Consider the following 72,089-nt stretch of genomic DNA (forward strand, 5'->3'; position numbering starts at 1 on the left):
TTTAATTTATAAACTAACTCATTGGTTAATTTAAAATTTTAGACTCCTCTAGAATATTTATGGGAATTTGTGCATTTTAGTAGTCACCACTACTAGCACAATCATTTAATTAGTAAATTCCAAATTCATTAAAAAAATTATTTCGAACTCATTATAACCCCGATCGACGATCCGAAAGCGTCGATGTACCAAGGATACAAATCTTGTTCATATAATGAAAGTTGAAAATTTCGAAGATCAAAATTTTCACTTACCAAATTTAGAACTTACCATATATGGCAGTTACAATATTTGGCAGCTGCCAGTTTTAGTGAACTCCTTCACAAAACAGGCAGTTCCACTCTCCTTCCTCATTTAGCAATCATGTTAACTTCCACTTCTTCCATCCTATGGAATCAGATCAGAAACTCCTTTATAAGCTTCCTGTTTGATCTCCATCAAACTATAGTCGCCAAATTCCAACTCCTTGAAAAATGACTATCTCAACGGGAACACAGAATCCGATACTTGTGTGACCCTCAATGGTTCAGGGATATAGCTAGCCGTGGGTTCAAATCTCCATGTGATTCAGAATAACATTTATTCTTATTCGGGCTTATCCTAGTTAGCCCCATTCTTTTCATCAACACCTTGATCAAGAATGTCAGAACTCATTTCTGATTGCAGCCATAGGATCATGGTAAGAGCGTCTAGTAGCATCACCCCATGATCCCCTAGGTATCACTGATAGTGCCTGCAAGAACCTTTAGTCATGATTAGCGTACAGTACGGTCCCTTCAACACATATATCTCGATCGAATCTGCAACCATTGGTATATCGAGAGTTGCATATGTATTAGATAACAAAACGATTTATCTTTGAGTACTAACAGTGACATGGTATGTGCAACTAAGAAAACACATTTTCCTAAAGCACATTTCTTGCTTTGGCCAGAGACTCCTCGTACTATTAACTCATCAGATCACATAGGATATCTTCACCCGTAGGTGAACAATGAATCCCTGACTACAATGCATTTGCTCCTACGTATTTCGAAACTACACCCAACCTCGCCACCTGATGACCCTCGATGGATTCGGTAAACGGATCAAAGTGCATGCTAGTATGTATAGTCCCTACATTGTCCCGGGTCAAAGGACTAATGGTGTACAACCATAACTGCGGACTATTCCACTTGATAAGTGAGAACCACTTGGACAGTCTGAGGGAGGGTTGTTCAGTGCATCATCACATGATCACCCTTCTGTGTGAATGGACATCTCCATGCCCTTGCCAATGAAACATAGCGTTTACATCACATATGCTAGTCTCGAGCTCGAGCGACCTTTATCCTTGTTTTAGGCGACTGAATCGACTAGGAACCTGTTTAGAATATATGGTACACTTCCTAATGAATTTCATGATCTTACGTTGCGACGCAGACCTCATGGTACCTATTGTATATTCAAGTACTTTATCTATGCAGCTTGAATGGATATACAGATAAAGTATAATGCCATAATCGAATAAAACCGTAAAATATTATTAAAATAAAAATGGCTTTACATTAGTTTCAATAAAGCCCGAGCCACAAGTTGGCTTGTCGGGCACCTACTCTAACAATCTCCCTCTTGCCCTATAGCCAACTACCCATAGATCTTAGACCCATTGCTTCGCGATGCTTCTCAAACAATGGTCCTGGCAGGGGCTTCGTCAGTTGATCAGCAACGTTATCTGTGAAGGCGAATCTCTCTACCGAAATGTCTGCTCTTCTCACAATCTCCCGGATTATATGGAACTTTCTCAGTATATGTTTGGATCGCTGATGAGACCTCGGTTCCTTCGCTTGCGCTACGGCACCACCATTGAGCTTGAATACAAATCCAGAGGTCGATTTCGAATCATCCATATCTGATTAGAAGCTAGAATCAGTGTAGCTTTCCAATTTTAGTTCTGCACTCCCATATACCAAGAACAAATTCTTAGTTCTTCTCAAGTACTTAAGAATGTCCTTTACTGCTTTCCAATGCAGTAGATCGGGATTCGACTTATATCGGCTTGCAACACTCACTGCATATGCAATATCATGTCGAGTAGATATCATACTGTTAGGATCGGTTGATTGGTTGAAAGGTGTTTAGAAGGTGGGGTTGAATAAACACTCACAATTTTTATAACCTTTTCGAATGAAGTGTCAGTTTTGTGATAAACTGAAAATTAGGAATCTTGTCAGTCGATGACAATCAGTTTAACTGAAAATAGTTTTGAAAATAAACTGACTGAAAGATAGAATAAATGACTGAAGTAATAACACGAAGATTTATGGATCTTCGGAGATTGAATAACTCATACGTCACCCCTTCTATCACAAGGATAGGATATGCACTAAAAGACTTTGATCAATACAAAACTTGTCAGACCCACTTCAGTTTGGACTTAACACTGCCAAAACTGAAACTATTAGTTTACTAAATTTCCCACAGTTCTCGACTGGACTTAGCACAACTGATCTAGTTTAGATCAAGTAAATAATACAAATGTTTGTGCTAGTAAGCTCGAAAGGTAGCCTCAAATGCTATGAATAATTCTGGTAAGTGTGAGCTTTCTGAATCTCAAATGAGAGCAATAAATTTAGCAGGGTAACAGCAAGCTTGAGAAAATAGATGAATCGTATTGATAAGAGTTGTTTTCTCAACTGCTCTTTCTTGCCTATTTATAAGCTTCTCTTCAACGGTAACATTAAATAATATTTGAATCTTTATATCCGTTGATTGCCACGTCAATATACTTCTGACATTCGTACACTACAAATTCTGAAATGCGGCGTTCCACTACTAGTTGCAGTTTGCTTTGTACTGTTGTCGGTTGAATGACCTTTTCAACTGATGACATGTTCAGCTGAATGATCAGCTGATATGTAGACGCTGGTAAGCTCACAACTGAATATCTCAACTGATCAGTTAGTTGACTATGTAGATTCAGTTCGGCTGGTATCAGTTGTCTTTAATAATCTGCGCATTAATCTTCAGTTTAGGCAACTGTCAGTTGATTTAAGTTTGATCAGTTTAGTCCAATTAACCTCTCAGTTTTTCAAACCACCGAAATTAAGTTTCCAACACATACCATACATAATACTGCCTCTGGCAGACGCATACAGAAAGTCAAAACGTCTGCCGACTAAAGCTTGAGTCTGGAAGTGAGATTCAGTCGACAGCCTATCTTTCTTTATTTCTTCCATCTGGAGGTATGGAGAAGTCACACTTTTGTTGAGTAGATTGAGTATGTCCGATGTAAACTCATAATTCGAATTGAGCTTCAAAGTGTGTGCGAGCTGATTATACTGTATTGCAGAAATAGCATTCATCATACTGACGAGATTTGACTGAACGGTTTGAAGTTCTTCAAATAGGGCATCAGTGGCTGAAATTCCAGAAGACATGGCTCCGGAAGTTTCTGGAATCTGTTCCCTTTCCTGTTGATTAAATACAACCATTGCACCGTCAGTTGGTTCTGTTTCATGCGCAGCTATTTCTGAAATATCTTCAGTTGTAGGGACCTGGGAGGAGACGAAACAGTAGGAAGAGCAGAAGCAGAAGCAGGTTCTTCGGTCGGTTCAACAATTGGTTCTGCAGTTAGTTCAACAACTGGTTCTTCAGTCGGTTGGTGAACTGGCTCTTCAGCTAGCATTTCTTCAGTTGGGACTGAATGCAGCTGAGCCTCTTCAGTTGGTTGAGAACCTGACTATTCAGTTTGTTCAAAATAGGCTCCTCGGCCGGTTCTTCAAAATTGACAGCTTGAACAGCTGGTTCTTCAGTCATAACCACATCTTCAACTGATCTTGAATTGTTCAGTTGAATATCTGAGGTTACAGATTTGATGACCTCATCGAGATTTTCCAGAGATAATTCAGATTCAGAATATGGCGTAGGATCAGCAGTTGATGAATGAGGTGCTGAAGATGAAGATGGTGGAGCGACTGATGTGGAAGGCTCAGTTGCCTGTTGAATAGCTCCAGCAGCTTAGTCTTTGGGTGGCTCTTGAACTTACTTTTCAGCTGGCTCTTCTACACTTGATAAATCTTGTGAAGCCGCTGGAATGATCAGTTCTTGATCCATTTCTCAGTTTTTGATTTGCATCTGCAAACAGAGAAGATCCGAGTCCAGTTGATTATGCACTGCTGTGTCATTGAATGCAGTTGGACTTGTAGGATCAAAATTCTGTCGCAACTCAGTAACTATCTTTTGAAGCTTCTTGGCTCTCAATTGATCGAAGAAATAACTCTTACGTTCCAGAGCCTGAACAATTGTAGAAGCTTTGACCACTCTCAGAACAACAATCTCCAGTTCAATAAATTTCTTCAGTTTAGACTTCGACTAAAGCTGTTTAGCAAAGACTTCAGTTCTGAATTTTACCCACTCATTGTAGGTCTTGAGCTTGTCTGCTGCAAATTCATTGATCTCTTGCCAGATGAGATCAATGTGCGTTTGAATCGCATTAGTTGTCCTGGGTTCTTCTTGCATCTTCTCTTTTCCCTTGGAATCAGTTAGGACATGGGGAATGCTCAACCCTGTTTTTGTTGCATCAATCTTCTCTCTGATCACTATTCCCTTAGGTCTGGTAGGAGGTAGGAAAGTGTAGCCAGTAATAGTAATCAATGGAGCCTTAACTCCCACGAGCTTCTTCTTATCACCAGATTCGGTGACCTTCTTCTTTGGTAGAATTGAAGATAGAGGCAACTGATCCTCAGTTGAGGGTTCAGTTGGAACTGCTTTCAAAGGAATAGCCTTGATAGGCTGTTGGGCTCCTGACTGCAACAGTCTTTCAGTTGGAATGGTCTCAACTGCAGCAGCAGGCTTGGTCTTCAAAGTCCGTGGCTTCTTCAGGACTTTGGGAGATGGAGTCCTCTCAGAATCAGTTTCACTGACAATCAGTTTGCGTTTGATTGTCTTTTTCAGAGTCTCCTTCCTTGCTTTCTTGACTGATTTGGGAGCTCCTTCCATCCCAATCTCCTTCTTCACTTGAATAAACTTCTCAGGATTTATGTCCAGTTTTTGCTTGGGAGGGTGGACATTTTTTGCATTGAAGATCTTCAGTTTGGATGATTTCTCAGAATCATCAATTACCACCCCTTTAACTTTCAGCACATGGCTGAGCTGTACTGTAAAACCTTTTGACTGCTTGGAGGATTGGAACATGTTTCTCAGGATGTTGAATATGATGTTTCTCCAGTTCATCTTCCGGCCAGCCATGATAGCAGTCATGGCCTGAAACTTCTCCAAATTCAGTGCAGCAAATGATCCTGCCTTTGCCAAAAGTCCCTTCGCTAAAATATCAGCCAGCAGTTGTACTTCTGGCTTCAGTTCCTTCTTTGGATCAGAAACCTTGATTTTCTGACCATCAGCAGATATGGTAGTTTGCATTTCTTCAATATCGGATGCCTTCACTTCAGATAAATTGACTACCCCATTAGGAGGCAGTTGGAATAGGTTGCAGAAGAACTCTTCCTTGATGATCAGCAACTGACCATTTACAGTAGATGCTATGATGCCTTCTTGAGTGACATAGCCGGTGGCATAGAGTTCTTGAACTTCTTTAACAAAGATTTCTTGGGAAGATAATCCCAGAAAAGGTTCCAACCCAGCTGCTTCCAGTTTCAGAAAGACAGTTTTGACTTCTTCGTCTTTCACAGTGAAGAAAGAATCAAAATCAATCGCCATAGCGTTCATCATATGAGCAAGAATTTTGTTGGCCATTTGAGTAGCTTGAAATCTGCGAAAAAGTATGCTCGAGTAGAGAATTTGCTTTGAGTGCCTGAATGTGCGCGTAAAAGAAAAACTGAAATGAAGCGGGGTATAGTACATATGTATGTGACTGTTCAAATTATTGGACACGTGTCAGTCAGGAAAATTTGAATTAAAAACGTGTGTACGTGTGGTAAAAACGTGTGGAAAGTATTAATGGATTACGTGGGTCCACGTTCCAAAATACTATGCATTGAAAGACAGCATTTAATGCTTCGACAAATAGTCACATCATTTAATATAGAATATTAATCAAATTATCAGTTAAAATATTTGAAAAGATCAGTTAGATCACAGTTGAATGACCAGTTGAGAACTCAGTCAGTTCAGTTGAGGATCAACTGACTATTGTCTTCTCAGTTAACTTTTCAAATTGATATTCCCCCTTAATAAATTCATATAATTGAAAGTAAGGGTAAGAGAAACTCAGTTTGTATGAGTCAAAGGACGGTTCAGTTGACTTGAGTCTCTTCATCTTCTTCAATGTTAAGTGAGACCTGTCTATAAGTAAGATGAAAACACAGTTAAATAATAACAGTTCAATATGTCGAGTGAGTCTGGGTTGTCGAGTGAGTCTGTGTTGTCTAGTGAATCTGGTTCGATCATTTCAGATGTCTGCAGCAGCAATCGTCACTTTTTTATCACAAACGGCATGAGAACTGGAAGATGTGAAGAAAGACATCGAAGAGTTCGTCTACTTGAAGGTGATGTCTTCTTGGATTAAAGTCCAAGAACTTCAGTCTATTCGGAGACATGGCCCAGTTCCCACTCCTCAACAAAGAGCTGTAGCAAGAAAATATTTCAGGCGTTTTAACATCCGACACATTTCATAGCTTGTCACTTATATAGTTCTGTGGCATGTGATGCTGTGGAAAGAATGACATCAGCTTGAGAAGGTCTCTAATTTTGAATTTGTCAGAAAGCTGCATAGCCAAGAACTTGTAAATTGGTTAACTGATTGGCAAGAAACTGTAGGAAGACAACGTAGTAATGTTGTATGAATTTGATTTCATGCTTAGTAAAATCCTGTTTTGCATCATTGTTGTCTCTTTACTTTCTGCAAAAGCTTCATTTTCATCAGTTCATAAATAATTAATTAACTGAATTTAATAACTGACATCAGTTGACAAAGAATGAACGAACTGAATACCACAACTGATAGATGACTAACTGACGTCGGTTGACAAACAGTTAAAGAACTGAACAAAAGAACTGATGAGTGACTTAACTGAAATCAGTTGATAAACATTTAAATAATTAAATGAAAAACTGAATGAACAACAACTGACAAAACAGAAATAAACTTATTAAGATAAATTAATTAAACCAAGTATATTGCGAAAGTGAGAAAAATTAGTCTCAGCCAATGGTTTGGTGAAGTTGTCACCAGCTTGTTGTTCAGTTGACACATATTCCAGTCTGATAGCTTTCTTCAGAGCATGATCTCTGATGAAGTGATGTCTGACATCAATGTGCTTGGTCCTTGAGTGAAGAACTGGATTATAAGTTATTGCAATCGTGCTAGTATTGTCACAAAATATGGGAGATTCTTTAGCATCAACTTCATAATCTTTCAGTTGTTGCTGAATCCAGAGCAGTTGGGCACAGCAGCTTCCAGCAGCAAGGTATTCTGCTTCAGTTTTGGAAGTGGCTATGGATGTTTGCTTCTTGCTGAACCAAGAGATCAGTCTGTCTCCTAGAAACTGACATGATCCACTGGTGCTTTTACGATCTAGCTTACATCCTGCATAATCTTCATCTGAATATCCAACTAAATTGAAAGAAGAGTCTTTAGCGTACCATAATCCCACATTTTGAGTGCCTTTTAAATATTTTAAAATTCTTTTGGCAACAAAAAAATGCGATTGCTTAGGATTTGCTTGAAATCTAGCACACATGAAAACAGCAAACACAATATCAGGACGACTAGCAGTTAGGTATAATAATGAACCTATTAAACCTCTGTAGAGTGACGTCTCAACTGATATTCCCCCTTGATCATTGTCCAGTTTAACTGATGAACTCATGGGAGTGCTTGCAGCTAAACATGTTTCCATGCCAAATTTCTTGAGCAATTCCTTCGTGTATTTGGTCTGACTGATAAAGATACCAGTTTCTAGTTGTTTCACTTGCAGACCGAGGAAAAATGTCAGTTCACCCATCATGCTCATCTCAAATTTTTCCTGCATTAACTTAGCGAATTTCTCACATAATTTGGGGTTAGTTGACCCAAATATGATATCATCAACATTAATTTGCACAAATAAAATATGATCATTTTTAGAAAATTTGAACAATGTCTTGTCAACTGATCCAACAGTAAAATCATGATCAGTTAAGAATTTTGAAAGTGTCTCATACCAAGCTCTTGGAGCTTGTTTAAGACCATATAAAGTTTTGTTCAAATGATAGACATGATCAGGAAAAGAGTGATTGATAAAACCTGGAGGTTGTTCAACATACACTTCTTCTTGCAACTGACCATTCAGAAATGCACTTTTTACATCCATTTCATAGACCTTGAAGTTCTTGAATGATGCATAGGCAAGGAACATTCTGATTGCTTCCAATCTTGCAACTAGTGCATACGTTTCATCATAGTCAATTCCTTCTTCCTGTCTATATCCTTGTGCTACCAATCTTTCTTTGTTGCGTGCAACTGAACCATCTTCGTTCAGTTTATTTCTGAACGCCCATTTTGTACCTATAATTGTTTTACAAACTGGTCTTGGAACTAACTCCCAGACATTTTTATGGGTAAACTGATTTAGCTCCTCTTGCATAACATTTATCCAGTTAGGATCAGCAAGAGCTTCATCAGTTTTCTTTGGTTCCATTTGTAAGACAAAAGCAGAATGAATAAACAAATTAAGCATTTAATTTCTTGTTCTTACCGGGTCAGATGGATTACCTATCACCAATTCTGGTGGATGTGATTTCTTCCATCTGAGCTCATTATGTGTTGCTTCCATATCAACAACTGCTTCTGTTGGCAACTGAATATTTTCATTTTCAGTTGGTAACTGAATATCATCTGTTTGCTCTACCAACTGAGTATCAGGAGCAGGTTCCTGTTCAACTGATTGATCTAAAATTTCTAGTTCAAGTGTTTGAAGGATATTCCTATTGATATGATTTTCTTCTTCATTTTCATCCTCCAAACTGATCTCTGTAAATCGATCAACTAGCTCAACTGGACAGTAGGCTTATCAGTTAGTACAGTTTCATCAAAAACAACATGGATAGATTCTTCAACATTTAAAGAATTTTTATTAAAAACTCTACATGCTTTGCTAACTGAAGAATATCCAAGAAATATTCCCTCTGCAGATTTTGCATCAAAGGATTTTAACTTATTTTTTCCATTATCAAGAATAAAACATCTGCATCCAAATATCTTGAAATAAGAAACCACACTTTTTCTTCCATGCAGATCTCATATGGTGTTTTCACATGATTCTTATTAATCATTGATCTGTTCTGAGTATAACATGCAGTGTTTACTGCTTCAGCCCAAAATCTTTGAGAAATACCAGAATCAGGAAGCATTGTTCAAGCAGCTTCTTTAAGGGTCCGATTTGTTCTCTCAGCTACACCATTTTGTTGAGGTGTTCTAGCTGATGAGAGCTCATGCTTGATTCCAGTATTTTCTAGAAAAGTTGAAAGATTTTGATTGATGAATTCAGTCCCTCTGTCAGACCTTATTCGATCAATCCCAACTTATTTTTCATTTAAAAGTCTTTTGAAGAGCTTAATCAGTTGTGCAGCAGTTTGGTCTTTTAATTTGACAAAAATTACCCAAGTAAATCTTGAAAAGTCATCCACAACTACTAGGGTGTATTTCATTATCCCTAAACTCGTGACTGGTATTGGACCAAAAAGATACATGTGCAACAGTTCTAAGCATCGGGAAAATGATTTACAACCTCGGTTTTTGAATGAAGATCTTACTTGTTTTCCAAGCTGACATGCTGAACAAATTTTGTCTTTTGAAAAATCTATTTTGGGCAAACCAGTTACAAGATCGTGGTTACTCAGATAGGCAATAGATTTAAAGTTTAAGTGGATCAATCTCTTATGCCACAACCAGTTTTTAGAAGATTTGGAAGCAATAAAACAAATTGGTGCATAAGGTTGTTATGTCCAACTGACTTTGTAAGTATTACCACAACGATTTCCAGTTAGGATGACCTCATCAGTTGAGTTTGTAACTGAACACGTGTGTCTGTCAGACTGAACTGAGAAATTATTGTCGCATAACTGCCTGATGCTTATCAAGTTATACTTCGAATTCTCTACTAGCAAAACATCTTTAATTGTAAAGTTGCCATGGATAAGCTTACCCTTACCCACAGTTTTACCTTTGGAGTTGTCTCCAAAACTGATATTTGGTCTAGTGTATTTGATCAGTTGAGATAGCAAATTTGTATCTCCTGTCATATGTCGCGAAAAACCACTGTCTAGATACCAAATAGATTCTTTGCTTGTACATGTTACCTGCAATCACACAATATATATATATAATTTTGGTACCCATATTCATTTCGGTCCTAAACTGATTAGTCTTTTAGGAACCCAGACTTGAATCAGTCTAACTGATTTCCCAGTTACTGTGTTCCAAATGGTTTTTCTCGAATTTTTGGCAATATGTGTTTGATGTGAGGATGAAACAGTATCATTTGTATCTTTTTTCAACTGATATTCTTTTGATATCGTTTCTGAACTGGTTTACAGTTGTAGTAATTATAATAGTCATTCCTTGAGTACTGATTTTTGTGACTGAATCGTTTTGGTGACCAGTTTCTTGTATCAGTTGAACTCTCTGAGCTATATCTAGTACCATACCGTTTGGCTTTGTTCTTACTTTCAGTCAATTGAACAGCTGGTTTACTAGGTTTTAAGAATTCATTTATCATAGTTGATTTTACAAAGGCAATGTACTTTCCTTTGTCTTTATTCAACTTTGGTTGAGCATCACTTGCAGAATTTTCATCAAGACTGTTAAAACCTAAACCAATTTTATCATCAACTGATTTTTGAGAATTCTGAATTTCAGTCAATGCAACTGAAGACTTGTTCCAAGCTTCAATCAGTTCAGCATGTTTTGAAATTTCTGTTTTTAACTAACATATCAAAGCTTGATTTTCAATCATTTAAGCCTTTTGCTATGCAATCTCCCTTTTTAGACTCAACAGTTCAACTGACTCATCAGTTTCTGTTTTTCTGTCATTGGGATCAGTTTGCTCAGTTTTAACCTTCTGAAATGATCGAGCAAGTTTGTGATACTCATTTACCATGTCATGCAATGTGGTAATGAGTTCCTTACGAGTGAAATTAGTAGAGCTGAAGTCAAATACATGTTCACTTACTGACTCCAGATCAGCATCATCTGCCATTAAGCACTTGACTTCCTCTTCATCATCACTTGAACTGATTGGGCTTTCTGGTTCTAACTCATCACTGTCAGTTTCAACCCACTTTGATTTGCTCTCTTCAGCCAAGAGCACTTAATGCTTCTTTTTGAATGATTTCTTGTAATCCTTGGTCCTTCTTTTGTGCTCATAGGGCTTCTTTCCCTTATCAGTTGATACACGACTGTCCTTCTTTGGCTTAGGACAGTCTGCTATGAAATAACCAGATTCGCCACAATTGTAACAAACATAGGATTCTTCTTTGGATTGGTTCTTCTGATATTGCTTCTGGAAGTTTCCTTGATTCATCCTCATGAACCTTCCAAATTTTTTGACAAACAATGACATAGCATCATTGCTCAGTTGATCAGCAGATTTGTCAACTGAACCAGTTGGTTCTAGTTTGACAGTAGTTAAAGCAGTTGTGGCAGCAGGTGTAGAATGTTCTCCTTCTCTGGTTTGTAGTTCAAACTCGTAAGCCTTTAGATCAGGAAACAAGTCATGAAGTTCGACCTTGTTAAGGTCCTTTGATCCTCTCGTTGTCATGGTCTTGACATCCCATTCTTTGGGAAAACCTCTGACCACCTTTAGTGCCACTTCTTTGTTGGTATACACTTTGCAAAGTGCATTTAGCTCATTGATAATTCCACTGATCCTTTCATCATAATCATGCATGGATTCACCAGCTTTCTTCTTGATGTTATCGAATCTTTGAACAGCAATTGATAGCTTGTTCTCTTTTGTTTGCTCGTTTCCTTCACACAACTGGATCAATTTTTTCCAAATTTCTTTGCCAGTTTTGCACATCTTGATTTTGCTAAAAGTGATTTTATCCAGCGTTTTGTATAAGATATCCTTAGCCACATTATCTAGATTGGCTTTACTTTTGTCCTCAGTTGTCCATTCATCTCTGGGCTTTTCTATTCGATGAAGTGCCCTGTCTGTAATGGCTGCAATGTTTTCTTTTAGAATCTTCATAGGACCATCAGTGATGACATACCACATGTCGTCATCTTGGGCAGCTAAATGAGCCTGCATTCTGATTTTCCAGTCCTCAAAATCTTCTCTGGAAAACATTGGTATTTTTTTGAATGAATACATGTTGATCAGTTGTAAGTAAGAATATTCTGAGACAAGATTCAACTGCTCTGATACCACTTATTAGGATCGGTTGATTGGTTGAAAGATATTTAGAAGGAAGAGTTGAATAAACACTCACAATTTTTATAACATTTTCGAATGAAGTGTCAGTTTTGTGATAAACTGAAACTTAGGAATCTTGTCAGTCGATGACAATCAGTTTAACTGAAAATAGTTGCGGAAATAAACTAACTGAAAGATAGAATAAATGACTGAAATAATAACACGAAGATTTATGGATGTTCGGAGATTGAATAACTCCTACGTCACCCCTTCTATCACAAGGATAGGATATGCACTAAAAGACTTTGATCAATACAAAACTTGTACAGACCCACTTCAGTTAGCTGATAGGCAGTTCAGCAGAAGACCTTCAAAAGCCTGACCAGCTGATGAAGAAACTGATTTTACCAACCCAACTGAATATCAATTCAGATGACCAGTTAGGTGCACCAGTTAGGATTCAATCAGTTGCAGATCAAGAAAAGCTTACCTAAGTGGATTCCAGCTACGCACAACATTACAAAAGTTATTGTACGATCGAGGTACAATAATGGACGTTGAAGCAAAGGCTAAAGACAAGAAGTTACAGCATAGATGTCGGAAAAGTAAAGACACGAATCTCAAGGAGCGCATTCAAGCTGCAACGGATACAATTATTGAGTCTTACTGTACGATCAGTTTTTCGCCTATAAATTGAAGATCAGTGAAGACCAATATAGGATAAGTGTATGAAAAATAGAAAAAAAGGCACACATATTGCATATCAGCTTCCAAGAAAGCAATCAGCCTAGAGAGAACACTTCATCGTGTTATCAGCTTAGATTAGAAGCACAATTCCTCAATGTGAGAACACTTTCGTGTTGTACTCAGAGATCAGTTCTCACACACACACACCCCACCACTCAAATATAGTCTTGTACAAAGACGTAAAACTTGTGTATATAGTCTTTGACACATAGAAATTAAACAAGTGGTAGCTGGAAGGTGTTGCCTTCAGTCTAGTCTATGAGTTCAGTTAGACAGTTAGGTAAGCCTAAGCTGAGTGGGTTATTACAAATCAATTCTATAAATCAAAGTCTTCTAGTGGATCCTACCCGAGATGGTAGAAGTGGTGATGTAAGAGTAGTTGAAGTCTCTGAACATCCATAAACATATCTTGTGTATTTAATTGTTTAACTACTGTTTTCAAACTGATTTGATCAGTTAGAGCATCGGTCAGTTCAGTTTTCACCATAACTGAATTGATATATGTCACAACTGATTCCCTTTATTTTCAGTTATTCAGTTACACAGTACATAAAATATATCAGTGTTTCTTAACGAATGATTTTTTCAAGTGTTTTCCGCTTGATTTAATATCAAAATCGATTTAATTCATCGGTGTTTACATTCTTAGAACACGAGCTATTGTAGATCTTGGAGAATATTGTGTTTGAAGCACCTCAAGGTACCCAACACACAATCCTTCAAACTTGCATGTATGTGGTTTACGTGGACCTTCAAATTTTCGGGACGTTACAATAATATTCTGAGCACAAGAAATAAAAATTAACATCACATAAATAACCTGCTGCAATTGCATGAGAACATGGAATCTTGTCAATATCAAATTCTCTACAGGTACATCTCTTCGATTCCAAATCCACAATGTCACAGTTTGTAGCACTTTGAACATCGAACTCAAGACGGTCCAGCTCATAAACTTGACATCCCCGACCATTATTAAACTTTTCATGAAGAATCGACTCAACCGTTGTAGTGAAATTTGTTGTTGATACGACAGATGCATTTCGGTATCTTGAAAACCAAGATGCAGTCAGCGTCTGCAAATAATTTAGTATTGCAATGACTGGAAGTTATCTTTCTTCACACAATCTTGCATTTATAGATTCAACACCATTCGTTGTCATAATGTTATACCGAGATCTTGGGCTATATGCTCGAGTTCATCGATCCAATGAATAACTTTCATCCAAAAACTTTGCAGCATCGGGATATATTTTCTTAAAATTTTCGTACTCCATGTCAAAGTCGGCTTGCTTATAAATTTTTGCTAAACGCATAAACATTTCGGTACAACCCTTTTTTTGCAACGAATTTTCACATTTTGTGATAAGTTCTATATACAATGACCATGGTCTGCATTTTTGTAAACCTCAGCAACTGCAGCAATGATGCCCAGATGTCTATCTGAGATAATCACCAACTCTTCCTCATCAACCACTACTTCCAAGAGTTTCGTCAAAAACCAACTTCATGAAGCAATAGATTCTACATCAACAACAGCCCAAGCCAAAAGATATTGATGAAAATTTCCATCTTGTGTCAAAGCCGCAAGTAAAGTACCATCATACTTTTCTTTCAGTTATGTACCATCAATAGATACGAATTTTCTCATGCATCTATATCCTCTTGCATATGCACCATATGCTAAAAACAAATACTTGAATCTATTATGCTCATCTACTGCTAAATCTATTATACTACCTAGATTCATTATGTTGACCATTTTCAAATATAAAGGCAGGAAAGAAAAACTTCTTTCTGGACCACCTCTGAAGATATCATAAGCAAGTTGTTTTCCTTTCAAGACTTTGTAATAGATAATATCAACCCATTTATTCTGCATCATTGTCATAATAGATTTTGGTTGAGTTATTTTTTGTTGCCCCCGAAAGTTCTCGACCAACATATCACAAACTATAGATTAGCTTGCTCTTGTTTATGTATTTTACGCATTCCTGTCAAGTCACAATTGTGTGTGTTGTAGTATGTACGAATCACAAAATCTGTTGAGTCCTTATGTTTTGAAGTCCAAATTCTCCAGCTGCAACCTTTAGTCACACAACGTACCGAATATATATTTAGAGAAGATTTGACATTCTCAAACTCAAAAGATGAGTTCAAAGCAATTTTTGATAACTCTTTCTTCATTTCATTCGTGCTTGAAAATCTTTGACCAATAAATAGGTTGAAACCACCGGTGAATGAATATGTATCATTGTTAGCTTGAACATGAATCTCAATATCATGAGTTACACTGATGTGCTCGATGTAAGTTTGTTGCATGACATCATTATCATCCACATTCACTGCATCTATGTTCTCCACATCATTTTCTCTGCTTCCCACGTCGTTCTCTTATATATTTTGAGTTGAACACGAATTATTTATATCTTTCAATACATCATTATTGGTACAATGGTCATTTGATATAAAAATTCTATCAACATAGTGATCATACAGATTTGTTTCATTATCGACACAATCATCATCAAATGAGTCACATTTAAATCCACGTACATGATATTTCAGTTTCAACAATACCAAGATCAAATTCGACGTGAAGTACATGTCTTTCTTTTGCACATCCAGAATATAAGTATACTTTCAAATCATTATCATCCTCAATATAAAGTGAACGAATATTGCAATGCTTCACATCAAGAAGATAACTGAATCTCAATTTTTTTGTGCCACCTAGATTCATAATTCTGTATATCTTACTTTCTATATATTCCATATAACAAATTTCAGAATCCAAAGGAATCGCTGTCCACTTATCACTGGACCATGAACGCCATTTAAATATTTTATCTTCCTTAATTTCCCATTCCTCGTTGTACTCAAAGAAAATAAAGGTTGGCATAACCTACAAAAAATAGATAAGACATGTTATTAGATCCGATATTATATGCAAGATTATTTATTCAAAAGAATATGTTACTCGACCCAGCCTTCTCAACTCGACCTCAGAACTTGACCCACTCTTATCACACTCGACCCACACATTTAGCACACTCCACCCACCTGGTCGACCCACACCACACTCAACCAACACTATTGCTCGACCTACACCCAACACACTGGACTCACATGCGCACACAATCCACACACTCAACAACACATGCTCGACCCACACCACACTCAACCCACATGACCCACACACTTAGCAACACATGCTCGACCCACACCACACTCAACCCACACTACCTGCTTGACCCAAGCACACTCAACCGACATCTTATCACACTCGACCCACACACTGAGCACACCCCACCCACCTGCTCGACCCACACACTTAGCACACTCAACCCACACTACCTTGCTCTACCGTAAACACTCACACTAACTCCACCAACAAAAATTCTACCAAAAACGACTAGACCCAAACTAAAACAATTATAGTTGCTGCAACATTACGATAATAGTAACAACATACGAGTATATACTTACTTCTCTTACAAATTTTCAAATGATATTTGATTATATTTTATTTTGTTTGCTATGAGGAACACAAAAATAGATAGAATGAAACACTGAAACCGAGAGACGAGACCAATTAAAAAATATTTTTTTTAAAAAAAAAGTGAAATATAACTAACTAATTAGTGAGCTAATTAATTATCTCACCTAATTAATAGAGTCACACTCTTTTTTCGATTTAAAAAAGTCAAAATCTCTTTCATTTAATTAAATTTTAAATAGATCATATATTTTTATTGACCTTATTCTTTTTTATATTCTTTCTTTTTCTTTTTCCTTTTCTCGCTTCTTATTATTATTAAACGGCTTGGGATTTTGTTAATTGAAATGGGCTGGATTCTCGCATATTATAGTTGTAATTTCTTTTTCCTTTTCTCGCATCTTATTATTATTAAATGAGTTGGGATTTTGTTAATTGAAATGGGCTGGACTCTCACATATTATGATTATAATGTATAATTATAATTTATAAAATATATGAATTTTTTCACCAACATATCGAAATTTTTATAAAGTCATAACGATACTGATATTCGAAAATTTCGGAAAAATATAAAATTTTTGGTATATCGTTAAATTCGATATATGCAGTTTTTTCGGTACAACAAGTACGATATATCAGAATTTCGATATTTTTTCCCACACCTCGCTCACCGCACTCACAAAGACACACGAATAAATTTGAAATCATTGGACAAACATGTCATTTCACCATGCATTGGGTCGACTCCAATAAATTATTTAAAAAACTCGATTAAATCGCATATAGGTTCAACAATTAAAATAATTTGGTTTTATTTATTTATTTTTTTATTTATTACTTTCATCTGAGATCATGAAACATAAATTCATTGGACAAGTTGTCATTAAAATACATCTAAAGCTTCTTACTATCATATCATATAAATTGTAATAATTTGCTTCTTCCCTAGATCAAATCTATATAAAATATTAATTATAACTTTAATCTTATTGACTTTAATCCAATAATTTTATATTATTTAAATGTTATATTAAAAAACTTATGGTAATAAAACTACTTTTGAGGAACCCAAATTACACTTCCTAACAAATAACATCTCACTCATGACAAAAACTTCTCTTTTTCATAAGCATTGCTTGCGCATTTTCATCTTTAATTGAAATTCATATTTTTATCTTCCAACATAACCTTATAAGGTTTTATTATCTTTAAAATAGTTTTAACAACTCGATGCTAAAAAATTATTAAAATAGATGAGAATTCAAAAATATAAAATTTTCTGTAATATAAATATCTTACACAAATATATGCTCAAAAAATACAAATATAGACTAGATTGTTGATTGAGGATTAGTTAACAAAAAAATTTGCTGACATGCGGGCCCCACGTGTTTTGAATTATTTATGAAAATTGAACATTTAGCGACGGCTTTGAAAAAACCGTCGCTATTTGCTTCAAAACCGTCGCAAACCGTCGCTAAACGTTGTTATATATATATATATATATAAATTATTATTAATATAAAATAATAATTTAAATTTATTAAAAAATTTGAAATTGAATTTATTTAATGTAAAATAAGAATAAGATGAATGAGTGGACAGCGGGACCTATAAATAAAGAGTGTGAATGTTAAAATGAATGTGGGAGAATAGATGTGTTAATGTAATGTGTATGTGGCATGTGGACCCCACGATTTTTGATGAGGTGTGGGTGTTATAACACCCACCAATGCGGGTGCCCTTAGCGGCGTGTGATCGTGATTCTAACCATAATTCATCCACTTAACATATCAAAATGTTGAAGAGATCAAGGACAGTAAGATTTACTCAAGGAGGCGTTGGAGGGTGGTGGTGGAGGATGTGGGTTGATAGGGAATCTCTTAGCCGGTCTAGGTGGTGGAGAAATTGACACGTCTGGCATTAGATTGTGTGGTTGATGATCCTGAAATCCGGCCAGATATGGGTAAGGTGGCGGTTCGGATTTCGTATATGTTCTTGGAATCACATAACTGGTCTGAGAGAATGGCTGCGGTAACTGATATTACGGTTTCTATAGCACCCCGCGGGTGACCCTTAGCCTTGAATTTTTTGATTTTTTTTTCTTTTCTTTTTTTATTTCTTACTTAGGTTGTCAATTTTTAGCAGACGATTCATATGATAGAGATTCGAAGGGACAGAAATACTTTGAGCTATTGGCAATTCATTGTGTTGAGGGAAGTGTCTCCCAAATGATCGGCACGTGAGGGCCCGGTGACTGAGATGAGCCAAGGATGTGGAAAGGAGTTATTGACGGTTGCAACCACTCAACAACCAAGGAGTACCAGAAGTAAAGGAGGGAAAGCTTGAGTTGGGTCAATATATATATACATATCATAGTGGCTCTCGGAGAGAAACAAAAAAAGAGAAGAGATGAAGTCAAGAGTGAACGGTCCTACAGTCATAAAGAGGGAAGAAGACTAAGTGTAGATACACGAGAATAGAGACTTGTATAAAGAAGTGTATGTGAGAGTGTGTGTAAAGAGTTCCTCTGTAATTTCCATTCTTGTATCTTGGCTGTGATAAATAAAAAGCAACAGGTTGTTCTCCCGTGGACGTAAGCCGAAAGGCCGAACCACGTAATCTTCGGTGTATTCCAAGCTTTCTTGAATTGCTGCATGTGTGCTAGATATCGAAATCATCTTGAGTAAATTGTTAATTCTGGTTAAACAACAATTGGCGTCGTCCGTGGGAAGCGAAGCCACGACACGACACGAATAACAATCAAGAAGATGGGCTCTACGAAATTTGATATCGAGAAGTTCACAGGGAAGAACGATTTTGGCCTGTGGAGAATCAAAATGCGAGAAATCCTAATACAACAAGGACTGGAGGAAGCATTAAAAGGAACAGAAGCCATGATGGGTGATCCGAAAGAAAAGGTGCAAAATCTTGCAAAGGCACAAAGCGCAATCATTCTCTGTCTTGGAGACAAACCCCTGCGTGAGGTCTCCAGGGAAGTATCAGCAGTAGCTATGTGGACCAAACTCGAATCACTCTACATGACTAAATCCCTTGCCAACAGGTTGTACATGAAACAAAAGTTATATTCATTCAAGATCACTGACGAGAAGAACATCTATGAGAAGATTGATGAATTCATCAAAATCTTGGATGACTTGGAAAATATTGAAGTTAAATTGGAAGGAGAGGACAAGGCACTAATCTTGTTAAACTCTCTCCCAACTTCATATGAAAACTTCAAGGATGCACTTCTCTACGGCAGGGAGCAATCAATCTCATTGGAGGAAGTCCAATCAGCTATAAGGGCCAAAGAACTATAGAAGGGAATGAACTCTCATGGTCATGGGCAAGGAGAAAGTCTAAATACACGAGGGAGACCTGCTAAAAGACAGCAAAGGAGGAACACTTCAAGATCAAGATCCAAGAGTCAAATCAAATATAGGTGTTTCTTATGTCACAAGGAAGGACACTTCAAAAGAAATTGTCCAGAAAGAAGAAAGAATCATCAAGGAAAAGGCTATGAAGATGGTGAAGCCTCTGTGACATCTGATGGATATGACACGGCAGAGGCATTGGCAATATCAGATCAAGGGACATCAACTGAATGGATTTTAGACTCTGGATGTACATTCCATATGTGTCCCACAAAGTCATGGTTCAAAACTCTTCATGAAACAGATTTGGGAGTGGTCATCCTATGGAACGACAGATCATGCAAAGTAAAAGGTATAGCCTCCATAAGACTTGGAATGGATGATGGCTCATATAAAATCTTACAGCAAGTCAGATATGTACCAGACCTCAAAAGGAATCTAATCTCCCTGGGTACACTTGAATCAAATGGTTGCTCCTTTAAATCAGAAAATGGAAAATTAAAAGTACTCAAGGGATCATTGGTGATTATGAAGGCTGTAAGGAAGAACTCTCTGTACATCTTGCTGGGGAATACAGTCTTGGGAAGATCAGCTGTGGCAGAAGATAAGACTAATAGAACATGGCTTTGGCATAAAAGGCTAGGCCATGTAAGTGAAAGAGGTCTAATGGAACTATCTAAACAAAAACTACTTTGTGGAGACATCATCAAAGGAATGGACACTTGTGAATTCTGTATACTAGGGAAAGCAAAGAGAGTGAACTTTGAGCCTGGCAAACACACTACCTCAAGGCCATTCGAGTATGTTCACTCGGACATATGGGGCCCCTCAAGGACAGCCAGTCATGCGGGAGGGAGGTATTTTATGTCAATCATAGATGATTACTCCCGAAGGCTTTGGGTCTTTGTACTCAAAACTAAGAATGAAGCATATACAAAGTTCAAGGAATGGCTAGTATTGTATGAAAATCAAATGGATACAAAACTGAAGCACCTTCGAACTGATAATGGATTAGAATTCTGCTCTGATATGTTTAATCAATTCTGTGCAAAGAAGGGTATCGTGAGGCATAAGACAGTTGCTGGGACACCCCAACAAAACGGGGTAGCTGAACGTATGAATAGAACTCTATTGGAAAGAACAAGATCCATGCTGCTAGATGCAGGTCTACCAAAGGCCTTTTGGGGGTAAGCTGTGACTACAGCCTGTTACTTGATTAACAGGTGTCCTTCAAGTGCAGTAAACTTCAAGACCACTATGGAGATGTGGAAAGGTGCCCCCATAGACTACTCAAATCTAAGGGTGTTTGGTTGCATGGCCTATGCTCACATCAAAAGAGACAAGCTTGAGCCTCGAGCAGTAAAATGCATCTTCATTGGATATCCTAATGGAGTGAAAGGATATAATATGTGGAATCTAGAAGATAAAGGTCCCAGGTGCTTTATTTCGAGGGATATAATATTTGATGAAGAAAAAATAGGATATATCCAACATAAAGAAACATCAAATCCGTCAAGTGAACTTCCCTTGGAAACACAGATTGAGGTGGAGAATTCTGAAAATACAAATGAAGTTCCTCAAGATTCTATGAATACTGATCATGGAGAAGATCCAATACAGACTGAATTAATCACTGGTAAAGACAATGACTCCTATATGCTCACAAGGGACAGAAAGAAAAGAGAAATAAAACCACCTCAGCGATTTGGACATGCAGATATGATTTTATTTGCACTAAATATAGCAGAGCGGATAGATTACTCAGAGCCAACCTCCTATAGAGAAGCTATAACCTGTCAACAGAAGAACAAGTGGCTTGAAGCTATGAATGAAGAATTGAACTCATTAAACAAGAACAAAACATGGGAGCTAGTTAACAGACCTAAGGGACAAAGAATGGTGGGATGCAAGTGGATATTCAAGCTTAAAGACTCTGGATTAAGACAGGAAGGAGTACAATATAAAGCCAGGTTAGTGGCAAAAGGATACATACAGGTGGAAGGCATTGATTTCAACGAAATCTATTCACATGTTGTCAAACATGCTTCCATCAGAATCTTGCTGGCATTGGTCACTCAATTTGATCTGGAATTAGAGCAACTTGATGTTAAAACAGCATTCCTGCACGGAAATTTGGAAGAAACCATATTCATGGAACAACCGGAGGGTTTTAGAACCTCTGAAAATTAAGGAAAGGTGTGTCTGTTAAAGAAATCTCTATATGGTCTCAAGCAAAGCCCCAGGCAATGGTATAAACGGTTTGATGAGTTCATGACACAAATACACTTTGTGAGAAGTAACTTTGATAGCTGTGTGTACATGAGAAGTGACAGAAATCAACCCAAGATCTTCCTGCTCCTCTATGTGGATGACATGCTTGTAGCAAGTAAAAGCCGTACTGATTTACAAGCACTCAAGAAAATATTAAGCTCTGAGTTTGAAATGAAGGAACTAGGAGAAGCAAGAAGAATACTCGGGATGAATATCGATAGGGACAGGGGAAATGCAACCTTGTTCCTAACCCAAAGCCAATATATAAAGAAGGTACTTCAAAGAGCTAGGATGCTGGAATCAAAACAAGTAAGTACACCGATTGGCCAACACTTCAAATTATCTACTGATCACTCTCCAAGCAGTAAGGAAGAAGAGGAAAACATGAAGAATAAACCCTATGCCAATGGGGTAGGGAGCATAATGTATAGCATGGTATGCAGCAGACCAGATCTCGCATATGCTATGAGCGTGGAATCACGGTTTATGGCTAACCCAGGAGAATTACATTGGGAGGCATTGAAGTGGACCATGAGATATTTGAAAGGAACTTCAAACTTGGGACTGATGTTCAGACAACAGACGAATGAGAAACAACCACTTGTTGGATTCGTGGACTCAGATTATGCTGGGAACTTGGATACGAGGAAGTCACTCACTAGATTCATCTTCACGCTCTATGGAACTGCTATCAGCTGGAAAGCTACTCTCCAACCAGTTGTTGCCTTGTCTACAACCGAAGCAGAGTATGTAGCACTTACAGAAGGAATAAAAGAGGCTATGTGGCTCAAAGGAATACTAGAAGAACTTGGGATTACACAACAGTGGGTAGCAGTCCACTTTGATAACCAAGGAGCTATACACCTTACAAAACACCAAGTTTTTCATGAAAGATGCAGGCATCAAACTACACTTTGTAAGGGACATCATGACAAAGGGCCTGGTTAAAGTAGAAAAAATCTCAACACATGAGAACCCTGTTGATATGATGACAAAGGCGATGCCACAAGCTAAGTTTAAGCATTGCTTGAACTTGGTTAATGTGGTGGAGTCTAAATAACCCAAGGAGTATTGGAGAACAGCCTGTATTTGGAAGACAAGGTGGAGATTGTGAGGGAAGTGTCTCCCAAATGATCGGCACGTGAGGGCCCGGTGACTGAGATGAGCCAAGGATGTGGAAAGGAGTTATTGACGGTTGCAACCACTCAACAACCAAGGAGTACTAGAAGTAAAGGAGGGAATGCTTGAGTTGGGTCAATATATATATACATATCATAGTGGTTCTCGGAGAGAAACAAAAAAAGAGAAGAGAGGAAGTCAAGAGTGAACAGTCCTAATGTCACAAAAAGGGAAGAAGACTAAGTGTAGATACACGAGAATAGAGACTTGTATAAAGAAGTGTCTGTGAGAGTGTGTGTAAAGAGTTCCTCTGTAATTTTCATTCTTGTATCTTGGCTGTGATAAATAAAAAGCAACAGGTTGTTCTCCCGTGGACGTAAGCCGAAAGGCCGAACCACATAATCTTCGGTGTATTCCAAGCTTTCTTGAATTGTTGCATGTGTGATAGATATCGAAATCATCTTGAGTAAATTGTTAATTCTGGTTAAACAACACATTGAAGTACCTTTTTTTTTGTCTCCATCCACGTTGTAACTTGTAAGTCATTTTCGAGTTGAAAGATGTAAGATTGTCGGAGGATTAGAACGAACGATCTAGCTGTATTCGTGTCCAGTGGATGCCTTGTGTTTATGTTACTGAGGAAACTTGGATTTGTTCGATCTGCCCGCGGAGTGGTGTGCAATTGGTCACAACCAAACCGAAATTGTCAAAAACCGAACTCACCGAATTGTTTTTTTCGACCGGCCGATACAGCCACTGAAACCGATTAAACCAAACCAATAAAATATCGATTATTTCAGTCGGTAACCTAAATAACCGATATATAATATATATATATATATATATATATATAGACACACACACATATATATTTTAAAAAATTTGTTTTTTCAATTTTTTTTCCACTTTCTAAACTTAAATGTATTAAATTTAAACAATTGAGCCGACCGATTTAAGCCATTATTTAATTTATATATATAAACTTAAATCCATTTAATCGCTTTAACCGATTTTTCAAATTCAAAACCGAAATCGAACCGATTAAACTGATATTTTCGAGAAAAAACCGATGAACTGAGTTAACAAAACCAAATTTTAAATTTAATTCAGTTTTCTCGGTCTAAACGATGTTTTGCAAATCCCTATGCCCGTGCAACACTACCTTTACGCAGAGACGGACCATGGATTCAAAACTACCTAGTGTTGGCTATCTCCCGTATTATACGCTAATAGAGTGAGTATTCGGATAAAACCAAACTTTCTAAAATAGAATTAACTAAATTTTTTTTCGACAAACAAAACCGACCAAGCTTTACTACAAAAAATCAAACTGAAAAAGCGGTAATTTCGGCCAGTAATCGAATTAATCGAACTTTTAGTTTTTTTAAAAAAAATCAAGTTTTTATTTAAAACTTAATATAAAAATAGAATTAAATAATTTAAATTTTACTTATTAAAAAATATTTTTTAAAGTATAGTTTTATTTCGGAAAAAATTTATTAGAAATTTGTAATATTTATAAACTTATAATCTTTATCTGTAAATTTAGTAATATTAATAATTTTTATATAAAAGTTCAATTTGTTGAGTTAATTGAAGTTTTATATTAAAAATCGAAACTGAACTAACCGATATTTAAAAAAAAATTAAAACTGAACTTTCGAGTAAATCGAATAGATTTTTCAAATTAATTAAGTTCGATTGGTTTTTTTGGTTGAAACCGATATTTTGCTCACCCATAGATTGTAATTGATATATGTCTCTTACTTGTCGATGTCTGCTCTTTTGAGGATAATACATATTTTTGTCCTTATTGTTTACCGCTTTTTCCATTTTAGTCTCTCTTCATTTTTGACTGCTTAATTAATCCTTCAATTTTTCAAAATCTTCCCGAATTGGTCCCTGTCGTTATCTTGACGTTAAGATTAACGTTGACCCACGTCATGTGCCTCTCACATTATCATTTCTTTGTGAAGGCAGTCGATTACTCATTTTCTCTTTTTCTCCCCACATGTACAACAACCCTAATCCCCAAATAAAACGATGGAAGGAAAGAGAAGAGCGAATGATTGGCGACACCACTGATTGCTTGAAGAAGTATGTTGTTTTCAAAGAAGTAAGCAAGCTTTCCTTGATATATTTGTCGCAGTTGTTGGCGCAAATTTTTATTGCACAGTTGTCGACCTAATGAATTTGCTGAATCGTTGTGCGGAAGCTGTATTGATCTTCAACAAAAGAGGTGGAGAAGAAATACTCAAGCAGATCAGGCGATACTCTTCTCCTTATGGCGATGCAAACCAGAGATTGGCGCGTTGCTTTTGTAATGCCCTTGAGGCAAGAATGGCCGGAACGGGGTCGGATATGTATGCAGCTTTTGCTGCGAGGCGAATCCCCACGTCCGAGTTGTTGAAATCTTATCAAATATATGTGACGTCATGTCCCTTTAAGAGGATGTCGAACATATTCGCAAACAAGTCGATAGGGAGGTACACGAGGAAGGCACCAAGGGTTCATATAATTGATTTCGGGATCCTTTATGGTTTTCAATGGCCTTGTTTGATCCAAGGCGTGTCATTGAGGGCGGAAGGCACTCCTCGGTTGAAAATAACGGGCATTGATTTCCCTCAGCCAGGATTCAAGCCGGCTGAGAGGGTGGATCAGACAGGGCGTCGTGAGCTACTGCAAGAGATTTAATGTCCCTTTTGAGTATAATGCCATAGCTAAAAAGTGGGAGAATATTTGTATGGAGGATCTCAAAATTGAAAGAGATGAAATGGTGGTTGTTAATTGCTTGTACAGGCTGCATCATGTGCCGGATGAATCCGCAGGTGTGAATAGCCCGCGGGATAGTGTCCTCAAACTTGTCAAGAAAATTAACCAGATCTTTTTGTACATGGAGTGATCAATGGGACATACAACACCCCGTTTTTCATGACAAGGTTCCGGGAGGTTTTGAATCATTACTCGTCGTTCTTTGATATGCTTGAGGCGACGATTCCACGAGAGGATCAAGATCGGTTGATGCTCGAGAGGGAGATGCTTGGAAGGGAGGTGATGAATGTCGTAGCGTGCGAGGGATTGGAAAGGGTCGAGAGAGTGGAGACTTACAAGCAATGGCATTTGAGGGACTTAAGGGCTGGCCAAAAATTGTCATCTAGCAAGCCAACATGTGGATCGGCGTGTCTTCTGGCGAGTTGATAAATTCATAACCCAGCTCAACCTAAGGTAGGTTGCGGGTTAGATGGACTCACACCAAATTTGACAAGTTTATATTAAACGTCATGCCCTTTTTATTGCTTTAAAAGTACTAAATTTTTTTTTTATATAAACACTCACTTTTTCGGCCATGTACCTTTCTCACATGAAAATATTTTTATAAAATACTTTACCCTTTAAAATTAAACACTAACAACTAGCATTTTAAAAATCAAGTGAAATAGTCATAAAATCTGAAATCGTCTTCTGTTTACCAAACCTAAAAAGAAATAATTTGAAAGGTAAAGCCCATACTATAACCTCTCAAAAACCACTCATACTCATGATAAAAGTCATAAAATCTTTTAACATAAATCATAACATATATGCGGAAACTAGCGTCGGTCCTCGGGTCATGTGCACCTTCAGTCCCGTCGGATCAACCATCAAGACCTCCATTAGCATTATCATGATAACCCGCATCCATCACACCTAGTGAGTCTAAAGACTCAACACACCATAATCTTTATAACGAGTAATACGTAATACAGTCAACATATAACGGTGAAAAATACTTGTACTTAAAATATCGTTTTCATGAAGAGGCATAAACATAAACATTTTCGTAAACATTTTCATGATGCATAAAACTTTAAACATAAACATTTTCATAAAATACTTTTTCATGACATGCAATCATAAACCTTAACTTTTTCCTTTTTCCTCAACATGACATGACATAAAACCTTTAACATGATCATGAACATTTTCCTTTTCTTTTTCCTCTTTTCTTTTGTTGAATTCAGATCGTTAATTGTGACTTTCCTGATCATGCTCATGAGGGTCGATGGATCCATCTACATAAAACCACAGTACTGGGTGGCGGGGGACACCAGCAACACTCTCACCGGTCAACTGGGCCCTGGCCTATCATGATTCGAATAGAAATACGATCGTCGGGGCTCCCTCTGGGGCCTTTTCCCATAAATGGGCTCCCTCTGGGGCCTTTTCCCCTCACGATATTCCCATTCTTCCGTTACCACAAAACCGTTACCACATATTCGCAATGATGGAAACACGATCGTCGGGCTCCCACTGGGACCATAACCTTCACGACGTCGCCAACATTAACGAATTAGTCACAATCATTTCACATCCTTCAACATTTTTCATTCACATCATTTTAGAAAAATCATGAATATCATTACATTTTTTCTTTTTGAAACCAAGCATGCAACATGTATTTTAAATGTCTTCTTAAATCATAAAAATCATTTAGACATCTAAAAAAATCATATTTTAATCATGAACAATTCATAAACATTTAAAAATAATCGTAATTTCATAAAAACAGCATTTAGGGCACTGCCATGACCTTTACTAATTTTCCCGATGTAAAAAGATCGTTTTACCCCTGGACTCGACATTTTACGTTTTCGACTTTTTTCTAGATTTCATGACTCTAACATGTCCCAAATAATTATTTAAGCTTACGTGAATTTTTCCATAATTTTATTTGGCTTAAATGTTAGACTTTTTCAATTATCTTTAATTAATTGTTTTAACGGTGTTTTAATCCCGAAAAATACCAAAATTTAATATAAAATTCCTAAATTCTAAATTTAGTCTTTTTATATTGTTTTAGCCCTTATGGACCACGACTCGACCCCCTTGAGCCGTTTTCCAATTTTCACGAGTTACCCCCTAGCCATGTTGGTCCAAAACTTGCCCAACATCATAAATTAGCCTACTGGACCCTAAGTTTACCAAGAAACCAAACCAAACCATAAAACGAAGCCCTCCCATGAGACCCCATGCTGGCCGAGAATCCTACCTTGCATGGGTTCTAAGTTTTGCACACCTAGGGACCTAGCCAACGCCCCAGCACCCGAGCCAACCTCTAGTGTACCTTCTTAGGACCCTATTGAGACACCCTAACCAAGCCCGTGACCCACGACATCCCTTGGACGAGCCCTGGCCCCAGCCAAGACCCTGCCTCACCCTACAACAAGCAGCCCGATCACTTTTCCCCATGACAGCAGGTTTCGGTTCTTCCTGTCTTGCTTCTATAGCTTTTGGTGGATCGTGTGTGTTTCTAAATCACATAAAACCTTTGTTTAGACTTAACTTGACATCATGGCAGCCCCCTAACATGCTTGTACAATTTTTGTGCAACATAAATCATGAATTCGAAACCTATAAGCATTATATTTCGAAAATTCTGGAAAAATAAGACATGTTCTTCATGAATCCTATAATCAAAGCATTAATATGATATGATGGATGAGAAAAGGAGATGTATGGCGTTCCTTTGCGTAGTATACGCTCGAATATGCGTTGACGACGAAGAACGGGACGCGACGATGGCTTGGTTTGATGCTAGAACCTTCGAAAAACCCCTCCAAAAAGAAGTGGGCAGCCGTGAGGTGTGTGTGTGGTGTGCATGAAAGAGTTTCTGAATTTTGAAAAGGTGTGGCCGTGTGTTGTGTCTAGAGTGTAGGGTTTTGGGATCTTTTTAACACATTAAATACTAATTTAATTACTAAGTAGGCTTTAGGCCTATTAAGCTATAAAATTTAAGCCCATTAGTTTTAATTAGGATTAAATAAAATAATAACAAAATTTTTCTTTAATTAAGTTGTGAATTTATTAGCCGGGTTGCCAAAAAGTTCGTATTTTAGTTGAAAAACCAACACCGATAAAATTTACGCCCCGGCGTATAAAATCACCTCAAAACCCTTTATTTTTAAAAATACTTAAAAAGCATCACCCTTAATTTAAATAATTAAAAACAATTAACCAATAAAAACATTTTCTATTTTTCAGCCCTCGGTCTCCGTTCCTCGATCGCAACTCGAATAACCTTTAAAAATATATTTTAATGCAACCATGTAGAAAAATATATTTTAAACATGCAAATATGCACAATATAATTAATTCATGCAATGAAAACATTTAATTAAAATACAAGAGAATTTAATAATTGCATGCATGTGGTTCGCGTGGACCTTTAAATTTTCGGGGCGTTACACGAATGTTTAAAGTACCGGAATTTTTGATGATTTAGATTTGAAGGGATATTTGGAACCTTGAGATATTTGGGTTATAATGTTATAAGAAATGGTAATCAAGGATATTGTAGGATGAATCAATCTTGGGCTTGAAAATTTAAGTGTTAGTGAAATAATGTTGTGGCAAATTAAGAATTTAAAGTGATGACAATTTAAGGTGAAGTTGATCAGTTAGTTAAGTTATAAGAGTAGACATGGAGCTAACAAAATTTTGGGAATTTAAGTTTAATGTATCATAATTTTTAATCGTGATCTTAAGAGTTAAAATTATACTTTTGTTGGAATTTAATTTTTCTAGAAAGTTGGATGTGATTGATGGTTAAGATATTTGACAGACGCATGTAAGAGGTGAGGTAGATACCTTGTCTTGAGAAATTTTGAAACTCATTAAGAAACTTGGGGCTAAGCGGATATGTGTATTGAAATTATTTTATCCAAAGATATTTGGATTAGGTAAGTTTGAATTTCAAATTTATGGGATATTTGTTCATACGAAATTTTTGGGTGAAATAAAAATAAAAGAGAATTAGTTGTGTTCAACATAAATTATCAATGAATGAATATTAATATTTTTATCGAGTAAGAAATCTAAAAGCTTGATATGAGGATTCTAGAACTCTATGGGTTATAAGTGAAGTTGATTTATTAAATTTAGTCTAATGGTACCATGGGATAACTTATTAAGTTTTATACGCTAATTTTAATTAAGCATTATGGATACGTAAGAATGCGACATTCGTTTCAAGGAGGAAAGTCTAAGAGTCTTAGGCCTCAACTATATTGTAATTGAAAATAAAATATTTTAAGCATGTAATTGGGACTTGAAAGGTTTTAAACTATAGGTAGAAGATCGATATTGTATATTTGAGTTTTATGGATTAACGTTATTCGAGGATTAAGATTTACAACAATTTTATATTGCGATGTGCTTGTAAATAGTTAAGTTACAAAAGTTTGGTGCCGTAAAATAAAGATTCGATTCAAGGATCTTAGGCTAATATTATTATGGGGTGAGATAAATTTTAAATTTTGAGTGTATTATCGAGGATAGGGATCGATCAGTAAATTTTGGTGCTATGGTATCTTAGGGTGAACTGTATAAATACAAATGTAATAGATCAATGAACATTACAGGTACATTGTAAGAAAAGTAAGACGCAATAAAATTCGGACTGCCATTTCTAATATTGGGAAGTTTGAGAAAAGTCATAATTCGAGGCCTGAGTAAAATAGAACTAAGTCAACATAAGTCGTTCTAAGTTACGATTCGCAAACGAGGATTTTAGTAGGCAATTTGATTAAGATTGAAGAGACGTAAGGACATCTTACACTTATTTTATCGGAGTAGCGCAGCGGAAGCGTGAATTATTGGGATACTAGAATTAAGAATCTAACTTTTGATTATCGAGGATAAGCGAATTTCGGGGACGAAATTCAATTCAAGGGGGGTAGATTGTAACGTCACGAAAATTTGAAGGTCCACGTGAACCACATATGTGCAAGTTATTAAATCTCTTTGGTATTTTATTTAATTATTTTAAAGCATTAAATGCATGTTTATCTCATTAATTTGTGTTTAATTATTTTTATGCATTTTATGCATAATTCATGCATGATAAGATTTAATTCAAGAAATTTTAAAAGTTCATGCAATCTAAGTATTTATTTAAATTAAGGGTTTAATTATTTTTATGCATTTTATGCATAACTATTGCATGACAGAATTTATTTCATGATAATTTTAAAAGTTCATGCAATCTAGGCTTTTATTTAAATTAAGGGTTTAATTATTTTTATGCATTTTATGCATAACTATTGCATGACATAATTTATTTCATGATATTTTTAAAAGTTCATGCATTAGGGTTTCAAGATGCATTTCACGCCCGAACAAGAACGGAGACCGGGGAATTTTCAGGAAAATTATTTTATTACATGATTAATTTTTATTAATTAATATAAGGTGTTTTTAAGGCTAGTTTTCAAAAATGGGATTTTTCTGGGTATTTTTACCCGCAAAATTTTAATTTTTAACGGTACGCAAATTTTAGCGAATCGGAGAACTTTTTAAGAGTTCGGCTAATATTTTCAAAATCTTTCCATCATGAAATATTTTTCGAGAGTGTGCTTAATGGACCGACTTTTAAGCTTTTTGGGCCTAAAATTCTTCCTAGCTTTTAACTAAGCATTTTAGGGCTCATTAACCAATTGTTTATTATATAACTTATCACCTAATAGTCATTAACCTAAACCTAATTATTTTTGCTTAGCCGTCACCCTCATTCAACACTCTCCACCCTCGGTTTCAGAACTTGGCAGCTGAAAGCATCGGCTTCCTTCTTGTTCTTGCAAAGAAAGCTCCATCCGGGTCTCCATTGTATCGTTCTTGTTCTTCAATCCATAAGGCACTCATTGTATCACTTATTTACGCATCACACACGTTTTATATGCTGGTGGTTGTATTTATGCATGAAAAGTTTCGATCTATCCTAGTACATGAAGAACCTTTCGATTTTCCATGAAATTATTGCATTATTGTGATGGTTGTTCACGTTTCATATATTTCTGTGCAAGGGGCTGTGGGTTGCTGATGCTAGAGGGTTGAACCATGTCTTGGTTTAAGGAACCTGATGCTAGAGTCGAGTATGAGAGCAAGTAGCCGTCGGGTTCTAGGTGATTTCGCTTCGGCCGAGCTTCGGGCGTGCCAGCGATCGTGTGGGTGGCTATGGGCTGTATGGGGCCGTGGTTGTGACTCTTGTGGCTCTAGAGGGATCTGAGGGTGGTCTACTTGAGCTTGGTTAATGGTTGGTTCCATCGGGTTGCTAGGATCGAAACTTGCGAGCCAAGGGAATAGGGTCTTCGGTTGCCATGGTGTAAGCGATCATTTCTACGTTGGTTTGCTCGGCAGCTTTATGTTTCGGGTAAGCTTGGTTTAGGAGGTCTCTTAGAGCCTTAAGAATGAGATTAAAATGCTGGACAGGTTGGGAGATTGGAGAGGACCGAAAGGTTATGGGATTGGGGGCCATGTGTTGCAACGTGAATATAGGATAGGGGGCCGATAGTTTTGTCTCTTGTGAGATTTGTAGCCGAAGATTTTTGGGGCGGTATTATAGTATTAGGGACTTTTTAGTGTTTTTAAGATATGGGAAGAATTTGGGAAAATTTTGATTAAGTTTCGAGGCAATTCGGGTTAAAACCGGGACCCCGATCCAAGTTTTAAAACGAATTAAATAAGCTGCGATTTTTGGCTCGATTTTATGTCTAGGAATGCTTTTTAATATGTTTTGAGACATTTTAAGGAGTTTGGTAAGCTTCGGGTCAATTTTAGAGGTCCAGGGTTAAAACGATAATTTTTGGGTTTCCAGGGGCAAAATTGTCATTTTGCACCCGGGGTGAGATTTTGGTCGTGTCAGAGCCCTGAGCACAAAATTATGATATTTTAAATGTTTATGCATCACGTTTATGAATTTCATGAAATTATGATAATTACGGTGCATGCTTGGTTTAAAGGAAAAATTATGTATATGCATGTTTTTATTTAAGTGATGAATATGTAAACACGTTTTGAAGGAAGTGATTTAGTTGTGACTAACACGATGACATGTAAGATCCGGGCTCAATGGGCGGGTAATGCCGTCGCTGATGACCCTCGCCGCCGGGTACCGCTGTTACACGTAGATGGATCCATCGACTGACATGATGACATGATGATACGAAAGTCACAGCTTATGAACGGAATTCAAATTAAGATTTTAACATGTATATGCTGACACGATGATACATGCTATTACCATGTTTTGACAGGTCAGGTTACGCATACAATATAATAACATGATGAGACATGTTTTGACACGTTACCATTTTACACGACACGCTTATGTTCATGTTTTTAAGCTCATGAAATGTATGTTGATTATGCTATTTTTCACTGCTGTGTGCTAAGTATATGTATTTGTTATTATTGGTACAGGTGTGTTGAGTCTTTAGACTCACTAGGCGTGTGTGATGCAGGTGAGTATTTTGATCAGGGGACCGGAGGTGCCGAAGACTGAGTAGGCAGGCGGAATGTGCGGTGACACGACCCGAGGACCGCATATTTTTCCCATTATAAATTATGAGATTGAATGGAGATGAATATTTTCCTACGTTGAAGATTTTAAGATTTTGACTGGTTCATGTTTACGTATGATTTTGGGATGAGTTTGGTTATTTTAAACTGTATTATTTTACTGTTAATATTTAAGATCATTTTTAAATGTTATATTTTTTTGTACAGCGCATGCATGCGAAATGTTTAATGGTTATTTTCAAAATGAGAGCTTTAGTAATAAAAAAAATATTTCCGCATTTTAAAACGAGTAGACGTTTCATAGTTTAGTTATAAACTGAAAAGAAATTTGGTTACTTTGAAAGGTTCCTATAATACCTATTTCATTAACATATGTTAAAGGATTTTGATAAATAAAAAGAAGTCCAAGTATAAGTTGGCTAGAAATATCTTTTGCTAATAAAAAACTGGTTAAAATACAGTTTTTATCTTTACAAATATATTCTTTTGGTAATTTATAATTTATTTGTAAAGGTTCTCCTCTAACATGAGAAAGAGAATGAGTAATTTTATGAAAATATTTTGTAAAAATTAATTCTTTTTGTATAACATTTAAATCTGCATTACTGTCAATCATAGTAATAAAAATTTTCTTATAAGAATTATCAATTAATAAAGTAATATTAATATATCATTTTTTAGATATAATCATATATAAAACAGATAAATGGTTTTTATTTGGATAAGGAAATGATATATCTTGAAGATTATCAAAACCTTCAGGATTTAAAAATAAATCTTCTTTGTTATTTTCAATAACAGAAATACGATAATTTAAGTTATTATTATTTTGTTGTAAAATTTTTATTTGTTCTTTAAGATTATTAATCTCTTTAGCCAAATCATATATATTTACTGGACTTTGGTTACTATATTTGAAACGACCCCTAGTTCTAAATTTTTTTTAATTTATACTAGATTTTTCTAGACCATGCGTAATTAATTCATCATAAATAAATTATCATAAATAATCCAATAAGTGAATTTCATAATATCCAAAACCTTTCATGCGGAATAAGTAAATAAAGCAATAAAAGTCTAAAATTCAACTCTATAAATTCTAGCATCTAAATAGTCTATAAGTAAAAATGATAATCCATAAAATCATCAAAAATCTTTAACTTATGCGAAATTTCTAGGTCCTCGGGTATGCACTGCGCCTCCCGGATGACTCGATAGTCTACACCTCACGACTCAACATCATCATCACCTGCAACCATTCAAACCTAATGAATTTAATGACTCAGCATGCTCAAACCTAATATAGCAAGTACGTAAATATACAAGCAAATGCATAAAAATTAAAAATTAATTTTACTAAAAATAGTCTTTTCCATGTAAACAAGAAACCTTCAACGTAGAGCCCAAAAATCAGTACACTTAAATCGATGCATTTATTAAAATGTTAAATTATTTATTTAATTTTTTAAAAATGATTTTTTTATCGATGCATTTTTTATGATTTGCATTATTTTAAATTATTATATGTTTATTTGATGCACGTTAAAACGTTTTCTTGAGTTTATGTTTCAGGCGAATATTCAATACGGGATCGGGATAGGAGACGGGAGATGATGTACGCGATGTATGAATAATATGCTATTTTATTTCAAGTCAAGAAAATTGATATTTTAAATGATTTATGAAATTTTAAACATTTTAAAGCCTAATTTAATTTATTAGGCGATTTTAAGATTTTAAATTTTTCAAAAATACTAATTTGAATTTGGGAATTTTAATCTTGAAATTTAGTATTTAATTATCTTATTAAATCTTTCAGTGAGGTAAAATAATTAGATTAATAATATTTTATCACTAATTATTTAACTAAGCATATCTTTAGCCCCTAACTAGTTAATTAAGCAAAAAAAATTTTTTTTTACCTAAACTATGACACACACATACACACACGATGAATTTGAAGGGGCAAGGCTAGGGTTCTTGATCCTTCTTTCAGCAGCCACCCTTCCTTGCAATTCATGAAGATTCACGTTTGGTTTCGAGCAAGAAAACTTGCAGCAAGCGTCTTCCGGTCATCCTCCATAATCTACCGCGTTGGTGTTTGTTATTTTCGTGCATTTTAACGCAAAGACATGTATATTCTTTTATTTTTCTGCATCGATCTTGTCATGATAAATATTTGGATGCATAATGTATGCAAAAATCCGTTTATGTTATGCAAAGTTTGAGCAATGATGTTTGAAACGATTTTGGAACGATTTTTAAATCTCAAAAACCAAATCTACTGTCATTTAGAATCCTGTGACTTTTCGGTCGGTTTTCTGGAAAAACTTTCAACATATAAACGTACAGTAAATTCATAATTTTCGGACAAGAGACAAGTGAGTTATGATTTTTCTCGTGTAACTTCTCAAACTATTATAAAATGTATTATTTTGTTTCTTGAAGATTTCGAGTTGCACGCTTCGTTGGAACTGAGCGGCGCCCAAGCGGTAAGCTTTTACCGCCCGAGCGCCAGGCCTTCGGGATAGGCACGCCCGAGCGTTAAAATGTTACCGTCCGAGCGCCAAGCATTCTGGAAAAAAAAAGTTTTATTATGTGCCGCAGACGCCCAAGCGAGATCCAAAGAAGCCCTCAACACTATATAAGTATTTTCGACGTGCAAAATAATAATAAAAAAAAGAAAACATTTTCTGTTTTTTTGAGGTATGCGAATTATTTTTTGACCAATTATGAACGGGTTTGGAAGCCGAAGAACGTGTCCGGAAACCTTTCCACCTCGGTAAAGCATGACCGAGTTATGATCAGGATTGGGAGGCGGTAAAGCATGACCAGTGACCAATCCACCCGGTAAAGCATGACCGAAGATATTATGTATGTGGGAGTGGAAGTTCGATCGAAAGGCTGTGATGATCCCTGCCAGCACAATACTGTGTTTTAGTCTGATCAGGCGCATTATGTTATGGATCACTTGCTTGGAAACATATCTCTACGCAAAATGATGATGTTTATGCATGTTTAAGTATGTATGATGCATCATGTTTATGAAAATGTTTAAAAAATTATGGCACGTCTATGTTTACGTAAGTATATTCAGAGTTTAAGTAAGTATGTGCTATTTTAAAATGCATGTGGATTTATTATGTATTACTTGCTATTCTCAGTTTATACATGTTGAGTCTTTAAACTCACTAGACTTGATCGATACAGGTGAGGACGAGTACGAGGAGACGAGAGGCGGGGACCAGTGAGTTGGCTTGGACGGTGCGGAAGCCTAACCCGAAAACCGCTTAAGTTTTCAAGAATTTTATGCATGTTAAATTCCTTTAATCTGATTTTTTATGAAAATACTTCACGTTGTTTTAAACAAGTACTTTTTCAAGCTCGTGTTGGTTGTGACGTTGATGTCACGGAAATAATTTGTACTGGTTTTTATTTCAAATATTTGTCAAGCATTTTATTTATATTGCAATTTCAAAGATTATTACTTATTTAAGAAAGAAAAAATTTCCGCAAATTTTAAGGGGTTTTAAAGTACGGTACGTGACAGTTTGTATCATAGCGGTATTATTTAAAGGGTTATTCCTACTGCCTGTTGCGAGAAGCTCACGAAGTTACGCCTCAAGTCTGTAAGTTTTAAAGTTTTAAAATTCCTTCATATAGTAAGCAGCAAGGTCATGATTTCAACATGTACATGTTTAAGTTCGGTTTATGCTCATCTTATGATACAGATAGTATGTTCTTGCATGTTGGTTTACGTGTTGGGTAAATTGTGAAACAGTATGCCTCCTAGACGTTTGATTGTACGTGGGGCATGTGAAGAGGATAGAGAGGCTCGTGATGGGGAGAGGGCCACTCCTCCTCACCCACCGCCAGATATGCAAGCACATATGCTTTCAGGGATGACCCAGTTCTTTGCACAATTTTCAAGGAACAATACTGGAGGAGATACAGGAGCGAGGCCCAGGCCAGAGACGGTGTATGAGAGATTTAGGAGGATGGATCCGAAAGAGTTCTCGGGGACTACTGACCTGATGATAGCGGATGGATGGATTAAATTCATCGAGGTGATATTCACTTTTATGGAGCTGCAGGATGCAGACAGAGTCAGATATGCCACTTTTCTGTTGACAAGGGATGCCAGAATTTGGTGGGAGAGTGCATCGGTGGCAGTGAATTTGCAGACCTTTACTTGGGAGGGTTTCAAGGAGGTGTTTTACTCCAAGTACTTCACTGAGGAAGTACGCTCCCGCCTAACCAGGGAGTTTATGACTTTGATACAGGGAGATTGTAGTGTGGCGGAGTTTGTGAGGAAGTTCGAGCAGGGGTGCCACTTTGTGCACTTGATAGCCAACGATGCCAGGGAGAAGTTGAGGCACTTACTTGATGATTTACGGTCGATCTTGCGCCGTGTTGTTCGAGTGACTGGTCCTACTGCCTATGCCATTGCTTTATCTAGAGCCTTGGCGGCTGAACAAGACCAGAAAGATATTTATAACGACAGACATGGCAAGAGGCCAGCAGCAACAGTTTAAGAGGCCTTTCCAGGGACAACAGGGAAAGATGACGTTTCAAGGACCGCCGAAATACAAATGTCCTACTCCGCAAAAGAAGGCTCCTCAGAAGCCTGATGAGTAACTAGTTTGCCCGAAATGCAACCGTCATCATATGAGACAATGTCTATGGGGTTCGGGAAAATGTTTCAAGTGTGGAGCCAGTGATCACATGCTAAAGAATTGCCCGCAGTGGAGGCAACTGATCCTGGGGAGAGTGTTCGACATGCAAGCCGAGGAGGCAAACCAAGACACGTACCTACTGACTGTAACATATCTAATTCAACACCGTATTATTATTTTTGCAATTCATGCTTCGTATTACTTGGGAATAATAGTATGTCATCTTCGTATTTTGGAGACTTCGGATAGGAATTTCAAACTATGTATGAGGTTAAGATTAGTATTTTGTGGTATAATTTTATGTGTTGTGCTAACGTCCCTCAGGAAATATCTTCATAAAAAGAGTAGCCACGAAGGCCTTGTTAGATTCCGGGGCTACTCACTCATTTATCTCAGAGACGTTCACTAATCATTTGAATGTCAAGTCCATTGGACTCGACATGAGCTAGTCTGTGATAGTCCCATCAGGGGAGGAGTTATCAGCTATTAGCGTGGTCAGAGATATCGATCTTGAACTACAAGGCCACGTAGTTTATGCCGATCTGGTTGTGTTGCTAATGCCAGAGTTTGATATTATCTTGGGGATGGACTGAATGATGAAGAATAGAGTTCTAATTGACTTTCAGAGAAGATCAGTGTTGGTAAGACCATTGGCCATGGAGCAATTTCATTTTGAGACGGACATGTGGAGAAGTTTTCCTCGTATGATCTCTTGCATGCAGGCACAGAGACTTAGCGATAACATTAACAATATCGTGAGTTGTTTGTAGCTCGATTGTCAGCAGATTTCCAAGACCGAAATGTAGTTGATTTTTTGCTCGAAGACATATGAACGATGGCCAGATTGACTCGTGGTTACTGCCCCAAAACCTCTGGGATAGTACTAGAACTTTTGATTGTTCAAAAACTCTTGAGTAGGCTCGCTTGTAGTCCATCTGCCTTGGATGTTTCTTTGCCCGATATCATGTGCACTACTATGCAGAATATTGCCTTAGTTGTTGTGTTGATTTTTCCCAAAACTTGACTGAAGGCTCTCGATTTTGGTAGCCCTCAAGCACTTGAATTTGTGGAGAGTTTAGGGAGGTTTTTATTGTCGCATTTCTCAACCCTTCGTGTGGTATTTATAGGACTGAATTTGTTGCATTTTTTGCCTTCAAAATACCTCCAAAGATGGTCCAAATTGTTAGCCTAGTCAAGGGTCATCAAGATTAGCTAATAGTCTGCTTCTTGCACCTTAATTTTGTGTAACTGTTAACTCCTATTTCAGCTAAATTTTGAGTAATTATAACAGCATGTATTGATCTTTATTAACTTAAATTCTTGGTTCCTTAAGCTGGGGATTTGTTCACATGATTTGCACATTTTGGTTCTTATGAGCTTGCAATGTTTCGAAGTCCTTGACCTAAGATCTTGCATTCTCTAAGGTGTTTTTGTGCTTCAAAATTTTGAGTCCTCACGGCCTCTTTAGATAACGTTGTTGATCTACTTACGAAGCTCTTGTCAGTACCATTGTTTGAGATTTATGGGTAGTTGGTTGTAGGGAAAGTGAGAGATTAATAGAGTAGATGCTCAGCGAGCCAACTTGTGTCTTAGATTTTACTGACTGATATGGAAAAACAATGTTTATTTTAATAATATTTATTGTTTTATCTAATTATGATATTTACTTTATCTGTATACTCATTCAAGAATTCAAACTACATAGATAGTCATTGAATATACTATAAGTACCATGAGGTCCACAAGTCATGTATATCATGAAATTCAATAGGAAGTGTACAATATATTCTAAATTCATTCATAGTTCATTCAGCTACCTAAAAGAAGGATAAAGGTTGCTTGAGCCCGAGAATAACATCAATGATGTTAACGCCACGTTTCATTGGTATGAGCATAGAAATGTTCAATTATACAGATGAGTGATCATATGATGATTTTACTGAACAACCCCCCATCGGAATTTCCAAGTGGTTATTACTTATCAAGTAGTAATTATGAGATTATGTTTGTACATCATAAGTACTTTGACGTAGGACAACATGGAGGTTGTACATACTAGCATTACACTTTGACACATTTTTCGACTTGAGGAAAGTTTTCAAGGGACGAGATTGGATGTAGTACTGACATACATAAGATCTAATGCATTGTAGTCAGAGATTCACTATTCATCTACATGTGTAGATATCCTATGTGATCTGATGAATTAATAGTGCAAAGAGTCTTTGGCCAGAGCAAGACATGTGCTTTAAGAAAATGTTTTTATCTAGTTGCACATATGATGTCACTATGATTACTCAAAGTACTTTAGTTCTAACATTCTTGTGGTTAAGGGTTTATAACTAGATTCCATATTTGAAAGTTGTGGAAGATAACTTGATTTTTAATTTTGTGAGGAGAGTGAAACTGCATGATTTAGTAAATAAGTTCACAAAATAAGTAGTTATCAGAAATGAATCGGTGGAAAAGTTTGAATTTTAAAATTTTTTTTATACACTATAAATTAACGAGTTTTGTACCTTCGTCGCATCGACGATGTTGGATCGTTGATCGAAATTATAATGAATCTATAATCCTAAAATATTTAATCAGTAATCATTTAAAATATATTCGAAAGTTGATTAGTAAATTTTCACCAATTCAAAATATACATAAAATATTTTATATGAATCTTGAAATCAATTAATTGCTATAATATACTTCTAAATGTTGAAAATATACATAAAGAGTTTTCAAAAGTTGAAAACTTGACATAAAAATTTCGACTGTCACAAATACATGATACATGAAGAGTCTTAATATCACAAAGATTCTATTATTGAGAGATTAATAAATATGTATAGTCAAAAGTTGACACAAGAAAATCTAGAGCAAGATTCACTACATTCTCTCTTCTCTGTCCTAAAGAAAAATTCGGCAATTTACCTTTGAAAGAATATTGAAGGATCGTGTGCCTAGCACCTTGTGGTGCTTCAAACAAAATATTCTCCAAGAGCTGCAATAGCTCGTGTTTTAAGAAAATATACATCGATGAATTAGATCGAGTTTGAAGTTAAAACCGAGCGGAAAACACTCGAAATAATCCTTCGTTAAGAAAAACTGATACATTTTAAAGCTTTCAATCTCGTGTAACTGATTAACTGAACATAAGGAGGATCAGTTCTCGCATGTATCAGTTCAGTTATGGTGAGAACTGAACTGATAAATACTCGAACTGATATTAACAGTTAAAGTACACAAGATGTGTTTATAGATGTTCGGAGACTTCAACTGCTCCTACGTCATCCCTTCTACTACCTCGGATAGGATTCACTAGAATACTTTGATCTATACAACACTTTGTACAAACCCACCCAGCTAGGACTTACACTACTGTCTAAACTGAACTCCTAGACTAGACTGAAGGCAGCACCTTCCAGTCAACACTTCTTTAATATCTATGTGAGAAAGACTACATACACAAGTTTAACGTCCTTGTGCAAGACTGTATTTGAGTGGTGGTGTGTGTGTGTGTGTGTGAGAACTGATCTCTGAACACTACCCGAAGGTGTTCTCACACACTGAGAGAAATATGCTTCTAATCTAAGTTTATAACACGTTGAAGTGTTCCCTTGACTGGGCTAAATGCTTCTCCCTTTAAGCTGATATGACTTTGAAGCGAGCTCTTCTCTTTTTTCTCTTGTGTTGTATATCTTCTTGTTCTATCTTCACTGATCTTCACCTTCTATTTATAGGCGCAAAGTTTGATCGTACAGTGAGACTCAATTATTGTATCCGTTGCATTTTGAATCTGTTCCTCGAAATGTGTCTTGTTCTTTCTGGAACAATTTTGTTTTTAAGCTCTGATGCAACGTCCATTATTGTCCTTTGACTAGACAAAAGTTATTGTACCTCTACGCACACCTGTATTCCACTTAGTTCATCTTGTCTTGATCTGCAACTGATTGCTCCTAACTGATGTTCTGAACTGATCAGTTGAACTGGTCTTCATTTGGGCTGGTGAAATCAGTTGACTAGTTCAGTTGAACTGGTTTCAGTTGGGCTCTTCATCAGTTGAACACTCCTCCAGCTGGCCAGGCTTCTGAGGTTCTCCTGCTGATCCACTTATCAACTGAACAATCAGTTGAACTCATTTACGATACGTCAGTTGAACTGGTCTAGTTTGGTTGATCAGTTGATGCTTTCAGTTGGCGTCTTCGACAACTTCAATTTTGGCTCGTAACTGATTATTTCAGTTTTAGCTATCTGCGCACTAAGGTAGATTATTAAAAACAAATAAACAAATTTTGTTAACATCAAAATTAAGATTGGGAACATGAAATGTTCCAACAAAGGATCTCGGCCAATTTTGTTTAAGAAATCAAAATATATTATAAGATTTTTTTATCAAGGAGTTAATTAAAAAATTTCTTGGCCACTTTGTGAGAAATAAAAACAAATTCACGGCCAATTTGATTGGTGGAAAGAGGGCTCATCCTGGCCAGCAGTGAAGGGGAATTCCAGCCATCACCAAATAACTACACGTTTGTCATATCGTCGTTGTCTTTCAGCAATTGAATCTCCACACAAAGTTTTTCTAGTTTTTTAGTGCGAATTTGAAAAAGAACATCGTATTCGATCGTGGACTTGATTCGGAAGATTGAATGATGATGAGACCAAGTGAATTGGGTGTGAGATAGGTGGGCAATTGCACCGGGTCGGGTTGTATTGTTTCAAGATAAAGTTTTCCCTGGCTCTGGAAATATCTGCATGCTTAAAACAACATAGATCGTTAGTGAGACGCCTGATGATTTTTCGGCGTGGCCACTCCGACGATCAAGTCAATATTTTATGAAGAGAGTGGGTATTTTGTTTGCATGGGAATGTATATTAATGCCTTAGTAATAAGCAAACAAGGATAATTATAGGAGGAAAACTAATGATAATTTTGTTTTCAGTGCCCAGCTACTACTCACGATGGGACGGCTGACCATGATTCTACGTACTGACACTGTTAAGTCTGACATCCCATGCTTACTTCAACCGAGTCCCATCACTCTTTCATACGTCAATGGATCTCCTAATGATGACCAGTGCCATGGTGCCGCATACCTGTAATATAAAATACGATACCTATATCTAGATGCCCTAGCTCTATCCTCCCTGGCTCACAGACGAACTCCACCTTTGCTGCTCATTTCTTCTGAATTCTCGAGCTCACAAGTGAACTCAAACCACTGCTGGATACGGAGCAAAGCTTCTCTGTTCTCTTGACAGCACATGTTCTAAAATGTGGATGACCCGGAGTAATATGGGATATTTCTTGGGGTACCACCACTCCCTCCTTCAAATAGTCGGGCTAGAGTTCTACTCGCTGTCCCTACTGAAAAAAAATGGGTCTGGGCGGGAAATTTATGTGACATAGGGTTGATGTGAGCATGAGGTAAGCCCTAGCATTTGAAAGGTCGGTTTTGAATTCATTACCCATGTGATCATATTCTTTGCACAATTTCAAAAGATCATCCTATCCGTTCCTTCAACTTTATATTAGCGGTTCAAATTGGATCTCCTCCACCTATATAAAGTCATAGATTATCCCCATTCTATACTTTTACACTCTCGTGCTCTCTCCACAATTGTAACACCCTTTTCTATGCATCACGTGACTAATGATAATTACGCTCATAATTAAAATAGAGTTTAATATGTATACATATGTCATGGAACAATTCAACCTATGGGCAATAATTGATGGTTTATAAAAATTTTGACATAATGTCCCTATATTTCAGACAATTTGATAATCCAAGCAATAGTTAAATTCGTATAACATACATTCCACCCCCTTACTTATATAAACATAAACATTTCTACATCAACATGATCAAAAAAGTGATATTCCGTCCATAGTTTTTATCAATCCATTCTATATATGAACACACACTTTCACCGTCATACATATAGACATAGATAACATAAAACTTATTTCGAACCTAACGGAAAATCAACCACAATACATATATGCAGAAGTCATGACAATAGCATGTCCAGGTTCTTGTTGAGGTAAGACACTTCACAAGCATCCATTAGTGAACCAGCATCCTACTCACCTTCATACATGATCCTGTAATACATGAGTTACGTGAGTTTATAAAACTCAGCAAGTTGGCACTTATACATATAAATATGCATACAAGGGACATACATATCAAATTCGTGATCAACAATGAATTTTTAAATCATTTCATATCATAAATTCATCCATAACATGTAAACAGGTTCCGTTTTGTACTTAAACCCCATTAGTTATCCTTTACTACTGTGCTTGCTTTATTATATAGCTACTACTGTGATGACCGTCCCGGTGCCCTGTGACAACCCCACGATCCATGAACATATATTCACCAATAGGGTTGGTGAACTTAAAATCACCCATGATGTCAACGAGCTCATATATCATATAATAACATATAACATTTATTTCGTACCATTTTCATGTTCATGACATAGCACATCTCTTGAACATTTATGATCTTTCATCTCTAATACATAACAATGGTATATGATGCTATATTTTGATTAATAAAAGTACTAACAAAGTACATATAATAATAATCAATAGAAAATATTTGAAACTCATAATATTACTCATGTATTACTTCAAGAACATGCCAACTTACTTTCCAAGCGTAAGAACACTGGTGGAATAAAGTTCCTAGGTCCTACGCTGTAAAATACATCAATAATTCAATCACTACTTTTATACTTAAGCATATGGTTGAAAGTCACCCTATATGGTCCTCTGCATATGAAAACAAACATTCAGTAGGTGAATACTTACAACCCTAGGATGCTTTTGTGGTGGAAAATTCAATTCTAGCTTCATTTTGAGGAAGAAGAAGAGGTGGAGGATCAATTGAAGGAAGAACTTGACAAACCCTTGTTTCTCCCTTGTTCCTACATTGATTTTTTATGGTGAAATGGTGAAAATGGCTGAAACAATTGATCCTTATCTATTTAAATCACGAAAATCGTGTTTCTAATTCACACTTTCGCACAGGGGCGATCGACCGATAACATTTTACCGTTTGGGCACGGACCATTCTGCCCGAGCATAAAGGAACACTTCAGTGGCGCTCGGATGGTCAAATCTTACAGTTCAAGCGCCATTTTCTCTGCCCAAAAACTCATTTTTCCTTTCCGAATTTGCAAAAGTGGTCAACATAACAGTTGTAGCCCTATGTTTTATCTTGCATCTCCAATTGGCCTCATGTCATTTAGATAGATGAGTAAAGAGTTATGCTCATTATATCAAAATGTGTCAGTATAGGAACGACGATACACACTACACATTTCAGGGTGCTTTTGACTTGATTTTCACAATGATTTGAACAAAACTCAAAACATAAAAGTTGTAGCTCTACATCTTGGCTTTTTAATGAACTTGGCCTCCTATCAATGTGATTCATAGTTAGATAATTATGTGAAAAACCGTAAGAACTTCCATATTTTTCATCTCATTTCCCGCATTTCAGTACCAACTTCCATTACACTACTTTATTTGCATGTTTTACTATCACTATTTAGACACATATTATATCTCAATACACCATGTATAATATAGAAACCATATTCAATCTCAATATCAATATCTCAATCGATGTCAATAGGTCTATATGAATAATACAAGGAGCACTAGCGGTCTCATTCATGTGAATCATAATGAATCAGGTAAGCGCATAACAAACGACTTAAACGCAATAATCATTTGTACAAGTAACCGGACATTACAATTCTCCTTCCCTTCAATGAATTTTGTCCTCGAAATTTGACATACCATATATTTCAAGATTTTTTTGTTGAATTTCGTCTTCTCGTTCCCAAGTTGCAAAAACTTGTGTGAGACAGTCTCATGGGTCGTATTTTGTGATACAGATATCTTATTTGGGTCATCCATGAAAAAATATTACTTTTAATACTAAAAGTATTATGTTTTATTGTAAATTTTACTTCCTAACTATAATGCTCCGATATTAAAAATAAAATATCATTATAATTTCTTTTTGTGCACATGTACATTATATCTATAAGGTCGGTGCTACTGGCCCCACCGTCATTTTCCATGTGGGCCCCACAAAAGTTGATCCAACGGCTCAGACGCCCCTGCTTGTAGACCACGCTATTTCTTTCGCGCGCTTTAACGGCGCCGATTTTTCGCGTACTATAAAATAGAGACAAAAAATTATATTCTCGTCTGCTGTATTAATTATCCGTTGAAAAGAATAAAAGACCAGGTTCAACTTGTTAAAAAAGAAAACGAAAAGGGCAAATACGTCATTACAATTCATTGTCCCGTAGTATTTAATTTTTTTACGACTTTAAATATTCTTACTTGAGTACATATTATTATTAATTATTTACTACTAAATATTTGGCGTTTTTCTTGATACAACTTTCGTAGATTTTAGATTTCCGAATTATTGATTGTTCATATTTTGGTAATTAAATTTGGCGTGATTCTGGATTTCCGCCATTGATCGGAGCTTTTTCTTGAGTTTCATCGGTCGTATGTATGTTCATTTGCACACGAATAATCTTCAGAGTTTAATTGTGCGTAGTGAGAATCGCATTTATTGAAGTGTGTACAAATATCGGAAGAGAATGCTTAGGAATGGTGTGTTGCCCGATTCCTACAATCCAGCTCCTGAGCAAGCTGAAGGTATTATCTTGAATATTTCTGTGGAGAACATTTTTTTGTGTTTTTGATTTTGTTTTGCGGTAGGGTACGTCGTTTTTGTAATTTTTTATCCTCCGATTCTGTCCTGATGATCGTTTTCGTCTTTTGATGATCCGGAAGGTACTTTTTGTAAAAAGTTCCAAAAAAATTTACGGATTGGTAAATGTTTGTTGCTGCAGATATGATGAGCAAGTTGAAGTTGGAGAACAATAATGATAATGGTGGAGTGGGTGATGCAGTGGGTGCATATCCGAATCGGCCAGGTGAACCGGATTGCATATACTATCTGAGAACCGGAACTTGTGGATATGGGAGCAATTGTCGTTTCAATCATCCCTCTAATGGAGGACATGTAAATTTCAATCTCAAAATGATATCTTTTTATTTATTGTGCTTGCGGTGTTTTATCTACTTAATGAAGTAATATATGGAATCATATTTGTTTTTTTTTATTGTTGATGATGGCTAGGATTATGGTGTTAGAAACACTGCTGAACTGCCAGAAAGAGCTGGGCAGCCTGATTGCGGGGTAAATTTGTATTGTTCTTGTTTTCCGGTTTGTAATTTTTCTGTGTGAGATTTTTTAATTTTTGGGTTTCTTTTTTTTTTTCATTCATTATATCTAAATTTTTCCTGTATCTTCTTATCTTAAATATTGTTCTTAACAAAGCTCTTGATTAATCACTTTTGTTCTGCGAAGTGGTCACTTTTTGGACTTGATTTCCTTGTGAAGTAAATCCTAGTAGATATGTCCGAATATTTCTTATCGCGTTCCTTTTATCAAACAAATATGATGTAGTTTCCTGGTTTATTGGGGCTATTAGGGGGGACTGTTTATGATAGAATCAACATTATACTCAAGTAGACTTTTTAATTCTTGCCCTAGTGTGGAGTGATTTGAATAGGAAGGTTTACTGACATGTGTCCCTACTCCCTTGTTGTTTATGGTAATTTAGCTTGCTATATTCAGCAAGTCCCAAGTTATACGGGTGTTAGACGAAGAAGTTATTTTTCAATAAAGTTAGTCTTGGATTTTTTCTTACTGTGAGAAATTTCTGTTTGTTGCAAATTGTCATTCAATTAACTATAACTAATTTGCACACTCTTGGCATTTGCACAGCAACAATGTTATTAAAAGATTTTGTTAAATAATTATTAATAAAATTTACCATGTTAATAAAAGATTTTGAAATTACCATATGTATTTTTTTAAAAGTTAAAAACGATTGTAGTAGTTGTGGGGGCACATATTCGGAGGTCCAAATGAGAACTTATAGGCTCCTTCTTCTCGATATATATAGAGAGAGAATTTGGGGCTACATTTAATCATGTTTTGGACTTTCATAAGACAATGTTTGAGCCATCTGAGTTCTCTCTTCTTTCATAATGTAAAGAACAAATTGCTTGAGCCTGTAATGAATTCTGAACCTTAAAATTTTTTTTTACTGAATGAAATCAACTTGTTCGGGCCACTAAATTAAACTTGTTGAAATGTATGACTGCTTGTTGACGTTCTCAGAAGATACCATAAACTTATATCTCTCATATCAAAGATATTTATAGTGATCTCGATGTTCAGGAGCGATTTCTGACGTGGTATGTTTTAGTTATATGATTATCTTCTGGGAATTAATCATTTGGCTTTTCAACCGATCCTCAATCTGTTTAATGGTTCTGATTTATATGATCTTCAACTCGTTGCAGTCCAAAATAATGACTGCCTTATGTGTGTGTGTGTGTGTTATTTGTTTCTACGTCATCTACGAGTATTTATCATTTTTTACTCGAATCTTTTTCCCGTGAGTTAAGTTCTGTTTGTTTGAACGAGCATAGATGATTAGGTGTATATTTGAAGGCTGTGATTCGTCTTCTGGGACAAATTGAGTAAATGATAAACTGTATTTTTTGGACACCGGTCATTAGTTGTTTCTTCTCCTGCTTTTTTCCCTTTCCAATAAGGAACTTTTCATAATTCTTGAGCATAGATCTGCATAATTCTTGGGTTGCTATCATTTACAGGCTCTTATAAATTGTTCCTATTGTCTTGCAGTTCTATCTAAAGACAGGTTGGTGCAAATATGGGTCATCTTGTAAGTACCATCACCCAAAGGACAGGCCTGTTGACTCATCAGCCGTCCCGAATATATTGGGTCTGCCGATGCGTGAGGTATATATTCTTTTTTGTCTAGTTGTACCTCTAAATTCAAAATGCTTTTGGAGGCTCAATAATCTAAATGGAATGTGATATGAAAATGCTTATTAAAGAAGTAGTGGTTTTTGTGCGGTAGAGCTTATTATCATAATCTGTGTAAGTATACAGGATTCAAAGTCATGCCTTCATTATATGCTGACTGGATTATGTAAGTATGGATATGCTTGCAAGTTCCATCATCCTCAACCCCTGCCAACTGCAAATGTCTTACCTGTGGTAGGACCTGCAGTTGTGTCTTCATCCGGTGCACCATCTGTTGGTGAACTTCCAACAGCATCCTTCTCAAAGACTACTTATTTCCCCAGTCCTTCCATGCAACTTCCACAAAGCTACATGCCATTATTTCTATCTCCATCACAAGGCTGGAGCACGTATGTGGTATGTTCTATTAAATGGAAACTTATCAGTTTGTGGGTTTTTTGTGAAATTTAATGCAACATCTTGTGTCCCAAGAATGTTATTTTGTTTTGCTTAAAATTTAATGAACTTTGCTTGGAAGGAAAGGTGATGAAAATTTGTTGCCATCAAATCGTATGAGAGGCTATTGCAGCAATTCTAATGTATATTTATTCCTTTTAGAGTTCTTAACTAAATTTCTCTAACCTATGCACAATAAATTTTAAAAAAAAGTAGTTTTGTAGATCTACACTCTGGTTGGGCCTTATATTTGTAATGTTATTTTGAACACTATTTCATATATTTGGAAGACACTGACATTTTCAAAGTTGACAGTATCTCCATTTTGTAGAACTGAAAGCATTTAACTTTTCAAGTAGAATTCAACAAATTGACATTTTTCATTGTATTACATCTAAAGAAAATTATGTGTGGAACAGCTGTATGATTTCTTTGTCATGCAGCCAATATTTTCATAAGCACTCTCTTGATACATTTTAATCACTGTGCTAAGAGCTGCTTTTAGTTGTCTGGGGTCATGAACTTTCCCTATAAATTTTATTATGAGGTTTACTTGGTCTCTTACTGAACACTAGGGAAGTTTCAGTCCTCCGTCTATGACTTCTGTCCATGCTGCACCAGCTCCCAATGGGAAGCTATCGGCATCTTATCTTCCGGAAAGGCCGGATCAACCTGAATGCCGATATTTCATGAATTATGGGAGCTGTAAATATGGACAGGACTGCAAGTATAACCACCCAAGAGAAAAGATCTCGCAACTGACATCGAGTTCCCTTGGTCCACTTGGGCTTCCTTTAAGACCTGTGAGTTGCTTCATGTCTTTATATTTGCTGTTGGCATGTATCTATTGATATGAATAGTTGACCAGCCTAAATGAATAAAAATAAGAAATATAAATTCTTTGTGTTAGAATGTGTTCGTGAATTCCATAATAAAATACTGTCGGATAGAAAATGGGGATTGGGTTTGATCAATTTGACAATGTCGATTTGCGAATCTGATTCCTCTGAAAATTGTACTTCAATTTCATATGTGTAATTCATTATTTTATGATGCTCAACTCTTAAGACATGATTGCATTTGATGCTTGAATCAATAATTCCTTGTGATGCTTGGAATCTTAAATGAGTTCAACGTGTAAATCGTTATCCATTCTGTGCTTGTTGCCTCTAACTGCGTTCATTTCCATTTCATTTCAATTTACATAAACCCATTACAGCTTCGCTGACTAGTCCAGCGTAAAATCATCCATGGCTGTCAGTTTTATAACTTAGATAGCAAACATGAGTTATCCTCTATGATGTCACTATTTGATCCATGATCAAAAAACACACTTCATAATTTTGCAGAAGTCATATTCCCACTATATTTTGAGTTATTATGAAATAACCCAGTTCAAATTTTTTTTTTTTTGATAAGAAACGATTGAGTATTATTAATATTAGTTAATGTCCATTACAGGAAGTGGACTCGAAGTCCACTACTAATGGAAAGAAACTAAAACGTCTAACAATAGATGTAAGACCAATCTCGAAATAAGTCAGAAATCGAATAGGCCTCGAATTCTTTGTCTGATCGAATCCAGTTTGCTATGTTGATCTTGATTTTCTCCCAACAATCTTCTTCTGTTCCTTCGATCTCTTGAAAGATTCTTCTATTTCTCTCTAGCCATATTGCCCAACATATTCCGTGTATCACCACTCTCCAAAAGATTTTTCCTTTTTTGCCAAGCAACTGTCCAAGGTTCGTAGCAAACAAGTCCTTTGATGTTTTCGGAGTAACCCAAACCAGTCTCAGTTCTTCCAAAGCCCTACCCCACAGTGCACTACTGAATTTGCAATGAACAAACAAGTGATCTTGTGTTTCCGCATCCTTACGACACAACACACACCAGTTTGGAGAAAGAGCACAAGTAGGCCATCTTTTTTGAATCACCTCGGATGTTGGTAATTTGCCTAGAATTGCCGTCCAAGAGAAGATTTGAATTGCCGTCCAAATGATATCGAAGAAACTGTTTTTTGTTCTCATAAATAGGTGTCTTCCAAATAACCCAGTTCAATTCTTCCAAATAATATTAGTTAATGTCCATTATGTTGAGCTTACAATGTAAAGCATGCTGCTTGTGATTAAATAGGAACTTTTACCCTGTATTGCCAAAAGTTTCTGCTGTATTTATTTATGTGGGATGTGATCATGTGAGGCCCGGCTCAAACCATATTGATGAAATGCATAAAAAATTAGAGATACCATTTTATATTGTCACTGGTAAAATAGTTCAATTGATCCTGTTTTAAAATGAATCGATCACGGGTTCCTTTTACGTAGACATCAAAACAGGCTATCGGGATGGGCCGGCCCGCAACTCGCCATTAGGTGGGGCGGGTCGAGAAATTACTCGCTATTTGTACGTGTGTGAGATCTGTGATAGCTGTCGAAATTTTGAATGTGGAAATAGCAGTATATTTTTCTTGTCACATTAGCATTTGGTTGGCTTGCTTTGTTGAAAGGTAAATGCTATGAATTCTGATGGAGAGCTTGCATGAATCATACAAAGTTGCTCTTTCCATGATTATATAAAAATCTAACGTAACCATGGATTATTGGTAGTTGTCATTTGAAAGGTAAAGAAAAACCGGATCATATCAGAGAGCTACACGTTCTTATGTTGTCGAGAATATGAGGAATGAATTCATCTCATAGAACATGGCTAAAAACTATGGAACGAGCAAAGATCATGATGCCATGTTTTAAAAATACACCAGACATAGTAGAGTCGATCGGTATGATGGCCAATCCTCAAATAATGTGGAAGTGATAAGTAGTGATGTCGTGGTGATAATTCCACAAAATGGGAACAAAAAACACATGTTTTACTCAGAAAAAAAGGCTGTGAGATGACCAAAAGCTGCGTTGTCAACAGTTGAAGTGCAAGGCATTATGATTCTTGCAACAAGACAATGTTCTGAAAATTTAATGTTGATTTGATGTCGTTACAGTTTGTGTTTAAACTATTTTGTGTTCTCTTGCAGGGACATCCTGTATGTTCGTATTACAGCCTTTACGGACTTTGCAAGTACGGACCTACGTGTAAATTTGATCACCCATTGGACGCCTACTCATACGCCTACAGTTTGACCATCCCACCTCTGGCAGCTCCTTATTCACCTTCCCTACTGTACCAAAGAACATCACCACTGGTTCCATCATCTGAAATGTCTCCCTCTAAATCATCAACTTTAAGTTACGGGATCAAGAAAGGCGTGACTAGGACCGACGAGAATTGGCACTCTAATACTAAAAGCTGCGAAGATTCACCTGATCAGTCTAATTCTCTCCCGAATTCCTACAAAACACCTCATGATATGATCCACTACGAATCTGGCTGACTGTTGTAAGCACGACTAGAATGAATACCAGCATCCATGTTATTGATGCTTATCCTTCTTCTCTGGCCTTTTAATTTGAATGTAAATCGAAGTTCATTATTCGACATGGTCTTTTTGTTTTATGTTTTTGATACTGTTCCCAAGCACAACACTTGATTTGTAGGTGACATCTTTGTCTCGATTTGCGCCATTCTTCTATGTCGTTAGATAGTAAATTATATCTATAATATTATCATAGTTTATCTGATATTATTATAAATGAGTATCTATATATTAAGTTCTTCGTTGTACGCAATACTTTTTAGTTTACACTATTTATTAATAGATTAACTATCACAATGTATCATATTTATAGATCAAACTAAAAAATGAGGTTACGAAATTTCTGTCATCTAGTTTGTTTACGTAAACAATAGTGAGCTCTTACGTTCTTATGGAATCTGTGTTAAAATCAATTATTATACTTTAAGGTCGCATTTCCTTTTATTTTTGCATAGTTAAGAAAATTATCCGTGATATATTTTTAATAGTTATTACAATATTATAAAAAAATTATTGTTATTATCTAATCTAATATTAATTTTTTTTAGTAAGAATCTTATATTTAGCACTAATAAAGCTCTCATTTGAATATGATTTTTGTACAAATTTTACATCTAGTAGGGTGAATATGGAGCAATACAAAATACTTCGTGCAGACCAACAAGACAATTAGGCTATTTCATCGTTCTCTTGTACATGACACAACTCACCTGGTTTAGAATTTTGATTGACACTGGTTACAATTGATGTACTTGACTTATTGAGTTTTGGCTTAATGCTCTTGGATATTAGTTGAGAAAAATATTGTTTTATTATTAATTTGTTTCATTTAATATGTAACAGAGAAATTTATTACATTTTTTGTCGTCGTCGTTGAAAACTCCAAAAATGTTATTGATACTTCGAGATTCTTGATGGATTCTAGTTCAAATATCGAATTCAAGCCTAAGATTGATATGGAATTTGATAGTCTAGACGAGTCTTGGAAGTTTTGGGTTGAATATGATGGGAAAACTGGATTTGGAGTTAGGAAGCATTATTTTAACAAGACAAGAACACCGGATTTGTAACTTCGTATAAATAAGTTTGTTGCAAGGAGGGTGTTCGTAAAGAAAACAAAAGAAATTCATCGACACTCAATCCTCAGCTTAAGACTCGAACAAATTGTAAAGCAAGAATGAGCGTCACATTTGTGGATAGTAAATATAAAGTTAATGAGTTTATTGAAGAGCATAATCACCCGCTCCATCTTCAAGAAACAGTTCATATGTTGTCTTCCCAACTTAAAGTTACAGAAGTTCAAGCCAATGAGATTGATTTGGCAGAAGATGTTGGGTTTAAACAAAAAACCAAATTTTAAGTTGATGAGTAAGCATGTAGGAGGAATAGATGGTCTTGGTTATACCATGTTGGATGCTAAAAATTATATTCGATCCAAAAGACAAAGAAGTATGATATATATGGAAGTTGGTTGTCTGATGCGATATTTTCAACAACAATTATCTACAAATCCATCAATTTACCATGCAAATCAGATGGATGTGGAAGAACAGATAACTAATGTTTTTTGGGCCGATACGAGAATGCTAATCGACTATGAGTATTTTGGTGATGTTGTGTCACTAGATACCACGTATTGTACGAACCCTGCATACCGACCACTTGCTATCTTCTCAGGTTTCAATCATCATAGAGGAGCGGTGATTTTTGGTGCAGCACTTTTGTATTATGAGACTGCATCATCATTTAAATGGTTGTTTGAAACTTTTTTAGAGGCACACAAGCAAAAAAAGCCTCTCACTATCTTCACTGATCAGGATCAAACTATGGCAAAGGCCTTATAGGAGGTGATTCCTGAGGTATTTCATGGATTATGCACATGGCATTTGATGCAAAATGACGTCAAACACTTGGGAAACTTGATGAAAGATGGTTCTAATTTCTTAACTAATTTTAAGAGATGCATGTATGGCATTGATGATGAGACCCGATTCGAGAAGGCATGGAGTGTTCTACTAGTACAATATAATATTCAAGAAAACACATGGTTGCAATCCACTTACAATATAAAGGAGAAATGAGCAGCTTGTTACATGAACAAGGCTTTTACACTTGGTATGAGGAGCACACAATTCAGTGAAAGTGTCAATTCTGATATCAAGAGTTGTATGAAACCCGAATTAGATATAATGCAATTTTTAAGCATTTCGAACGGGTCTTGGAGGAAAAGCGGTACAATGAGCTAAGGTGTGAATTTGAGATACGCCAAAAATTACCTAGATTAAAGCTAGAGAGTTCTCCTATGTTGCATAAACTTTCTAAAATTTATACCCCTACTATCTTTCATCTATTTTAGGTGGAGTTAGTTTTGTTCGCAGCTGCTTACATAAAATATAAAAATGAAACTCAACCATTATTTGAATATATCGTCGGGCTAATTGATAAAAAAAGATAATGTAGGATGACATTTAATCCTAGCACAAAGATGATTTCATGTAGTTGCCGAAAATTTGAGATGACTGGATTATTGTGTTGTCATGCTGTGAAAGTATATGATCTGCAGGACATAAAAAGACTGCCAGAGCATTATATCTTGAATAGATGGACGAGAAAAGATAGGAGTAAAGTGGTACACGATTGTATGGGCAATGAAGTCAAAGAAGATCCTAAACGAGAAAGTACAGAACGGTATAGAACACTTTGTATGATGCTCGTAAGATTAGCAACCGAAGCCTCTGTCCACCCATCAACTTTCTCATTGGTGCATAATTCGATATGTGATCTAACCAAGCAATTCATGGAAATGCGTTTGACTGAAGTGAGCCAAGACAACAATGGTGGTGTCAGGACATCATCGATAGGACCTTCTATGATACAAGCAAAAGGATTCAAGAAAATAAATGGTGTGAAAAAGTCAAGAAGATTGAAGAGTTGGGTAGAACTTCAAGCAAAACGAAGAAAAACAAATTTGAGAGTCGAGGTAAATTAACTACTGTTAATACTTTTTAGAAACAAAAATTATCTAGATTTCTTATTTTTACAATCATTGTAGGACATCGAAACACACGATGAATTACCCGTATCTTGTTCAGTACCTTCGGTACCTCATGCATGTCTTCAAACAACTGGAAGTCAATTATATTTCACTGAATTATTGATGGTATGAACTTTAATAATATATATAAAAAATTATTGGGTAAAAATCTTAAGCCAAAAAAATATTAATTCTTATATGTAAAATTGATTTTATAATATTTATTCTTATTTAATGTAGGCACAATTTGATCATCCTCACCATTCTCTTGAAGCCATGGATTTCAATAGAGACAATATCCAATAATGCTTTTGAGTAGTTTTTAGTTTTTTTTTTTAAATACGTACGAATTATTTAGTTTTGATGGAAATGTGGTGTTGAATTTTAGTTTTTGATATTTCTTGATAAAAAATGTTCTAAATTTTAATTTAAGCATTAACATGTTAATATTTTTATATTGTTAAAAATTTTATTCGTTGAAAAAAAAATTAATAATACTTATCAAAGTCGAAAAAAATGATACGGTTTTTCACAGGTAAAAATCTACTATAGTAATATTTAATTGTAAAATTATTAATTTAATATAGAATAATTAAAATGTTTATATGATTTCATATAAAACTATCCGCTAATGTTAGTGGAAGAGGAAAAAAATAGAGGGAAAATAAAAGTGGAAAAGAGAGGGAAAAAAGTGGAAAAAAAGATTAGAATTAAAAAAAATTAAAAGAAAAGCTGACATTGAAAAAAATTGTCAAATGTGGAAAATTGCCATGTAGGCACGCAACACCCTTTTCTGTTTTACTCAACACTGTAAGGGATCCGAATTCGTTCGTATTACAGCCTTTACAGACTTTGAAAGTATGGACCTACGTGTAAATTTGATCAGTCGTTGGACGCCAACTCATATGCCTACAGCCTGAGCATCACTCCTCTGGTAGCTCCGTAATTACCTTGCTGAAATTATTTTGTGGGCTTTCATAATTTAATTAATTGTATATGGAAAAGCAATCTAATAAAAGACCCATAAGGTGATCTAATTAATTATGGGTTTTCAAAGTGATATGGTCCACCTTATGTGTAGAAACCCAACTCAATTAAATCTTCTATGATGGGTCGAAAACTGCTAAGATTATATAAGATTATGGTTCTCGAGACACCAAGAGTAACATAGAATATATATGGTACACATATTCTAGATCTTTCCCTTCTCCCACATGAGGCAAGAATAAGGTGATCGATTCTCTGTTGCCTTGGAAGATCCATAACTAGAACACTAGATTAATCAATGGAATCTGATACGCGTTCACTGTTATTTATATATTATGATAATTCGACATGAATTTATGGTCTGTTGTGATAAGGATTCAATCACATGCTATATATATTTATTCTTGTTAAATCTCCGTCAATGATATAAGAGTCACGTTCATGTTAAATTATGAGACTTTTGTTTATTGATTAATTGAAAAATAAAATTATGTTTTATGATCTGATGTAATTTTTCATTCTATAATTTTTTTTGGATTCAGATATGAGTTATCAAGTTTTCTGAATTTGGATCTTAATAAATTCATGTTATTTGGATCAAGTATTTCCGAATTTTACATCCAAAATTCATATTTATTTTTGAAAATATAAAAATGAAAATTCGATTTTTTTCGTTTCTAGGTTGAGCCATCGGATTCAGGGGGCAAATCGGATGTACTCCGGCCACTTTCAGGCGGTGGGTGTTGAGGGGAAATCTTGACCATCCCCAGGCATTCATATCAATATCATCTATTGACTGAAAACCACCACAACATGATCGGATTTTGACCTGAAATTCGAAAATTTTGTTTCCACGTGATTTTTGTCCATTTTGTGTCATTATCAATCGATTTCTGGCAGAGTTTTGGTTGGAAAAGGTAAGACAGTGGTTGGCCGAGGTAGACGACAATGGGTCATGGTCACCGGAGTTTGGCATGGCCGGAGGAGGAGATGGCTGCAGTTTTCGTGTTTAGGATTAGGGTTTTGATTTGGGGATTTTGATTGAATTTAAGGCCTTGTTTGGTTGTCCGACTTTAAACCAGATTTTGAAATTCAGGAATTTGACCTTTTATTAAATTTTGGTTTCTGCAATTATAATTTGTGAAATTAAATTCGATCGTTTCAAATTTTAATTGCATGAAATTATTCATTATTTTATTGCCTTTTTTTATTACGATAAAATATTTATGGATGAATAATTATGAGGTGTAAATATTTTATTTCTTGCATATTTGATAGACTTAATTTAATTGCGGTGATGATAGTCAAAACCAGTAGATCTCGTTAGTAAAACCAGAAGATGGTATAAAATCAGAAGCTCCCGTATCACCTTAACTAAGCAGTATTCTTCGAGTACTTATCAGCTTAGAAAAACAGAAGCAGAACTTGATTCTTTGCTAGAATCAGAACCTATCGTTGATATATTAAATGTTACCGTTATTTTATCAAGTACAAGTATTTAATGCATCATTAAATACTAAACAAGTCATTTAATACGTTTTACCAAATATGGAATGAAACAAGACTGATTGTTCTGAAGTTTTTTGCAGGAACCTTTTTAGGTAATAAAGCTGATCCTATCAGAAGTCAAAGAAGCCTTTTGTTTATAGACGTTCGATTCAAGACTTCTTTATAAACGCAAGATCAACGACGTTTACAAGTTACCAAACACTACGAGCACATTCTTTAACATACGAACGTTGATTTGAGCACTCAGATTTTCTTATCATCTTAAAGCTCAGTACACAGAAATGCAGCACACGCTTCATATTAATTATCTGATCTTTTGAGATCATATTGTGCTGACTATTTCTTGCTCTCTCTACAAACATATTCACGTTACTATATCTTTGAGAAGAGTTTGTAAAACTGGAAAAGAGTCTTTCCAGGACTTTGCTGTATTCGTTTTATCGTGTTGAGAAACTAAGAGTTTAAGTAGGCAAAGGATAAGTCCTATTGAAATGGGTATGTACAAGTGTTGTACTGTAAAACCAAAGTCTTTTAGTGATAAGTTCTGGAAACAGAATCTTCTGGAAACAGAAGAAGGGGAAATGTAGAAAATTTTATCTTCGAACTTCCATAAACAAACCATTGTCTACTGCCTACTGTTTTATTTTATTTCACCGTACTCCATTGGATCGTTTCCGCACTATTTATTGTGATTTACTGGATTTACTTTCAAACAAGAATAGGTATAATCTCTAACAGGATTCTACCACCCTTTGCAAAAACGACTGTCAAAGGAAAGAGTTTATTCACCCTCTCTCTAAACTCTATTTCGATCCCCAACAAGTGGTATCAAAGCAGATTTTTCTTGTTCTCTATTTACAACAGTTATGACACATTTTAGCAAGGTTTCCATGTTCTCAAAAGAAGACTTTGATGACTGGAAGATCCTGATGCAAGCTCATCTTGCAGCCCAAGACGATGACTTGTGGTATGTCATCACAGATGGTCCTTTGAAGATCTTAAAATCTAACACTGCTGTTGCTATTACTGAGGGAGCGCCTCAAATGGTTGAAAAGCACAGAAGTGAATGGACTGGTGAAGATAAGAAGAAAGCCAATCTTGATAATGTTCCGAAGGAAATTTTTTACAAAACTCTCTACAAAAATACCTTCAGCAAGATCAAGATGTGTTCTACTGCTAAAGAGATTTGGGAAAAGCTCAACCAAATCTGTGAAAGAAATGAGCAGACGAAGGAGAATAAACTGTCTGTAGTAATGCAGAAATTTGAGAATCTCAAAATGAAAGATGGTGAAACTCTGAACGAGTTTGAAGAACGTTTCAGCAGCCTGGTTAATGAACTAGCAGCTCTTGGGAAAGAGTATGGCAACAGGAAAATAACACTCAAAGTAATGAGAGCTTTGCCCAGGGAATGGGACGTTAAAACAATGGCTATGAGAGTCTCTAAAGATCTAAATAAGTTGGAGCTACATGACTTATTCGCTGACTTAAAAGCCTATGAGTTCGAACTGGAAGTGAGAAGCGGAGAAGAGCCCTCCACAAGTCTACCAACCAAGGCTCTTGCTGCTACTACTACAACTATTGCTGCTGCTGCTAGTGTTGCTGCTGCTACAGTTGTTCCACAAGAATTGCCTTCTTCCACTATTGAGATCACTTCTGAAAAGACTGCTGAAAAGATCAGCAATGATGCTATGTCTCTCTTTATGAAAAAATTCTCCAGATTCATGAAGAAGATTCACCGAGCCTACCAAAGCCATAACCGGAACTTCAAGAAGGATTCACCACCTGGTGACATGGCGTGCTTTAACTGTGGAAAGATCGGTCACTTTATTGCTAATTGTCCAAAGCCATGAAGGATGACCAAAAGAAAAAGGAATACAAGAGGAATGACAAGAAATTCAGAAGAGACCGCAAAGCAATGATTGCTGAGAAAAGCAAATCTAAATGGGCGGACTCTAGCTCTGAGTGTTTTGACTCAGAAAGTCATTCCATCGAAAGTGATGCAGAAGAGATCAAATGTCTCATGGCAGATATTGAACCAACCTTGACATCTGGAGAGGTACTTGACTTTGACTCTGACGATTTAACACGAACCGATTTAATTAAAGCACTGCATGACATGGTAGAAGAGTACTCGAGACTTTCTCAATCATTCGAGGAAGTTAAGATTGAAAATCAAGACTTAAAGAATCAAGTCGGTAAGTTCACTTGCTTGCAAGAGAATAGCTGTAACGATTTAAAAATTGAGATGAGTAAATTAAGAACTGATAATGAAAGAGTGAATTCAGATTACAAAACAATGAGGTCTAAAAACCAGAAGCTATCTGTTTTGGTAAATGCATGGAACAAGTCTTCTGTTTCTTTAGAGAAGATGCAAGAATTTCAGAAGCAATCCGGTAACAGGAGTGGTGTTGGATTCAGCAATAATGAAAGCACTTCTGAAACAAGTACTAAGCCAGAGCTGGATAAAGGCAAAGGGAAATTCATTCACTTTGTCAAATCCAGTGTGGTATATGAACCTGAAGTACCAACTGTTCAAGTTGAAAGGACTGTAGATCAGATGAACAGAAGGAAGCATTATGGTCTGGGTTATGTTGAACGTAAGGGAAGAGTTCACCAGAGTTCTGGATCCAGCAGAGGATTCAACTCAGGAGGACAACCTCCTATGAAGGTTAAAAACTACCAGCACTATAATTCTAGACCTGTTCAGAAGAGATATAGACCGAACAACAAAAAAAGAAGGGAAGAACAACATTCTAAGATGCATTCTGTTAGAAATAGCAGACCTTCTGTTGCACACACCGCTTTGGATACTCGAAGTACAATGTCACTTAGAATTGTATAAATGTGGGTTCCTAAAGGACTGATAAGGATTGGACCCAAATAGATTGGGTACTAGATACTAAAATTTGTATTTGCAGGAACAAGAGAGGAAAGCCAAAATCAGTAGCTCCACATGGTATCTGGACAGTGGATGTTCCAGACATATGACTGGAACGAAAAATCTACTATCAGAAGTAATAAGTTGTACTGGACCAAAGATAACATTTGGAGATAACTCAAAAGGTAAAACCGTGGGTAAGGGTAAGATTATCCATGGTAACATTACTATCAATGAAGTACTATTAATGAAAATATTTGTTACAACTTGATTAGCATTAGTCAACTATGTGATAATGGTTATTCTGTGGCTTTTCAGAAGCACACATGCACAGTTAAAAATGCTGATGAGTCTACTGTATTAACAGAAAAAAGAGAAGGCAACACATACAAAGTTTCTTGGAATATAGATCATGTTAATATTCCTGCGTGTTTAGTTGCCTCTCTTAGTGATAAACATTGGCTATGGCATAAGAGATTGAATCATCTGAATTTCAAGTTAATCAATAATCTCAAGAAGCAGAACATAGTTGATGGTTTGCCTGATATAAACTTCATTAAGAATCATGTTTGTTCTGCATGTCAACTTGGTAAGCAAGTCAGATCTAGCTTCAAGAATAAAGGTAGTAAATCAACTTCAAGGTGTTTGGAATTATTGTATATGGACTTGTTTGGTCCAATCCCTATCATGAGCTTAGGGGAAATGAAATATGCACTTGTTGTTGTTGATGACTTTTCCAGATTTACTTGGGTAATATTTTTTGCTGGAAAAGATCAAACCAGTAGTCTCCTGATCAAGCTTCTGAAAAAGATTCAAAATGAAAAATCTAGTTCTGTCATTAAAATCAGAAGTGATTGAGAAACTGAGTTTACTAACAAAATTCTTGAGTTATAATTGGATGAACGGGGAATTTATCATGAATATTCAGCTGCTAGAATGCCTCAACAGAATGGAATAGCTGAGAGGAGAAACAGAACTCTTAAAGAAGCTGCTAGAACAATGCTAGCAGATGCAGACATCTATCAGCGCTTGTGGGCAGATGCAATCAACACAGCTTGCTACACACAAAACAGAACAATGATCAACAAAAGGCACAATCAGACTCCGTATGAAATATGGAAAGGGAGTAAGCCTAACGTATCTTATTTTCATGTATTTGGTTGCAGATGTTTTGTTCACAATAACGGTAAAAATTATTTGTCTGCATTTGATTCAAAATCAGATGCTGGATTATTCCTTGGTTATTCAGCAGTAAGCAAAGCTTTTAGAATTTTCAATAATAGAACTCTTAATGTTGAAGAATATATTCATATTGTCTTTGATGAGGATAGCAGCGCTCCTGGAATTTCTAACATGTCAAATTTAAGTAGCAAATTAGACATGATTCATCTGGAATTGGATAGTGAAGATGGTGCAGAACGTAGCCTTAAAGATGCTCAAATTCCAGAACCAGACATTCCTCTGGTTCCAGAACCTACTACTGCTCTAGCTGAGCTTGATTCCAATCTATCAAACCAGGAAGAAATTTCTTTAAATCCTTTTGTTTGGAGAAAATCCCATCCTCCATCTTTGGTTATTGGTAATCATGCAGCTCCATTAAGAACCAGAAGGCAAATGATTAATGAATATATGCATGCTGCCTTTATCTCTCAGGATGAACCAAAGAAAATTGAAGAAGCTCTTCTGGATCCCAGTTGGATCGAAGCTATACAAGAAGAGCTGAATCAAGTTAAAAGAAATGAAGTTTGGTTTCTTGTACCCAGACCATCTCATCAAGATGTTATTGGAACACGGTGGGTGTTCATAAACAAACTAAATGAAAAAGGCACTGTGGTCAGAAATAAAGCAAGACTGGTTGCTCAAGGTTTCAGACAAGAAGAAGGGATAGACTATGATGAAACTATGCTCCAGTAGCAAGGCTTGAAGCAATCAGAATATTCATAGCCTTTGCTGCTTTCAAAAATATCAAAGTTTATCATATGGACGTGAAAAGAGCCTTCCTAAATGGCCTACTATAAGAAGAGTTCTACGTTGAACAACCTCCAGGTTTTATCGATCATTTCTTACCAAATCATGTATTTAAATTACACAAAGCTCTGTATGGTTTAAAACAGGCGCCTCGAGCTTGGTATGACACACTTTCACAATTTCTTGTTCATCATGATTTTACTATCGGCACAGTAGATAAAACTTTGTTCACTTTAGTTAAGAATAAGCACATTCTGTTAATACAGATTTATTTTGATGACATTATCTTTGGGTCAACTAACCCCAAATTGTGAGCAAAGTTCTCCAAATTAATACAGGAACAATTTGAAATGAGCATGATGGGAGAATTAACATTCTTCCTAGGACTACAGATCAAGCAACTTGATACTGAAATCTTCTTAAATCAAGCTAAATATACTAAGGAACTACTGAAAACGTTTGGCATGGAAACATGCTCTGCTGCTTCTACTCTTATGAGCTCATCTACTGAACTTGATAAGGATGAAAGTGGAATTTCAGTAGAGGTAACTAAGTATCGTGGTCTTGTTGGTTCCCTGTTATATCTTACTGCCAGTAGACTTGATATTATGTTTGTTTTCTGTATTTGTGCAAGATTTCAATCTAACCCTAAGCAGTCACATTACATTGCTGCTAAGCGCATACTGAAATATTTGAAAGACACTCAAAATGTTGGCTTATGGTATCCTAATGATTCATCTTCAATCTTATTGGATATTCAGATGCTGATTATGCAGGTTGCAAATTAGACATAAAAAGCACAAGTGGTTTTTGTCAATTTCTTGGTGATAGGCTAATCTCCTGGTTTAGTAAAAAGCAGATTTTCACAGCTACGTCTACTGCAGAAGCAGAATACCTTGGTATTGGAAGTTGCTGCTTTCAAATTCTTTGGATACAACAACAACTTAAAGACTACGGAGTTCAAGCTTCAGAATCACCTATCTTCTGTGACAATACCAGTGCTATATCAATCACGCAAAATCCAGTACTTCACTCCAGAACAAAGCACATAGATATCAGACATCATTTTATAGAGATCATGTGCAGACGAAAGACATTCGTCTGGAATATGTTTTTACTGATCAACAAGCAGCAGACATCTTTACAAAGCCTCTACCTGAGAATAAGTTTTCTTATTTTCGCAATGTTCTTGGTTTAATTGATTTAACTTGAATATATTGTTGCTATCAGTCTGTTAATTGCTGTCAGTTATTTGTTTCTCAGCTAACATCAATAAGTTCATAAGTAAAAGGAGACAATCTTTGGTAACTACTGTTATTTTATTAAGAATGAAATCAACGTCTTAAAAACTTGATTCAAACTTCTTTCTACAGCATATTGCCACATTCTAAACCAGTTATTCAAATCATGACTCCTAATATTCCGTAAGTTTTTAGAATTGATGAAAAAGTCAAGCCACTCCCACTCTCTTGACAGTAGCATGTGGTTCAGCACATCATCCTTGACCAGCTCAGATATGTGATCAACTCGAGCAAGCCTTTTGAACCTTCTTGCTAGTGACCTCTGTCTGGCAGAAGTAGGAAATTCTCCTGTGTTGCTTTATTGGAGATCATGAGCAATAGTCCAAATGGACATAACCTCGTCAAAAATGAAGTCTTCTGCACCACTCTTTAATTCTTGCAGAAGTTGAGGTGTCCAGAAAGGAAGAGGAACATGAGTACTGCTTTCACAATCCATTGGAATACTATTGTCATTATAAGCAGTAGATAAATAGAAATATGACAAAATGGAATATTTTATTCATAAAACCAGATGCATTACATTGTTCTATCTATTACATTGTGTTGATATCAGCAGCTTGAAGTACTACAAAGTACTTCAGCATGAACCTAACTAAGCTTTGCTGGAATCCCCTCTCTTTGCATGATCATGGTTGTTGAATGGAATGATTCCGCAACTTAGCCCTAATAAAAAATAACAATCTAACTGATTGTTCATATTACAGGCCAAGGAATTTCTTCCAAGACTTCATATTTTGAAAAAGGATGTCTTCAGATATCATATTACGAGAAGCTGGAAATGGTCCTTGGAACTCCTCTGCTGAATCAATCTCTGGAGAAGACTCCGAGAGCATACTTGCATCATCCATTTGTGTTTTGCTATTATTTGAATACTTATTTTAACTTGTGAGATTGCAAGTACTTATATAGAGTGTTGGGAAGCTAAAGAGACGCCCTACCAGTCACATCTTGCACGAATATCAAGAGTCATCTATCATTCTCTCAGATATCGTATCTTTTGCATTTATTAGTTGCATTAATTGAGGGGGAATATTAATTTATTCTGTCTTTTCCTTTTCCGTGCTTTATCAAAAGCAGAAGAAGGTTTGTCTTTTCGATAAAACAATGTGTCTACTGGTTTTTATTCAGATGCTAAAAATATTTCAGCACTTCATAACTTTCAGTAGATATTATCATAAGACGACAAACTCTCTTCTGATTTTTTTTAATAACAACTTTGGACAGCCCGCCCTTTATTTTTACTTTTTAAAATTTAAAATTTTTACGTATCTGACACTCTCTGCTCAACTTTTCAAATTCAACCGTAAACATATCGACACGTGTCCTTATGTTTCACTGACAGCTGTACATTCTAGACTATTAACCGACTCGTCTCAGTCTTTTTTCCTTTACGCTTTCAGATCTTTTGCATACTAACTACTGTTTTCTCTCATACTCTCATTCTACTGCAAAATCTACTTCGAAATTATTTCTACTTGCAGAAAAATGGCTGGAGCATACACACTCAATGTCTATCAAGTTAATTTTGCTTCAGTGTTGACAATTAAGGACAAAAATTTAGTCAACATGTTCAAAGCCATCGAGAAATTTGGACTTAGAAAGTTTCTGGAAGCACCAGCAGTTATCTACAAAACTGCTCTTCTGGAATTCTATGCGAAAGCTAAGATTGTCGAAGGGAAAATCGTCTATTCCCAAGGAAATGTATATATTTCAATTGATGCTGCTCTTCTGGGATCGACCTTCTTCCTCCCATGCTCAGGGATTTCAGATTTTTCTGATACATCTAAGGAGGAGATGTCAGCTGCCCTCGTTACTTTCTCGGCTTCTGGAGAGGAACTCTCTCCTTCTTGCTTCAAGAAGCTTCTCAATATGGAATACCAGGTGCTTGTTGATATTGTTGCTAAAGTATTGTTGGTCAAAGCCGGTACTTTTGACAAATTGACCAAGGAGAAAGTCCAAGTGATGCTGGCTATCACTTCTAATTTTAAAGTAGATTGGAGTACTTTCCTAGTTTCGAATCCTGAAAGATATGGTTCTAAGAAAGAGTTCTGGGTTTGCTGTTCAAATCAACAAAATGCTTAAGGATGCTGGTTTTCCTTTAACTACTGATCAGGACGCTTCGTTTGTGACAATGGCCGATGCAGATAATGTGCTCGCCCTGAGGCCAAAGCCAACTGTGGTAGAATTTGTTGCTCTAAAGAAAGAGATTGGAGATGCTCAGACTGAGGTGCAAGGACCTCAGAAGAAGATCAAAACAGTTTCTGAGGAGTCTGCTGCTCCTGCTCAAGTTTCTATCCCTATCACTCCAAGCAAGAACAAGGCTCGCACGGTGCTTCGCTTAAAGAAAACAGCAGCCATTGCTGATTTGGACATTGTCCCGCTGAGGCAAGTGTTTCCTAAATCCACGTCTTCTTTAATGATTTCTGCCCCTGTCACTAAACCAGCAGTCAATTCTGCCACCACCTCCTCTACTGCTCCAACTCTCAGACCCTTGTTTGGAGTTGTTATTCGTGAATCAACTGCCGGGTCTTCTGCTTTTCGACCCGTGTTTCCTACCGCATTTTCAGACAAAGGCAAAGGAAAACTCATTGAAGAACCACAACTTCATGGCGCCAAATCATCCGTTTTAACTGGTGTTGATCTTCATATGGAAGAGATTGAAAGATCTGTCAATGAAGGGATGAACTTCTTTGATGATTGGGATAAGGTTCGAGTTTTCCACCCTCTTACTTTCTTCAGAACAAAGGGCGTATTCAATAAAATGGTGAAGAATGAAGAAAAAGTTTTGAACTTTCCGAAACTGAGAATGTGATCGACGCTATGAGACGCCAAGGTTTCATTCTTGAGCAGCTGAAACGACAAAAACTGGAATCAGTTATAAAGACTCTTCAGTCTAACTTTGATGCCATGATTCCAACTGCTGCTCAGGATCAGAATGTGATCCACATTCTATCAAACCGTTTGAGAATAATGGATGAGCAACTTCTTGCTCAGGAACAGAATTTTGGAGAACCTGTACCATATTCAGTAGGCTTCATTCCAGACTTTGCTCAGAATACGCCAGTTGAGGAAAGGACTACAGCTCCACCAGTAGCTAAGGTCTCTAGTACTCCTGCATCTCCGAAGCAGCCTACTCAATCTTCATCTCTCTTATCTGTTCGTGAATTGGCTTCAGTGGATGAAGTCATTCAATCAATTGTTATTAATGTCTCTTCTGCACCAGAAGCCGCTCAGGCTGATGACATGGTTCAACCAGGAGCTCATCCTGCAGCTCAATAGTTAGTAGAACCGGATGCTACCCCACCACTACCAAATTTACAGATTTTCTCTGCTGAACATCAAGCAGAAATGGTAGCCATATTGAGCGATCAAGTTCCAGCAGTTGAAAAACTGGAGGCTATGGAAGCCGAGCTACCAGAAGAAAAAGCACTTCCTGAACCTTCTGCTGCTGCTGAAGGATCTTCTGCTGATCATATTACTTCTGTCTCTACTGGTCCAACAGATCCTACTTCTTCTACTGCCTTAGCTGTTCTTCCTACTGAGTCACCCACTCGCATTGCTCACATTGCGCATCTAGCTGAAATATCAGAACGCATGCTCGCTAGGAGTCCATCCTCAGATGAAGAACGCTTTAATCTTGAATTTGAGATTGATATGCTAAAGCGAAATATTGAAAGACTCTCAGAGATCATCAAACAGATATCCTTTGAACATGCTGGTGAGGTCGACGCCACAAAATTCTTCCGAGAATGCATGACGAAAAATGTCATTAAAACGGCAGAATCGTTAGCTAAGCTTGAAGTTGAATCTGAAATCTTCAGGAAGAATGTCTTAGCCAGTCACGCCCACATCGTTCTTGGACAATCTGATGTTCTACAAACTGTTGCTGATCATGAGTCATCTCTACGTTTAATTTCAACTAAAATGGAGGCTACTGATTTGAAATTGGAATCCATCGATACCAAGATTGAGTCCCAATCTCAATCTCTTCAGGCGCTGAATGATCGTGTTTCGAATCAAGTCCCATTCTTGGAGATGATGAATGATAGCATTATCAGTATTTCTGGCCGAATGGATGAACTGCTCATTCGCCTTGATGCCAAAAAGGGGAAAGCAATTAGTAGAACAGAAGTAAGGACAGAGGAAGGTAGATCGGGAGGACATCATCAAGCAGAATCATCCTTCAGAAGCCAGGATCCTCAGGATGACGATGATGCACTTTTCAAAGATATTGGGACTTATGATTAATCTTTTAGATTAATGTACTGTTTATTTACCTCTCATACATTTGGTTATAATTGATATCCTTTATGATTTAATTGTTCTCTTGTTCATACTAACTTCTAGGTTTTGACATCACCGCAAAGGAGAAAATTGATAGACTTAATTTAATTGTGGTAATTATAGTCAAAACCAGTAGATCTCGTTAGTAAAATCAGAAGATGGTATAAAAGCAGAAGCTCTCGTATCGCCTTAACTAAGCAGTACTTTTCGAGTACTTATCAGCTTAGAAAAACAGAAGCAGAACTTCACTCTTTGCTAGAATCAGAACCTATCGTTGATATATTAAATGTTACCGTTACTTTACCAAGTACAAGTATTTAATGCATCATTAAATACTGAACAAGTCATTTAATACGTTTTACCAAATATGGAATGAAACAAGACTGATTGTTCTGAAGCTTTTTGCAGGAACCTTTTTAGGTAATAAAGCTGATCCTATCAGAAGTCAAAGAAGCTGTTTTGTTTATAGACGTTGGATTCAAGACTTATATATAAACGCAAGATCAACAACGTTTACAAGTTACCAAACATTACGAGCACATTCTTTAACATACGAACGTTGATTTGAGCACTCAGATTTTCTTAACATCTTCAAGCTCAATACACAGAAAAGCAGCACACGCTTCATATTAATTATCTGATCTTTTGAGATCATATTGTGCTGACTGTTTCGTTACTCTCTCTACAAATATATTCACGTTACTATATCTTTGAGAAGAGTTTGTAAAACTGGAAAAGAGTCTTTTCCAAAACTTTGCTGTATTCGTTTTATCGTGTTGAGAAACTAAGAGTTTCAGTAGGCAAAAGATAAGTCATATTGAAGTGGGTGTGTACAAGTTTTGTACTGTAAAAACCAAAGTCTTTTAGTGATACCTTCTGGAAACTGAAGAAGGGGAGACATAGAAGATTTTTCTTGGAACTTCCATAAACAAACCATTGTCTACTGCCTACTGTTTTATTGTATCTCACCGTACTCCATTGGATCGTTTCCGCACTATTTATTGTGATCTGCTGGATTTACTTTCAAACAAGAATAGCTATATTCTATAACAAAATTCTAGCACCATTTGCAAAAACAACCGTCAAAGGAAAGAGTTTATTCACCCTCTCTCTAAACTCTATTTCGATCCCCAACAATATTCCGTCTCTATATTTTTTATTTGGCTTAATTAAAGTAAATTAAATTTTCTTGTGAAAATTTTGAGTTAATTAATAACTTGTATATCAAATTTGGTTAAATTTAAATTACATGTTAATAAAATGATTATTTGAGATATGTAGATATTGTTAAAGTTCAACATAAATTGTATATCAATTTATTCGAAAAATAGTGTGCCTAAAGGAAGACTATTTTTTGGCCAAATTACAAACACAATAGATGATTTTAAAGTGCATCTAGATTTATGCGAAAAATAATCGGTCCAAAAGAAGATTATTTTTAACCATATTTTAGGTCCAATACATCTTTTTCAAGTACATTTATATCTATGCAAAAAATAGTCAGCACAGCGAAAGGATATTTTTTTGAGTAGACTACAGATATAATAAGTGACAAAAAAACGAGTTTATATCTATGCAGAAAATAATCGGTTCAAAGATACGTTATTTTTTGGCCATATTGTAAGCGTGTTAAAACTATGCGAAAATTAATCGACCCAAAGGAAGATGATTTTCTTGCCAGATTGTAGACACATTAAATGTTATTATATTGTGCATAAAATGATCGACCCAAATGAATGTCATTTTTAAGCCAAATGTTAACACAATATGTGGTACTAACTAAATATGCGATAATTTTGGATTTATCTATGCATGCAATTGTATGTCCAAAAAAAGGCATATTCTTGGTCAGATTTATTATCAATATTTAATAATCATGATATTTAAGTGTACCACTTACAAATTGTTATTTTTGTTTAAAAACTAAATATCAATGTTGTGCTAGGTACTTTTTATGGGCCCAACCATCCGCATGCATATATTTTTGTGATTTATTTAATTTAAATATATGCATGAACTATAATTTATTGTGAGTTTTTGTTCTATTTTGTATAGCAACTTCTATATCTGCCAATACGAACAAATTTCAGTACTTAATATGAAGTGCTTTGCCGCATGGATTTTGACTATGTACTAAGGGAATATCGCCTCGTACCTTGACCAGCTCAAGAAGTGCTGATCAAAAGAGTTCCTTAGAAACGTGGTAGCGATCAAATCGCTTGAGTCTGATGATTATGAAATATTCCATTCCAGATACTATAAAGAGTGCAAATCCTGAAGAAAAAGATGCCAAAAAGTTCCTTACTCAAATAGCATATCGTTTTTGCGGGAAATGAAAAGATCGAGACAGGTACTATTCTGACTAAACTTGTCTCAATGTGGTACAAAGAGAAATGGAACATAAGAGAGTACATAATGGAGATGTCAAATCTTGTGACTCGACTGAAGCATTCAAGTTGGCATCGTTCGAAGACGTACTCGTTCATTTAGTCTTAATCTCTCTGCATGTGCAATTTAATCAATTCAAAATAAGTTATAATACCCAGAAGGAAAAGTGGACTTTGAATGAGCTTATTTCGCAGTGCGTTCAAGAGGAAGAAAGATTGAAACAAGATGTGATTGAAAGTGTTCATATCTAGGTAATTACATCAATAAGATACGGACATGGATCAATAAAGAAGGAAACTCTGGGACTTTACAACATGTGGAGCAATATAATTAAACAAGATAAACTGATAACTTGTTAAGATATGTTAATATGGGTAAAATGTTTAGAAAGGGGGTTGAATAAACACTTATGATTTTTAAGATATTTTTTGAATGTGAATCAGTTCTTTGAGGAACTAATCCTGAAATCTTGTAGGTCAATATCGATCGGTTAACTAAAATAGTGCGAAATTAACTTTCAAATTTAATGCTAATTCAAAACGGCTCCCTTAACAAATTATCTTTCAAATTTAATGCGAAAATTAATATCGAATTTAATTCAAAGA

General features: G+C 36.1%; 3 protein-coding genes and 1 pseudogene across 3 annotated transcripts; all 4 read left to right on the forward strand.

Moving 5' to 3' along the window:
• The first annotated feature begins 22,280 nt into the window (after nt 1-22,280).
• On the forward strand, nt 22,281-26,549 carry LOC142525996 (scarecrow-like protein 9; annotated as a pseudogene).
• An 11,039-nt stretch (nt 26,550-37,588) lies between these two features.
• Nucleotides 37,589-38,221, forward strand: LOC142525997 (uncharacterized). Its single transcript, XM_075630270.1, has 2 exons — nt 37,589-37,897; nt 37,970-38,221. The coding sequence occupies exons 1-2, from the start codon at nt 37,589-37,591 to the stop codon at nt 38,219-38,221; spliced, it is 561 nt and encodes a 186-aa protein (XP_075486385.1).
• Nucleotides 38,222-46,757: 8,536 nt separating this feature from the next.
• Nucleotides 46,758-53,283, forward strand: LOC142527242 (zinc finger CCCH domain-containing protein 3-like). The gene is made up of 7 exons (XM_075631983.1): nt 46,758-47,060; nt 47,258-47,430; nt 47,548-47,607; nt 49,129-49,245; nt 49,399-49,668; nt 50,283-50,510; nt 52,737-53,283. Exons 1-7 carry the CDS (start codon nt 47,003-47,005, stop codon nt 53,091-53,093), a joined length of 1,263 nt encoding a protein of 420 aa, XP_075488098.1. The 5' UTR covers nt 46,758-47,002; the 3' UTR covers nt 53,094-53,283.
• Nucleotides 53,284-55,650: 2,367 nt separating this feature from the next.
• LOC142525998 (uncharacterized) lies at nt 55,651-56,475 on the forward strand. Its single transcript, XM_075630271.1, has 3 exons — nt 55,651-56,115; nt 56,188-56,295; nt 56,410-56,475. Exons 1-3 carry the CDS (start codon nt 55,651-55,653, stop codon nt 56,473-56,475), a joined length of 639 nt encoding a protein of 212 aa, XP_075486386.1.
• The last annotated feature ends 15,614 nt before the right edge of the window (nt 56,476-72,089 follow it).

This window comes from Primulina tabacum, chromosome 15, assembly GCF_025594145.1.
Source record: "Primulina tabacum isolate GXHZ01 chromosome 15, ASM2559414v2, whole genome shotgun sequence".
NCBI lineage: Eukaryota > Viridiplantae > Streptophyta > Magnoliopsida > Lamiales > Gesneriaceae > Primulina > Primulina tabacum.

Excerpts from the sequence above, each read along its gene's own strand:
- LOC142525998 (XM_075630271.1), top strand. The coding sequence starts at position 55,651 with ATGACTGGATTATTGTGTTGTCATGCTGTGAAAGTATATGATCTGCAG. Across the intron at positions 56,116-56,187 it reads AAACAAATTTGAGAGTCGAG|GACATCGAAACACACGATGA; the intron begins GTAAATTAACTA and ends CAATCATTGTAG. Across the intron at positions 56,296-56,409 it reads ATTTCACTGAATTATTGATG|GCACAATTTGATCATCCTCA; the intron begins GTATGAACTTTA and ends TATTTAATGTAG.
- LOC142525997 (XM_075630270.1), top strand. The coding sequence starts at position 37,589 with ATGACCCAGTTCTTTGCACAATTTTCAAGGAACAATACTGGAGGAGAT. Across the intron at positions 37,898-37,969 it reads CTTGGGAGGGTTTCAAGGAG|GGAGATTGTAGTGTGGCGGA; the intron begins GTGTTTTACTCC and ends ACTTTGATACAG.
- LOC142527242 (XM_075631983.1), top strand. The coding sequence starts at position 47,003 with ATGCTTAGGAATGGTGTGTTGCCCGATTCCTACAATCCAGCTCCTGAG. Across the intron at positions 47,061-47,257 it reads AGCTCCTGAGCAAGCTGAAG|ATATGATGAGCAAGTTGAAG; the intron begins GTATTATCTTGA and ends TTGTTGCTGCAG. Across the intron at positions 47,608-49,128 it reads CTGGGCAGCCTGATTGCGGG|TTCTATCTAAAGACAGGTTG; the intron begins GTAAATTTGTAT and ends ATTGTCTTGCAG.